The sequence below is a fragment of the Sturnira hondurensis genome, unplaced genomic scaffold, assembly GCF_014824575.4.
Source record: "Sturnira hondurensis isolate 20B ecotype Veracruz unplaced genomic scaffold, ASM1482457v3 Scaffold0008640, whole genome shotgun sequence".
Classification (NCBI taxonomy): Eukaryota; Metazoa; Chordata; class Mammalia; order Chiroptera; family Phyllostomidae; genus Sturnira; species Sturnira hondurensis.
The window spans coordinates 23,271,203-23,343,291 of record NW_028081271.1 but is presented as its reverse complement, the minus strand read 5'-3'; the positions used below and the strand labels follow the sequence as shown (position 1 = coordinate 23,343,291).

Here is a 72,089-nt window from a genome sequence, read left to right as displayed (position 1 = left end):
CTAGTTCATCAGCAATATTGGCCTGTAGTTTTCTTTCTTTGTTGTGTCTTTATCTGGTTTTGGAATTCGGATGATGTTGGCTGTGTGAAAAGAGTTTTATGAAGGTGGAGAATCCCTCATCTTTTTTTTAATAGTCTGAGAAGGATAGGGATTAGCTAGTTTAAATGTTTTTTAACATTCTTCTGTGAAACCATCCAGTCCAGGGCTTTTGTATGCTAGGAATGTTTTGATTACTGCTTCAATTTGTCATCTGTTACTGGTCTGTTCAGGCTTTCTGCTTCCTCTTCATTCAATTTTGGAAGATTATATTTTTCTAGACAATTGTGCATTTCAGTGTGGTTTTCAAATTCCTTGGCTTATGGTTGTTCCTAGTAGTTTTTAAATAATTCTTTTTATTTCTTTTGTATCAGTTGTAATCTCTCCCCTCTCATTTCTGATTGTGTTTATTTGGGCCCTTTGTTTTTTTCTTGATGAATTTCCTTAAAGACTTGTCAATTTTGTTTATCTTTTCAAAGAAACACCTCCTGGTTTATTGATCACTTGGATTATTGTTTTCATCTCTATGTCATTTAATTCTTCTCTGATCTTGTTTTTTTCCTTCCTTCTGTTCACACTGGGCTTTGTTTGTTGATGTTCACCCCACAGTATTTGTAGATGTAGGGTTAAATTTTTATTTGAATTGTTTTTTATCATTTTTAGGTAGGCCAGTATCACTATGAACTTCCCTCTCAGGACTGCTTTTGCTATGTCCCATTAGTTTTGGACTCTTGTGAGTTCATTTATATTTGCTTCTATAAACTGTTCAATTTCATGCTTCATTTCATTCTTGATCCATCCATTGTTTAATAGCATGCTATTCAGTCTCCATTAATTTGCATGTTTTTGAGTTTTTTTCCTTGAGGTTGGTTTCTAGTTTCAGGCCATTGTGGTCTTGGAAAATGATAAATGTAAATTTTCTTGAATTTTTTGAGCTTGTTTGTGTACTTTTCTGTGGTCTATCTTTGAAAATGTTCCTTGTGCATTTGAAAAGAATGTGAATTTTGCTTTTTTGAGAGGAAAGTTTCTATATGTACATCAGTTAAGTCCATTTGATCTAGGGCATTGTTCAATGCTGCAGTATCCTTGTTTATACTTTGTTTGAAAGATCTATCCATTTTTGACAGTGGAGTGTTAAAATCTTGTAGTATATGTGTGCTGCTGTCTACATTTTTTTTCTAAGTCCTCCATGATTTTCTTTATGCATTTGGTGCTCTTACATTGGGTGCATACATGTTTACAATGCTTATGTCTTCTTGGTGGATTCGACTCTTGAGTCAAAATGCACTCTTGAAATGCATGTCAGGGTCTGTTTTTATAGCTTTCATTTTGAAGTTTACATTTGTACGGTATAAGTATTGCTACCCTAGCTCTTTTCCCTATTTGCTTGGAATATTCTTTCCAATCCTCTGCTTTCAGTCTGTGTAGTTCTTTTTTTCTGAGGTGGGTATCTCATAGGTAGCATATGCGTGGGTCATGTTTTCTTATTCATTCAGCTACCCTTTGTCATTTGAGTGGAACAATTAATCCATTAATGTTTAAGGTGATTATTGATAGGTACTTATCCATATTTGTCCTTTTATACTTGTGTTCCTCACTCTCTTAAGTTTTCTTTCCTCTTCATATAGCAGTCCCTTTAGCATATATTACAGTGCTGGTTTGGGGGAGGTGTGTATTTTTTCAGTCTTCTTTTGTCTGGGAAACTCCTTATTTCACCTTCTATTTTAACTAAGAGCCTCACTGGGTGGAGTAATCTTGGTTGCACTCCTATGCTTTTCATTACTTGGAATGTATTTTGCCATTCTTTTCTGCCAAAAGTGTCTCTGTTGAGAAATCAGCTGCAAACCTTATTGGAACTCTCTTGTATGCTACTTCTTGTTTTTTCTTTGCTTCTTTTACCATTCTTTATTTGTCTTTAAACTTGGCATTTTAATTATGGTGTGTCTTGGGGTAGACCTTTTTGGGTTCATCTTGATTGAGTCCTTCTGTGCCTCCTCAACTTGCATTGTTTTTTCTCTCTCATATTTGGAAACTTTTCTGTCATTATTTTTTCATACAGAGGGTCTTTCCCATACTCCCTTTCTTCTTCTGGAATTCCTATGATTCAAATGTTTTCACATTTCATGTTTTCTTGCAGTTTCCTTAAGCTTCATATTTTTTAGTCTTTTTTTTTTTTTTTTTGTAGCCGCTCTACCTGGGTGTTTCTTTCTATCTTGATTTTCAACTCAGTAATTTGTTCCTCTCATTCTTCCAGGCTTCTTGTATTCCTTCCTATGTGTTTTTAATTTCAGAAATTGTATTCTACATTTCTTTCTGGTTCCTGTTTATAGTTCTTATTTCCTTTTTCATATTGTTGTAGTTGTCCCTCATTTTCTTGGGTTTTCTGTGAGTTCCTTGAATATCCTTATAACCATCCTTTTGAATTCTATATCTGATATTTTGCTTGCTTCCACTTCATTTAGCTCTTTTAGTGGGGAGTCTTCCACTTCTTTTGATTGCTGGTTCTTTCTTTGTCTTCCTATTTTAGGTGAATCCTTTTGTTTGTTTCTGCTTTTCCTGATGCTCTCTGCTTTGCTAGCTGTCTTTGTAGGGTGAACTACTATGATAGGAGTTCTGTGGTATTCATTGGTGTGGTCACTTTGATCTCACTTTGATGATGTAGGGTTGCCCTTTTTTCTCTTTGTGTGGCCTCTTGTTGTACTTGGTTTTTGCCTGTTGGTGGTTTCTATGTTAGTGGATTCTCTTGTTAGTTAGTTTCTTCCAGTGGGTTTACTTGTGTTGACAGGTCCCACTTTCTCTTGTATGTGATCAGTGGCAAGAAACTGGGAAAGACACTGGCCTTTGCACTGCCTGTCATTACCAAACCCAATAAGCATTGACAGTGACTGAATCTTTATGGGCAATTTATTCAGATGGCCTGTCATCTGAGTAGATGATAGGTTTGAACCCAAAAGAGCCACTCTTTTCTTTTCTTTCCAAGCCACGGTTTTTATAGCAGGGAATAAACTAGGTGTGGTGAGGGATTTTGAAGTTCAGGAAGGATTAGATGAAAGAAACTGCAACATTCCTGTCTTGGACAGTTAGCTGTTCCCAGGGGTGGGTGGTGGTTGTCTGTCTTTCCCTGGAACATAAAGGCCTGGATGTCGCCACTTGTCCGCAGGTGGTAATCATTTGCAGTGGCCCAGGAGGTCAGTTATTTTCCCAGGAACCAGGATGGGCCTTATCTGTAGTTTCTGAAACAAAAGCTTTAACATATATATTACTTACTAGGATCATAACTATTTACCTTAAACTAAAATTTTTCAACTCTTGAGTCCCCTATCAGCAGGGCAAAGGCAAAATTGATTAAGATAGTGGGAGAGTATTCTATGGGATTTAAAGCACCAACAAGTAGAGAACAGATAGAAGATCCTTTAGAGAAGTATAGAGATAACTGCAATATTTTACAAAACTGCCCTCTTTTTATTAAAGGTGAGAATGAGATAAGGCCCTTATCAGAGAGGAGAAGGCATGTGAGTTGTATCCAGAAAACAGAATGCTTGTGCGATATTAGATGGTGAGATATAGTGAGAGTAAAGGATATAAACTAGACGTAGTGTGTGAGAGAATGGAGTTAAGCACAACAGTAATAAAGCTCAGAAAGATAATGAAATGGGCCAAGACCAGGAAAGGTTGGTGTGTAGTATTTACAATTATATGGAACAACAATTACTTACAACAATACTGGAACAACAATAATATGACAAAAATATGTGATCTGAATAAAAAGAATAGAAAATAAAAGACCAAGAGTTGTTTTTTATTGAAATACAAGGTGTTTTCAGTTGGAGCTGAAGAAGAAAAATTAAAATGTAATATGAAAGAAAGAACAAGGCAAACCTGTCAAATAATGGAATTAAACAAATAAAGAAAATGAAGAAAACTAAAGCAAAAGAAGATAGATAAAAATAATAATCAAAGAAATAAAAATATCAAAAATTAATAATAAAAATAAACAATTGTGGGGGCAACTTTCCTTGCAAGCCCCCCCCCCCCATGTGCCATGGATGAGAGTAAACATGACAGAGACATGATGTGATCTACTTGGGGAAAAGAGGTGGCCAGTTTCCCAGAGGAAAAAGGCCTTGAACAGTGGCCAGTTTCTCAGGGGAAAAAGGCTTTGAGCCCCTTTCTCCAATGGCTTTTATTGGGTTGTAATAAACAGGAATACGGGGCGGAAAGGATCAAATAGTAGATAACATTTCAAAGAAATCTGAGGGCTTAGTCTGAGTCAGAGTCTATCAGGAAGAGTTTTAGGGTTTCCTGCTCGAACCCTTTACACATGAATGAAAGCACTCTTAGCAGAGCAGATTTCATAGGTTTATCAGGAAATCTTTGTGATGCCAGATTTTTCCCCAGAATAAGCTCTAGCAAGGCAAGGTGCTGCACCTCTCCCCATCAGGTCTTCAGGCTTAAGAGGGTTAGAGCCAGGAAGTGCTTTTCCCAGAGGACTTTGTTAAAGCTGGGGTGGGGGGGTGGCACGAGAGTCCATTGCTCTTTGTTTTAGCCTCCCCCCACCTCGGGTCCTTCCATGATGGCCTCCCAAGTGTCTGGCCTAGGTTGCCCCTCCTCTGAGGGGTCTTGCCTGTCAAGGACTTCTGACCATGCTTGTGGGGCAGGGAGGAAACTGAGGCAGCGTTTGCTACCAGAGACAAGCTTTGTCTCCTGCGGCTCTCATTCCAGAGGTCTTAGCTCACTCATCCTTAGCCACAGGGGGAAGAGAGTTACAATTTCTAAAACCAGGCAGAGCAGTCCACAACAAACAATAAAATGCAAGTTCTGTAGAAGAGCAAAGTGAAATCTGTCTCAGTTTCTCAGTTGTTGGAATTAACCTTGTCACCCCTCTCTGGATTTGTTCCTGGTCCTTTAGCAGCTGCAGGTCTTATTGCCTCACTTTTGGGAAAAGAAAAAAAGAAAGGAAAAAAAGCCTCCTGCTGACTTTGAACCTGATAAGTGAGCTCTGCTGGTTTCCTGGGTGCTGCAGGCAGATGGGGGCTGGGCTTCACTGATTTCTTTTCCTGTGGTTTTATGAGGATGGGGGCTAGGTCTAGGCTACAATATTCACTGTTGTCTGGCCTCCAGCCCAGGCTTTCAGAGCACTGCCAGGCCCCCAGTGTCCATCTGCACCAACCCAGAACCTTAAATCCACCACATTGTTCTGCCCTTGAGGTGCTCTGATTAGGAGAAACTTACCTTCCACCTCCTCCCTCATTGCTTGCCTAGGCACTGAGCACTCTCAAAGTCTCTTTAGAGTAGTTCAGTTCCCGTATTAAATTAAGTTTCTCTGGGGACTGTTACCCCTCTGAGCCCCTCCTGACACACTTTGATCAGTGTTTGGGGGGCCCTAATGTTACCGAACAAGGGTCCAAGGGGGGGGAGCAATACTTGGCCCACCGAGGGATGCCAAAAACTGCTACAGAAAACAGGGGCCCCTCCCAAGGACGATACACTAATATCTATTGGGCTCTTCTGTCCGCCGCCAATTGGAAAGGCATCTCTCAATGCCAGAGATTTGTGAAAAGGAAACAAAATGTTTATTTAATGCTATTTAGGCCTAATGCCTTCCTTAAAATATTAAAGTCTTTAAGGGTATACACCTACACACACACACACAGCGCTCCCTTCTCCCACTGTCCCAACTCCGGGTACCGTAAATCAGGAAAAGAGCACACGTCCATTTTTCAGGTCGCTGGCACGTGAGCTGTGTCGCCTGCCTGTCCAGGCAGGATCTCTAATTAATCTAAAGTCATGTGGCATCTTTCACTGGCAAGAGTTCTTTGTACCAAGTTCCAGTCAAAGTCTCTCTTGCTTTCCAGGCCACTCAGCCAAAGGGAGCACGCCAAAGCCGCGTGGGCCTCTTCTACTAAAGCCGCACTCCACCAAAAGCGCATCTTTCTTCTTCACCTGGCCGCAGGGATCTCCATTCTGGCAAAGCTACGTGGTTTTCCCTTTCACCTGGCCAAGAGGGGGGTCTGCACTCCGCTGAAACCGCATGGCTCTCCCTCCTAATGGCTACAGGGGTCTACATCTTTCCAAAACAGCGTGGCTCTCCCCCTCACCTGGCCAAGAGGGGGGTCCTCACTCTGCTAAAGCCACATGCCTCTCTCACAGGCCCTCTCTCTCAGAGAAGCAGCTCCCAATTTCAGCCTGGGTAGCAGCCACTCACTTCTCCCTAGCCCAAAACTTGGCCACAGCTCTTTAACATATCTATGAAACCAGTTAAAGGTTATAGATATGTTAAATGACCATTCCAGAGGTTAGCTGCAAAACTGTTGCTATGCAAAACAGCTCTCAATGGCCCTGCTCCATTCGTCCCTTCCCCCAACTGACAGCTTGTGGGAGGGGGGGTGAGGGTATCTTAATATTTCCTCTAATATTCCTGTACACTTTGAGTTCTGGACACCATTCCAAATCTTTTCTGCCCCCCCCCCCCCTTGGCTACACCCTGTATCACTAATTTGGAATGAATTGCATCCCTTCTCCTCCCTCTTCTCTGGCCCAGCTGCTGCATGAGAATTCCTTGCACAGAGGCTGAAAGCCTTATATAAAAAAGTAAATTCCTCTAATTTGCACCCACCATTCTTATCAAGCACCTGATTTTTTACACAGTGCAACTCTGACCTTTCTGGAAACTATCCAGGGTAGGGTCCGTCATAGCCCGATTCCTCTTCCTTCTCCAGATGTCATCTGGCTCCCCAATATCTCTGGTAATGTACCAGCCAGTGACCACAGTTCCAGCAGGGGAACATTGGTTATGCAGGTCTCCCACATTATCTTTATTTCCCCTAGAGACTTCAAGCATCCAGGTCTCTCCTGGAGTGGGGTTGCCTTCCTTGCTCTGGGAGGAGAGAGAGCCAGGGAATTATAATAGCTGATCTGGCTCTCCTCCAACAGACCCTAGGCACATGGCCAGGGACTGAAGCAGCCTTGGTCTACTTAGCATAATTAATTATTTTGAGATACATCCGTACTCTAGTTTGTATCAGTAATACCTTCTTTCTATTATTGAGTAGCATTCTTTAGTATAAATGTACCGCAATTTTAGTACTAACACTTTTTTAAGACATATCCTAACTGGGCACAGACCATGAATTAATGTTTTAGAGGAAAAGCCTTTTCATGCACAAATATGCTCAAAATTGGGGCAGATCTTGGTCTGAGGAGTTAATGAAGTATGATCTATGCAGTACAGTGGTTCCTAGCATGGCTCCTCCAGTTGCCACTGTGAAGCACAATATTTATTCTGATTTTAATCATATTGAAATGTAGCTAAGTATTTGCCAAAAGAAGTATGCTGTCTTATGAAGATGTGACAAGTACTTTCAGCACTATGGCAGATTAATCAATATTGAAGGTTGTGACTTGGTGTGATGTTAGGGTGTGTTAATGGGCTTCTGTCATCTGTGATATATAGGACTTGAGTTACTTGTGCTTTAAATACTAATTATTAAGTAGACTCTGTAGAAATAGAATGAATGCAAATATTATATCAACTGAAGTAATATTTTTTACTGTTTTCTCAGCTAATTACAGCTACTTTTCAGTGATGACAGCAATTTACTGAAGTCAGATTTCCAGAAGCACCAACACAGGATTAAAAACAATTGATAAACATTTTTGTTTTTCTCTGAGTGATTCTGCATCTTTTAGGTTTTTTTCTCCAGTTAGGATTTATCAGTTTTTGTTTCATTGTGAAATAAGGATGGATGCATGCATCAACTCTGTGAGTTCTTCACAAAGTCCAAACACTTTTATACACAATGATCCACTGCTTTGAGATTACAAGAGACAACAATGCAGGCAAAATTCTAAATCCAGACTTGTCCAGGGAAATGTCCTAGTGAGGAGTACTTCCCATTCCAAACAAAGGACCCCTGAACTTCAGTCAGCCCCAGCTTACCTGGGGCAGATTCCGACCATTGCAAAACAGATTTCAGAAAAGAAACAACAAAATAAAAGAAAAACTTACACTTATTGGGTCACTAATGACAAATTGGCTAATGAAATTCATCAATTCAAACATTTAATATTAAAAGGCTCTAAATTATACACCTATTATATGAAACACCTTGATAGAAGTCTAGTGAAACTTGGCAATAATACTAAAATGTACATGATATTGCTAATTATGAGCTGTAAAGCTAAAAATGTTTAAAAATAAATAATGAAATGAATTTTAATAAACCATGTTAGGAAATTTTTATCTTAACTATGTTTGTTATAAAGAATGATATTGAAATTATTGTGGGGGGAAGAGGGAGCCAACCACCACACATCAAAGGAAATTATAAAAGTTGCCAGTTAAAGAAATATTATGCTGTTTTCCTGATATTTGTGTTATTTGTAGTATCTATCAGCTTTTAACAGGAGTGATTTATTGTAGTTGATTTTCTCATTATGAGTAGATATTTTCTTTCTTAAAGGGGATGCCAAAATTAAAAATTCAGATGTCAAAAAACCCAAGCATAGGCTCACTCTTTGCTTTCAATGACCTATTTTTCTAGGTAACGATGATAAAAACTAAATCACACTCAGCCAAGGTAGTCAGCTACATACAGGCATAGCTCATTTTACTGTGCTTCACTTTATTGTGCTTTGCAGATATGGTGTTTTTTTTTTTAAATTAAAAGTTTTGGCATCCCTAAGGTTGTTCTATTTGCACCGTTTTCCCAATAGCATTTCCTCACATTAAGTCTTTGTCACACTTTGTTAACTTTTTTTTATTATTCAAACTTTTTATTATTGTTATCTTTGTCATGGTGATCTTTGCTGTTACTTTTGTAATTATTTTTGGTTGCCACAAACTGTAACATATAAGATGACAAAAACAAGATGGCAAAGTCAGTTGATAAATGCTGTGTATGTCCTGACTGTTTCAGTAACCAGCCATTCTCCTCTCTTTCTTCCTCTCCTCAGGCCTCTATATTTCCTGAGACACAACAATATCGAAATTAGGCTAGTTAATAACAACATTGGTCTCTACGTACTCAAGTGAAAGAAAGGGTCACATGCCTACTCCTGGTGAAGATGCTGCAAAAATTGTTGGAATGAAAAAAGAAGACTTCCGCCAAGATGGAGGCATAGGTGGAAACACTGTGCCTTCTCCCACAACCAAGTCTGAATACAACAAAGGTTTGGAGAACAAAAGATACAGCCACAAAACAGAAAACTGAATTATATGGAAGTCCGACAACCACTAACCGTTCAATGGGATGGTAAGAGGGGTGGAGCCAGCAGCGGAGCAGGGTCGGGCAGGACAGATCCCCAGACCTAGGCTCGAAAGTGGCCCGGACCAAATCAGGGTGTGGGGCAGACTGACTACAGTTGCACATTCTCGCACAGTGAGACGGACCACGCAGGCCCCAGGGGGCGAGGGCTGACGGCAGTGGCACACTCGCGTGCAGTGGGACAAAACACGACGATGGCAGCTGCCGCACCTGTGGGGGCCACGGCAGAAGATGGCAGATGGGACGCCATTGCTTCTCTTTGACCCCGTCCCCACATACAGCTTCACAACCCAGCAACTGAGTTGCCCTGCTCAGGTGAAGACCTAGGGCTCCAATTCTGCTATGTAACAGGCACGAACAGCCCAAAAGATGGTGCAAGAAGAACTCAAAGTCCCAGAGCCGATAACTCTAAGTGACAGAAATTGCCAGCCTCTCAGAAGCACAATTCAAAACACTGTTTATCAGGATGCTCACAGAACTGGTTGATTATAGTCACAAATTAGAGGAATATATGAAGGCTAAACTAATTGAAATGAAGGGAGATGTCCAGGAAACCAATAGTGATGGAAAGGAAACTGGGACTCAAATCAATGGAATGGACCAGAAGGAAGAACAAAACATCCCACCAGAAAGGAATGAAGAAATGAGAATTCAAACGAATGAGGAGAGGCTTAGGAACCTCCAGGACATCTTTAAATGTTCCAACATCCAGATTATAGGGGTACCAGAAGGGGGAAAGAAACAGCCACGAGTGGAAAACTTATTTGAACAAATAATAAAGGAGAACTTCCCCAACCTGGCAAAAGAAATAGACTTCCAGGAAGTCCAGGAAACTCAGAGAGTGCCAAAGAAGTTGGGCCCAAGAAGGAACACACCAAGGCACATCATAATTACATTAGCCAAGGCTAAAATGAAGGAGGGAATCCTAGAAGCAGCAAGAGATAAAGGGACAGTCACCTACAAAGGAGTACCCATCAGACTGTCAGCGGATTTCTCAAAAGAGACCTTACAGGCAAGAAGGGGCTGGAAAGAAGTATTCCAAGTCATGAAATCCAAAGACCTACAGCCAAGATTGCTTTATCCAGCAAAACTTTCATTTAGAATGGAAGGACAGATAAAGTGCTTCTCAGATAAGGTCAAGTTCAAGGAGTTCATCATCACCAAGCCCTTATTATATGAAATGTTAAAGGGACTTATCTAAGAGAAAGAAGATGAAAAATATTAACAGTGAAAGGACAGCAATCTCACAGTTATTAACAACCACACCTAAAACAAAAGCAAACCTAGAGGACACCTAGATCAGGAGTGGAACCATAGAAATGAAGAATGCATGGAGGGTTAGCAACAGGGGAGTGGGAAGAGAATGGGGGAGAAGGTACAGAAAATAGCATAGACAGTAGGTATAAAATAGATAGGGGGAGGGCAAGAATAGTGGGGGAAATATAGAATCTAAAGAACTTGAGACACGTGGTTACAAACTAAGTGGGGGAGAATGGTGGGGGAGGGAGTGTGTGGGTGGAGTGAAATGAAGGGGGCAATAGAACAACTGTAATGGTATAATCAATATAATATATTTAAAAAGGGAAAATGAAAAAAAAGAAAAAAGAAAAGATTTAGAATATTACATAAACTTATTTGATAAGGCACTAACAGAGTTTAAGAAAATTGACTCCAATTTTGAAAGAATAATGATATCAAGAGCGTCACATGCTAGAGAGAAATTGTTTGTGAAAGGAACAGTCAATGTATGCACCACACTCCACTGTTTTATTTCAGCAAATTGGCACAGCCATGCCAACCTTTAGCAACAACACTCTGATCAGTCAGCTGGCAAGAATGTCAAGGTAAGACCTCCACCAGCAAAATAATTTAAACTTGCTAAAAGTTCAGATGGTGGTTAGTGTTTTCAGGAATGAAGAATTTTAAAATTAGGTATGTACATTATTTTGTGTTTTTAATGATATATTTTTTTATTTTTATTCAGTTAGAGTTGTCCCACCTTTTTGTCCATTGCTCTCCCCTGCCCCATCCACCTCCCACAGTAAATTCCTATCCCCATTGTTCCAGCCCATAAGTCCTCTATTCATGTTTCTTGAAATCTCCTTCTTACCCTGTTGTATCTCTTCCCCTCCCCTCTGGGTACTGTCAGTTTGTTTTTTATTTCCATGTCCTGGCTCCATTTTGCTCATTTTTGTTGTTTTGTTGATTAGGCTTCACTTACAGGTGAGATGATATGGTACTTGTATTTCACTACTTGGTTTATTTCACTTAACATAATACTCTCCAGTTCCATCCATGCTGTAGCCAAGGATAGGAATTCCTTCTTTCTTTCTTCTGCATAGTATTCCATTGTGTAAATGTACCACAGATATTTTTTATCCACTCTTTCACTGATAGTCACTTAGGCAGTGTCCAGACTTGGCTACTTTAAGTTGGGCTTCTATGAACATTTGGGTGCATAGGTTCTTTTGAATTGGGGATTTAGGAGTCTTAGAATGCAATTCCAGCAGTGGAATTGCCAGGTCAAATGGCAGTTCAATTTTTATTTTTTTGAGGAAATTCCATACTGTTTTCCACAATGGCTGTGTCAGTCTGCATTTCCACCAACAGTGCATTAAGGTTGTCTTTACTCCACAGCCTCTCCAGCACTTACTGTTTGTTGATCTGTTTATGATGGTCATTCTAACTGGAGTGAAGTGGTATCTCATTGTGGTTTTAATTTGCATCTCTCTGATAGCTAGTGATGCTGAGCATCCTTTCATGTGTCTTGCGGTCTTCTGTATGTCCCCCTTGGAGAAGTGTCTGTTCAAGTCCTTTGCCCATATTTGAATTAGGTTGTTTGTCTTTCTGGAGTGAAGTCATGTGAGTTCTTTACATATTTTTGAGCTCAAACCCTTGCCCAAGGTATCACTGGCATATATTTTCCCATATGGTTGGTTCTCTTTCCATTTTGCTGATTTTTTTTAGCCATGAAGAAGCTTTTTATTTTGATATAGTCCCATTTGTTTATTCTTTTCTCTATGTCCCTTGCCCTAGGGGACATATTGGTGAACATACTGCTGCGTGAAATATCTGAGATTTTCCTGCCAGTGTTCTCCCCTAGGTCTTTTATGGTGCTGTGACAAGTCTTTCATCCATCTTGAGTCTATTTTTGTTTATGATGTCAGTTTTTGATCAAGTTTCATTTTTTTTGCATGTAGCTGTCCAGTTCTCCCAACACCATTTGTTGAAGAGGCTGTTTTTACTCCATTTATTCTCCTGCCTTTTTTACCAAATAATAATTGACCATAGAGATCTGGGTTTATTTCTGGGCTATCTATTCTGTTGCATTGATCTATGTGTCTGTTCTTGTGCCAGTACCAGACTGTTTTGATTACAGATTATATTAAATTTATAATATAGTTTCATATCAGGTATTGTGATCTCTTCTACTTTGTTCTTCTTTCTCAAAATTGCTGAGGTTATTTGGGGTCATTTATAGTTCCATATAAATTTTTGAAGTGTTTCTTCTATACCTGTGAAATATGTCATTGATGTTTTAGTAGGAATTGTATTGAATCTATAAATTGCTTTGGGTAGTATGGATGTTATATAATGTTAATTCTTCCATTCCATTCCATGATAAATGCTTCTACTTATTTGTGTCTTCCTTAATTTCTTTCTTCCAGTGTTGTGTAGTTTTCTATATACTTATATCCTTTATTTTTCTTGTTGTTATAGCAAATGGGATTTCTTTATAATTTTTATTTCTGATATTTAATTTTTGGTGTACAAAATGCGTTTCATTTCTGAATATTTACTTTGTATCTTTTTTTTTTTTGCCAAATTCACTTATTAGGTCGGGTAGTTTTTGGCAGAGTCTGTAAAGATTTTCATATACACTATCATGTCATCCACAAATGATGACAGTTTCACTTCCTCTTTTCCCATTTGGATGCCTTTTATTTCTTTTTCTTGTTTGATTGCTCTGCTTAGGATGTCCAATACTATATTGAATAGAAGTGGTGAAAATGGACACCCTCGTATTGTTCCCAATCTCAGTGGGAAAGCTTTTCATTTTTCCCCTTGAGTGTGGGGGCAACTTTGCCTCCAAGTCTCCCCTTCCTCCACGGATGAAAATACCACCAAGATATAATCTTCTTGGAGAGGAGAGGTGGTCAGTCTCTCAAAGGAGGAAAGACCAAGAACCCCTTCCTCAAAAGCTTTTATTAGGTTCATAATACACAGGAATACAGGTAAAATTCATCAATCAATGTCAGGCAGCAGGAATAAAACAATAGATAACATTTCAAAGAGATCTGAGGGCTTAGTCTGAGTCAGTGTCTGTCAGGTAAGGGAGTTGCAAAAGCTTTGGGGAGACATACTCATTTACTGCTCGGACCCTTATTGTATGGATGAAAGCACTCTTAGCAAAGCAGGTTTCACAGGACTTTGCAAATTCTTTCTTATGCCCAATTACCCTGAACCCACTCTAGCCAGCAGGGGACTGCACTGCCCACCCTATCATAGGTTTTTAGGCTTAAGTGGATTAGAGCCAGAAAGTGTTTCTCCCAGTTGGAAATGGGAACTCAGGCTATGTCAGAATGGCCGGGGCGGGGGGTGGGGTGAGGGTCCATCACTCTCTCTTTGCTGCAGCCTCTTGAGTCCTTCCTTGAGGGCCTCCCAAGTGGTTGTGTCTGGCTTAGGTTGCCTCTCCTTTGAGGTGTCATACCTGTCCTTGACTAACCAACCAAGTGTTTGGGGCCAGAGATGGATGAAGCAGAAGCATCGCTCCTGCCAAAGAGATAAGCTTTGTCTTCTTAGTGGCTCACAGTCTGGAGGTTGCTCACTCAGCCTTAGCCATGGGGGGACAGTTACAACTCCTGAAACCAAGCAGAGCAGTTCCCAACACCACTCTTGAGTATGATTTTGGCAGCTGGTTTCTCATGTATGGTGTTTATTATGGTGAGGTATGCTTCCTTTACTCTTGCATTGGTGAGTGTTTTTATCATAACTGGGTGCTGGGCTATATCAAATGCTTTTTCATCACGTACTGATATGATCATGTGATTTTTGTTTTTCTTGGTTTTTATTTGATGCATTATGCTTATTGGTTTGCAAATATTATACCATTTTTGCATCCTTGGGGTGATTCCTATTTGATCATGGTGTATGATCTTAATGTATTGCTGGATGCAGTTTGCCAATGTTTTTTGAGGATTTTGGTGTCTACGTTCATCAGTGATATTGACCTATAGTTTTCTTTCTTTGTTGTGTCTGTATCTGGTTTTAGAATTAGGATGGTGCTGGCCTCATAAAAAGGGTTATAGGAGTCCTCTCTGTTCTTGCAAGTTTTTGCAAAGTTTGTGGTAGATTGGTATTAGCTCTTCCTTAAAGGTTTTTAAAAATTCTTCTGTGAAACCATCCAGTCTAGGTTTTTCTTTATTTGTTTGTTTGATTGTTTTGCCTAGAGTTTTTTGATTACTCTTTTAATTTCACTAGTTGTCTTCAATTTGTTTAGGCTTTCTGCTTCTTCTTTTTTTGTTTTGGAAGATTATTTGTTTCCAGAAAATTGTCCATTGCATCCAGGTTTTTACATTTCTTACCATATAGTAGTAATTTGCTACAGTCATTTGTATTTCTGTGGTATCAATTGCAATCTCCCCTCTTTCATTTCTTATTTTATTGATTTGTGTCCCCTCTCTTTTTTATTTTTTATTTTATTTTATTTTTAAAATTTATTTAATTATTTTTCAAGTACAGTTTTCTATCTATTACTACCATCCCATCCCACCCCCCGTGCTCCCCCTCCCATTTCCACCCTTCTAGGTTGTTGTCCATGTATCCTTTATATATGTTCCTCTAAATCCCTCCCCTATTTCCCCTGAAATTCCCTCCCCTCTTTCCTCTGGTCACTGTCAGCCTGTTCTCTATTTCAGTGTCTTTGGTTATATTTTGCTTGCTTGTTTGTTTTGTTATTTAGCATCCTGTTAAAGGTGAGATCATATGGTATTTGTTCTTCAACACTTGGCTTATTTCACTCAACATAATGCTTTCCAGTTCCATCCATGAGGTTGCAAAAGGTAGGAGCTCCTTCTTTCTTTCTGCTGCATAGAATTCCACTGTGTATATGTACCAGAGTTTTTAGATCCATTCATTTACTGACAGGCATCTAGATTGCTTCCAACTCTTGGCTATGGTAAATTGTGCTGCTGTGAACACTGGGGTGCATGTGTTCTTTGGGATTGGTGTTTTGGGGTTCTTAGGATACAATCCTAGAAGTGGAATTGCTGGGTCAAAAGGCAAGTCCAATCTTATTTTTCTGAGAAAATTCCATACTGTTTTCCATAATGGTTGTACCAGTCTGCAATCCCACCAACAGTGGACCAGAGTCCCCTTTTCCCCACAGCCTGTCCAACATTTGTTGTTTATTGCTTTGTTTATGATAGCCATTCTCACTGGTATAAAGTGGTATCTCATTGTGGCTTTAATTTGCATCTCTCTGATAGCAAGCGATATTGAGCATCTTTTCATGTGTCTCTGGATCCTCTGTATGTCCTTGGAGAAGTGTCTGTTCAAGACCTTTCCCCATATTTTAATTGGGTTAGTTGTCTTCTTAGAGTGAAGTCGTGAGTTCTTTGTATATTTTGGGGATTAAACCTTTGTCTGAGGTATCATTGACAAATATGTTTTCCCATACAGTAGGTTGCCTTTTTATTTTAATGCTGTTTTCTATAGCTACACAGAAGCTTTTTATTTTGAAGAGATCCCATTTGTTTTATATTTCCTTTATATTCCTCGCTCCAGGGGACATATCAGTAAAAATGTTGCTGCATGAAGTATCTGATATTTTCCTGCCAATGTTCTCCTCTAGGACTTTAATGGAGTCATGGCTTATATTTAAGTCTTCTATCTACCTTGAATTTATCTTGGTGTATGGTGTAAGTTGGTGCTCGAGTTTCATTTTTTTGCATGTAGCTGTCCAGTTCTCCCAGCACCATTTGTTGAAAAGGCTATTATTACTCCATTTTATGTTACTGCCCCCTTTGTGAAATATTAATTGGTCATAGAGATTTGGGTTCATTTCTGGGCTCTCTGTTGCATTCCATTGGTTTATGTGCCTGTTTTTATGCTTGTACAAGGCTGTTTCGTTTACGGTGTCCTTGTAATACGGTTTGATATTAGGTATTGTGATCCCTCCTACTTTGTTCTTCATTCTTAACATTGCAGTTGCTATTCAGGGTCTTTTATGGTTCCATATAAATTTTGGAGGTGTTTGTTCTATGTCTGTGAAATATGCCATTGCTACTTTAGTAGGTATTGCATTCAATCTGTAAACTGCTTTGGATAGTATGGACATTTTGATGATGTTAATTCTTCCAATCCATGAACACGGAATATGTTTCCATTTGTTTGTGTCTTTCTTGATTTCTCTCTTCAGTGTTGTGTAGTTTTCTGCATACAGGTCTTTTACCTCCTTGGTTTGATTTATTCCTAGGTATTTTATTTTTGTTTTTGCTATATCAAATGGGATTTTTGTCTTGATTTCTGCTTCTGCTTATTCATTGTTAGTATACAAAAATGCCTTTGATTTCTGAATACTGACTTCGTATCCCGCTGTTTTGCCAAATTCATTTATTAGCTCGAGCATTTTTTTGATAGAGTATATAGGATTTTCCATGTACACTATCATGTAATCTGAAAACATTGACAGTTTTGTTTCCTCCTTTCCAATTTGGATGCCTTTTATTTCCTTTTCTTGCCTGATTACTGAGGCTGAAACTTCCAATACTATATTAAATAGAAGTGGTGAAAGTGGACAACCTTCTCTTGTTCCTGATCTTAGTGGAAAAGGTTTTAGTTTTTGCCTATTGAGTATGATGTTGGCTGTAAGTCTATGGCCTTAATTATATTGAGGAATGCTCCCTCTATTCCCACTTTGCTGAGTACCTTTATCATAAATGGTATTGCACCTTATCAAAAGCTTTTCCCCCATCTATTGATATGACCATGTGGTTTTTGTCTTTGCTTTTGTTTATGTGGTGTATTACATTTACTGATTTACGGATATTGAACCATCCTTGCATCCCTGGGATGAATCCCACTTGGTCGTGGTGTTTGATCTTTTTGATGTATTGTTGGATGCGATTTGACAATATTTTGTTGCGGATTTTAGCATCTATGTTCATCAGTGATATTGGCCTAAATTTTACTTTCTTTTTTTGTCTCTGTCTGGCTTTGGAATTAGGATGATGCTGGCTTCATAAAAAGAGTTAGGGAGTTTTCCTTCCTTTTGGATTTTTTTGAATAGTCTTTGAAGAATCGGGGTTAGCTCTTCTTTAAAAGCTTTGTAGAATTCTCCTGTGAAATCATCTGGTCCAGGGCTTCTGTGTAATGGGAGTTTTTTGATTACTTCTTCAATTTCGTCTGCTGTTATTGGTCTGTTCAGGCTTTCTACTTCTTCTTCATTGAGTTTTGGAACATTATATTTTTCTAGAAATTTTTCCATTTCACCTAGGTTTTCAAATTTCTTGGCATACAGTTCTGCATAGTAATTTCTGACAATCCTTTCTGTTTCTGTGGTATTAGTTGTAATTTCTCTTCTTTCATTTCTGATTGTGTTTATTTGGGTCCTCTCTCTTCATTTCTTAATGAGCCTACTTAAAGGCTTGTCTATTTTGTTTATCTTTTCAAAAAACCAACTCTTGGATTCATTGGCCCTTAGAATTGTGCTTTTAGTGTCTATGTCATTTAATTCTGCTCTGATCTTGGTTATTTCCTTCCTTCTACTTGCTCTGGGCTGTCTTTGTTGTTGTTCTTCGAGTTCTTGCAGGCGTCGGGTTAGGTTGTTTGTTGAAATGTTTCTATCTTCTTTAGGTAAGCCTGCATTGCTATGGACTTCCCTCTAAGGACTGCCTTGGCTGTGTCCCATAAGTTTTGGGTTGTTGTGAGTTCATTTTCATTTGTTTCCAGAAATTTTTGATTTCTTCCCTAATTTAAATCTTGACCCATTCGTTGTTTAATAGCATACCATTCAGTGTTCATGATTTTGGGTGTTTTTCATTTTTTCCTGTGGGGTTTGTTTCTAATTTCAATCTTTTGTGGTCAGAGAAAATGCTTTGTATGATTTCAATTTTCTTGAATTTCCTGAGGTTCGTTTTGTGTCCTATCAAGTGGTCTGTCTTTGAAAATGTTCCATGTGCATTTGAAAAGAATGTGCATTTAGCTTCTTTCGGATGAAGGGCTCTATATATATTAGTCAAGTCCATTTCATCTAGGGTGTTGTTTAGTGCAGCTTCTCTTTTTTTCTTGATGAGCCTGGTTAATGGCTTCTTGCTGTTGTTTACCTTTTCAAAGACCAAGCTCCTGGATTTATTGATACTTTAATTGTTTTTAGTCTCTGTCATTTAATTCTGCTCTGATCTTGATCATTCCTTTTTTTTTTTCTGTTCTTTGTGGGCTTTTTTTTTGTTGTCATTAATTATGACTGACTATTTTCCTCTGGGTGAAAGCGATAATAATATTTTTTGACACGGATGCAATGTGTCCTTCATGCACATTGTCACAGCATTTTTGAGTGGAATTTTGGCCAAGGCTCTTTGATAACTTATCTATTTCACAAGTCTCAACTTTTTAAAAAAATTTTATGCTCTACTGATCTTTCTCGGGTTCATTTCCATCAGGTCATCCATAATCATCTTCCTTACATGTTAAAAATACAGCAGTTTTATTAGCTCTTCAGAATTTTTGCTTGTTATGAAATGCAGTTAATAAAGAATTTTTATCCTCATATATGAGGTTTTTTTACTTCTAGAGTCTGATGGGGGTGTGTCTCATTTTTCTAGTGTTATACCCAGGATGAGCCTATTATGTCATCATTTTCCTTCCTTATCCATGTCCATCATTGGTGTGTTACTGGTCATCTATATTATGAGTTTAGAGACTATTTCTTTTATTGTTCCCCATTTGGCTCTGATTTATTAAAGTGTTCTGTGGATTCAGAAAGGCTTTTCTTATGTCTGTGCCACAGTCTCTATTTTAGTTTATTTCAGTATGGAAGTGGAGTTACAAGGTATGTGGGGCCAGGCTTGTTGGCAAGTAGAAAAAGATACCTCTTAACCAAGGAGGTAAACTGAGGACAATTTAAAAACTAAATTTTGATGTGTTTCAAAACTATGTAGTAGAATATGTTTGCTATTTTTAGACAGTAAAGCATTCATAAACAAGATAAAAATAAAGCAAGCAGAAAAAAAGAATCGATGTGTTAGACTGCATTGAAATTAAGAGTATCTAGTCTTCCAATGACCCAATAAACTAAACCAAAGTCCATGTCCTCAGAAAGCTCATGCTCTAGAGAGCAGGAGAAAAACATAAAGATGCAATCAAATACAGGAATTATCTAAAAGAAGAATGTTACGTGTGCTGTGAGAATATTGAAAAGCATAGTGGTACAGGTAGTGGGTTAGGTGAATGGGACATGTGATGGTTGTTTCCTTTTGGATCAATCTGGGACTTCAGGCTTACTGTGAATGTTGGCATCGAATCAGAAAACATCCCAAGGTGTTCTTATTTGATAATGTCATCATTGTAGCTCAGAGCAGATATTACATAACTGTTTGACTTTTTGGATTATTCTCTTTGCTTTCCCTCCTGCACCAAGTTCCTTCTTGGTTTGCTAAATTTCTAGATGAAAAAAAAGAGAGAGGAAATTGCTTCCCAGTCTCTATTCATACTGCCTCCCCCCTCATATTATTTTCACTTCTTTCCCTATCAATCAGTGTATGTAAACTCCCCATAAACGAAATTATGTGATGTGTATTCTTTGGAATCTGGCTTTATTGTATCTGTGAAGAGAATTTAGTTGTTGCTATAGTAGTACATTCCTTCTATTTGCTGTATAAGCATTCCACTGTATAGGTAAACCATATTTTAAAATCTATTCTATTATTGATGCATATGAGGGCTTGTCCCAATTTCTTGACATTATTAACAGTGCTACTATGAATATTCTTGTGTATGTCATAACACCCTAGAAAATAAGTCCTCGTGTCATGATATATATGTAAGTTTGGATTAATTAATATTGTTCAATAGCTATTCAAAATGTTCACCAATTTATATTGACAAACAGTGTGATTGTTCCAGATCTCTATCTCCTCACAAACACTTGGTATTGTCAGGACATCTGCTTTGTTTTGGACATTTTGTATACTTGTATGTTGAATTGCATATCATTTTTGTTTTAGTCTATATATCCCTGATGACTAAAGATATTAAACCCCCTTTTATAAGTTATTAGCACTCTAGATAACTTCTTTTATCAAGTGTTTATGTCATTCACATATTTTTGTTCTCTTTTTATTGATTTGTAGAAGTGAATATCCTCTTTCTCAACTTTATTTTTCTCACTCCGCCTTTTCATGAATGTCTTTTACTGAACAAACTGCTAAAAATAATAGTATAATTTAACCTTTTCCTTTATTGCTAGTATATGTTTTTGTTCATGCTTGAAATTCTTTTGCTTGCTCTAAAATGATAAAAGTATTCTCCTATATTATTTTCCAGAAGGCTATTATTTTTCAAAGTTTTTTGAGGAGAGGGAATATCACTTTTTTTCTTTTTGTAAATATGTACAGATATCTTCTATTTAAGGAAGAAAAATAAAATATTTAATTCTATATGCTACATACATGGCTAAGGTTATAACTCAGCTGGGAAACAGGGAAGATGTTGGCAAGTTAGGTGGGAGCTGAACCCACTTGCTTGTGTACTCAACTAGGACACCTAGCAGATCTCTCAAGAACAGAGTTAGCAGCCAATGGAATCCCAGCTTATATGAAGTATAGAAGCCAAATATTGCAGAGGACATTTAAAAATAGATGGTGAGGAGACTGCATAAGCCAAAGGGAAGGTCTCTGGGACATGCACTGGGACCATGACTGCTGTGGTCTCTAGGCCAGATGCCAGGAGCCAGGGACCATGGCTGCCAAAAGAACTTTGGAAGAGGGCTGGATCAGCAATTGTAATTTTGCAGTTCCCTCCCCTTCCAGAGCAGGGAAAACAATCCTGCATCAGGAGAGATCTAGATCCTTGAAGTTGCTGGGAGAATAAACATACAGTGGGAGACACAAAGAGGAGGCATTCCCTGCCTGGAACTGTGGTCACTTTCTGAAGCAGTACCAGAGAAATTGAGGAGTGGGATGACTCCTAGAGATAAGAGAAGAGTTGGGCCACTACTGACCCTGACCCAGATAGTCTCAGGGCTGGTCAGAGAGTTGGGCTGTGTGAAAAGCCAGACATTTGTTAAGAATGTTTGGGTGCAACCAAGAGGAATTTGTTTTAAAAAAGAAAAGGCTCTAGGCTGCTGTGCAAGGAACTCGCATGTACCACTGTGGCTGGGCCAGCAAAAAGGGAGGGGTGTGATTTGCTCTAACTCAGGGTAGTTCATGGACTGATCAAAGTGGAGCAGCAGGGGCTCAGAGGGGCAGCAGTCCCCAGAAAGACTTAATTAATAGGAAAACTAAACTGCCCTGAAAAGACTTTGTGGTAGCAGTGCCCAGGTCAGGAAAGAGGGAAGAGGAGCAGTGTGAGTTGCTCCCACTCCATGTAACTCATGGGCTGATGAAAGGGTGGCACAATGAGATGGATTTAAGGTGCTGGCCTGGCACATATGGACAGTGGAGGGCCACACAGCACTCTGAGGGCTTGGGCTGGAAGCTGGACAACTGTAAATATTGGAGCCAAGACAAGCTCCCCAGTGCAGAAACATAAGAAAAGGAAAAAAGCCCTGGCTTGTGTGGTTCATTGGATTGAGCACCGGCCTGTGAACCAAAGGATCACCAGTTCTATTCCCAATCAGGGCACATGCCTATGTCGCAGGCCAAGTCTCCAGTTGGAGGAGTTCGAGAGACAACCACATATCAGTGTTTCACTCCCTCTCTTTCTCTTTCCCTTCCACTCTATGTAAAAAGAAATAAATAGCCATGGCTGGTGTAGCTCAGTGGATTGAGCGTGGGCCTGTGAACCACACGATCGCGGTTCGATTCCCAGTTAGGGCACATGCCTGGGTTGCAGGCCAGTTCTCAGCAGGGGACTCACGAGAGGCAACCATACATTGATATTTCTCTCCTTCTCTCCTTCCTTTCCTCTCTAAAGATAAATAAATAAAATCTTCTAATAAGAGTCTTACCACTTTTTAAAATTTTTTTTATTTTTAATATAATTTTTATTTAATTCTTGTTCACGTACAGGTTTCTGTCTTATATTCCCAACCCCTGCCCGCCCCCCACCCCATGCTCCCCACCTCCCTCCCCTTTCCACCCCCCACCCCTAGTTATTGTCCATGTGTCCTTTATACTTGTTCATGTGAGCCCATTCCCTTTTCCCCTATGATTCTCTCCCCTCTCCCCTCTGGACCCTGTCAGCCTGTTCCATATTTGAGTGTCATTGGTCGTATTTTGCTTGCTTGTTTGGTTTGTTTAGAATCCTGTTAACGGTGAGATCATATGATATTTGTCTTTCACCGCCTGGCTTATTTCGCTCAGCATAATGCTTTCCAGTTCCATCCATGATGTTGCAAAAAGTGGGCAGTTGGGTCAAATATGATTATAGCTATACTTCTCCAAAAAATCTCCTAACTGTTCTCTAATTGTTGGTACTTCAAATATCGTAGAATACTCTCCCTCTGTCTTAATCCATTTTGCTTTTGCCCTGACACTGATCACATACAAGAGAATGTGGGACCTGTGAACACCAGTAAACCCACTGTAAGAGAGAACCCACTAACATAGGAACCACCAACAGGCAAAAACCAAGTACAAGAAAGCCCACACAAACAGAAGAAAGGGCAACCTGAGAGTATCCAGACAAGGAGATCAAAGAGACTATACAACTGAAACCCATAGAACTCCCATAGACACCAATCTATCCAGTGGGGCTGTCAATTAAAATGGAAGGGTAAATAAAGAGTTTCTCAGACAAACAAAGGCTGAAAGAATACACCTTCACCAAACCAGGGACTGCTATAAGAAGAAGAAGAAAAAAAGCTGAGAGAGGAACACAGGTAAAAAGGGGAAAATGAATAAGTACCTATCAATAAGGTTAAATATTAATGGGTTAAAAGCTCCAATCAAAAGACACAGGGTGGCTGAACTGGTAAAAAAAAAAAAAAGCACATAAGCTGCCTACAAGAGACCACTTCAGAAAAAAAAAATACACCTACCCAGACTGAAAGTGAAGGGTAGGAAAAAAAAATATTCCAGGCAAATGGACCAGAGAAAAAAGCCAGGTAGCAATACTTATATCAGACAAAATAGACTTCAAAACAAGAACCATAAAAAGATACACTGAAGAAAACTTCATGATACTCAAAGGAAGAATCCATCAAAAAGATAAAAACATTGTAAACATATATGCAGCCAACACAGTAGCACCCAAACATATAAGGAAAATCTTGAAGGACTTCAAGAAAGATATAGATAGCAACACACTTATACTAGGGGATTTCAACACCCCACTGAAAAAAATGGATGGACCTTCCATGTTGGGAACTGCCCTGCCTGGTTCCAGGAATTGTAACTGCCTCCCATGGCTAAGTGAGTAGCATCCAGAATGCAGGCCACAGGAGACAAAGCTTGTCTCTGGCAGCAAGTGCTGCTTCTGCTTCTTCCCCTGCCCCTGAAGCATGGTCAATGTCCATGGTGGGTACAGCCCCCCAGAGAGGGGCAACCTAGGCCAGACATGATCACTTGGGAGGCCATCATGGAAGGACTCAGGGGGCTGTGACAAAGAGGTAGCCATATACCCTCATCCCTCCAGGTATTGTGATGTAGCCTGAGTCCCCATTTCCACCTGGTAGAAGCATTGCCTGGCTCTAATCCACTTAAGCCTAAAAACCTATGGTGGGGAAGACAGTGCAGCCCTGTGCTGGAAAGGGCAGGTATCTGGGGTAAATCAGGCATGAGAAAGAATATGTAAAAATCTTGTGAAACCTGCTTAGTTTAGAATGCTCTCATTTAAATTATAAGGGTCAAGGAAAGAAGTTTGTTCCTCAAAGTTTTATGGCTGGCTAGCTATCTGACCCTGACTGAGAATAAGCCCTCATAGTTCTTTGAATGATACCTATTATTTGATCCTTACCTGTATTCTTGTGCAAACAAACCCAATAAAAGCCCCTTGAGCAGGGGGCTCTTGGCCCTTTCCCTTTGAGGGATTGGCCACCTTTCTTCCCCAAGCAGATCATGTCTTGGTAGTGTTTACTTTCATCTGTGGTGGACGGGGCGGGGGAGGAACTTGTGAGGAAAGTCACCCCCACATCTCCAAACAAAAAATCAACAAGGATATTGTGGCAATGAACAATGTCCTATATGAAATGAACTTAGGTGATATATAGATGATATAGATTAGATATAGATTAGATATAGATTAGATATAGATAACCTTTCACCCCAAAGATGCAGAATTTACATTCTGTTCAAGTGTCCATGTAACATTCTCAAAAATGGACCACATGATAGGACACATAACAAGCCTTAGAAGAAACAAATTAAAGAAAATTGAAACCTTATCAGGCATTTTCTTGGACCACAAGGGACTGAAACTAGAAACTAACCTTAAGGGAAAAAAAACTCAAAAACACTGTCATGGAGATTGAATAGCATGCTATTAAAAAATGAATGGATGAATAATGAGATCAAGGAAGAAATAAAAATTTCTGGAAACAAGTGAAAATGAACACACGACAGTCCAAAACTTACGGAACACAAAAAATACAGTCCTGAGAGGGAAGTTCATAGTTATACAGGCCTACCTAAAAAAGATAGAAACATTGCAAACAACCCAACTCTACATTTACAAGAACTGGAGGAACAACAAAGCCCAAGTGAGCAGAAGGAAGGAAATAACCAAGATAAGAGCAGAATTGATTAACCCATAGACTAAAAGAATAATTCAAAGGGTCAATAAATGCAAGAGCTGGTTCTCTAAAAAGATAAATAAAATTGATAAGACAAAGAAAACCCATCAAGAAAAAAGAGATAGGACCCCCCAAAATAATATCAGAAATGAAAAAGAGATTGAAATTGATACCACATAAGTACAAAGGATTGTAAGAAATTATATGAGTAACTATATGCCTAGAAATTTGAAAACCACAGTGAAATGGACAAATTTCTAGAAAAACATAATCTCCCAAAACTGAATGAAGAAGAGGCAGAAAGCCTGAATATACTGTTAACAGCTGGTGAAACTGAAGAAGTAATTAAAAAAACTCTCAGCACACAAAATCCTGAACTGGATGGTTTCAAAGGAGAATTTTACAAAATATTTAAGGAAGAGCCAATCCCTATTCTTCACAGACTATTAAATCCAAGAAGATGGAAGACTCCCAAATTATTTTTATGAAGCCAGCACCATCCTAATCCCAAAATCAGAGAAAGACACAGCAGAGAGAAAACTACAGGATAATAGCGCTAATGAACATAGACGATAAAATCCTCAACAACATATTGACAAACCGCATTCAGCAACACATTAAGAAGATCACATACCATGATCAAAGTGGATTCATCCCAGGGATGCAAGGCTGGTACAATGCTCACAAATCCATTAACATAATACATCAGATAAACAGAAGGAATGACAAAGATCACATGATCATTTTGACATATGTGGAAAGAGCATTTGATAAGGTAGGCACCTAAATATGATAAAACACTCAGTGAGGAGAGAATAGAGGACGCATACCTCAACATAATAAAGGCCACATACAAAAAACTATGCCGACATCATACTCAGTGGGCAAAAACTAAAGGCTTTTCCACTAAAATCAGGAATAAGAAATGGATGCCTGCTTTCACCACTTCTTTTTTTTAATTATTTTATTGATTATGCTATTACAGTTCCCCAATTTCCACCCTTTATTCCCCTCTGCCCTGTTTACCCTCCTCCAAGCTAACCCCCGCCTCGATTCATGCCTGAGGGTCATATATATAAGTTCTTTGGCTTCTACATTTCCTATACTATTCTTAACCTCCCCTGTCTATTGTATCTACCATTTATGCTTATTCTCTGTACCCCTTCTTCCATTCTCCTCCTTTGACCTCCCCACTGATGACCCTCCATGTGATCTTCATTTCTGTGGTTCCGTTCCTGTTCTAGATTGCTTAGGCTTTTAATTTTTTTTTAATTTTTAGGTTTGGTTGTTGATAGTTGTGAGTTTGTTGTCATTTTACTGTTCATATTTTTGATTTTCTTCTTTTTTTCTTAGATAAGTTCCTCTAACATTTCATAAAATAATGGCTTGGTGATGAAGAAATCCTTTAAGTTGACCTTATCTGGGAAGCACTTTAATTGACATTCCATTCTAAATGATAGCTTTGCTGGATAGACTAATCTTGTGTATAGGTCCTTGCATTATTTTGGAAACTTCTTGTCAGTCCCTTCCTGCCAGTGAGTTTTCTTTTTATAATTATGAAAAAAGTTTCAATTTTATTGTTGTTCAAGTACAGTTTTCTGCCTTTTCCCCCTCCCCTCCCTACTATGCCAACTATCTCCACCTCCCTCCCCTCTTTCCATCCCCTCTTGGTTTTGCCCATGTGTCCTTTAGAGTTGTTCCTGTAAACTCTTCACCATTTTTACCCCACAAGCCCCTCCCCTCTCCCCTCTGGTTACTGTCAGTTTGTTCTTAATTTTATTGTCCTTGGTTATATTTTGTTTGCTTCTTTATTTTCTTGATTAGGGTCCTGTTAAAGGTGAGATCACATGGTATTCCTCTTTCACTACCTGGCTTATTTCACTTAGCATAATGCTCTTCAGTTCCATCCATGCTGTTGTAAAGGATAGGAGATCCTTTCTTTCTGCTGTGTAGAATTTCATTGTGTAAATGTACCATAGTTTTTTGATCCATTATTTACTGATGGGTTAACAGGTTGCGTGTGAGGTTTCTTTTGATAAATCAGTTGATAGTGTTATGGGCACTCCTTTGTATGTAACTATCTCCTTTTGTCTTGCTGCTATTAAGATTCTGCCTTATCTTTAATCTTGGGTAATATAATTATGATGTACCTTGGTGTGTATTCCCTTGTATACAACTTTTTCAGAACTCTCTGAGCTTTCTGGATTTTTTGGAAGTGTATTTCCTTTACCAGATTGGGGAAGTTCTTCTTCATTATATTTTCAAATATATTTTCAAATTTTTGCTCTTTTTCTTCTCTTTCTTACACCCCTAGGATTCAGATGTGAAATGTTTAAAGTTTTCCTGGAGGTTCCTATGCCTCTCCTCATTTTTTTTTAATTCTTGTTTCTTTATTCTGCTCTGGTTGAATGTTTTATTCTTCTTTCTGATCCAAACTGGTAATCTGTCTGAGTTTCCTTCCTGCCACTGTTGGTTCCCTGTGCATTTTCCTTTATTTAACCGTTCATAGCCTTCACTTTTTCCTCTGTTTTGTGACTATATTCAACCAATTCTGTGAGCATCCTGATTATCAGTATTTTGAACTATGCATCTGATATGTCGGCTATTTTTTCAACCCTTAGTTGTTGTTGTTGTTTTGTTGTTTTTTTTTTAGCTTTGATATGTTCTTTCATTTGGACCATTTTTTTTTTGTTTTTTTGTCTCAGCATACTCATTACATAGTAAGGTGCAGAGCCTTAGGTATTTCCCAGGGCAGAAAAACCCACATCTCTGTGTTTTGGCTCTGGATGTGGGGGAGGGGTCTGAGAGGAGCAGTGCCTCTTGCTCAGCTCTCAGCCAGATTTCAGTCACTTCCTCTGCTATGTACAAGTGAATTGACCCCTTCTGGTAATGATTCCAAGGTGGTGGTTTTGTGAAAGTTCTAGGACTCTGTAGGTCTCTCCAGTGCACTCTTCTGTGAGGCTGGGAATTTTTTCCACTGCCCCAACACCTATAGGTTTTTTTTCATTCAGAGGTTTTGAGGCTTTCTTTTTCCATACTGGGACCCTGGATTGCTCAGTCTGTCTATCTACTCAGTTGTTCCTCCTGCTTCATCTGCACGCAAATGTGGGACTGCGTACTCCACTAGCCATCCCCTCACTAGGTCTGCCAGGTGCCCCCTTCCCTCATCCTCTAACTTCCACCTTGTCACAAATCATTTTCAACCTGGTTGCCTGTCTCTGCCCCTTCTGATGGTCTGCATGAATGTTTCTTCTTTAATTCCTTTATTGTTGGACTTACAACAGTTTGATCTACTGGCAGTTCTGGTGTTTTTTTTTTTAATTTGTTTTTGTCCTTCTTTTGGTTGTGTGAAGAGGCACAGTGTATCTACTTATGCCTCCATCTTGGCCAGAAGTCTCTATTGTGTCTGTTTTCACCACTTGTATTCAGCATAGTATTGGAAGTCCTAGCCATAGTGACAATACAGGAAAAAGAAATAAAAGGCATCCAAACTGGAAAGGAGGCAGTAAAACTGTCATTGTTTACAGGGGCTATGTAGGGGACCAGTTTGCTTAGCCTGACAAATGTGACTCAGGTCTGTATGAAAAACCTACAGAAGCAAAGTGGTGGGCAGGAGCAAGACCTTCAAACCGAGTTTTTCCGTGGGAATCAGACCTAGAAAATGCATACAGATTGTTATGGCTTGCTCTTGCTAAAACTCCATCACCCTGGTCTAAAACAACAAATATGTAGTGTCTATCTTCAAGGTAATATCCAAAGCCTGTATGAGTTTTCCCAAGGACAGAACTAATGAGCTCATCACCATTCCCCTTTGCATGTTATTTTTATTTCCTTGGTTGTACCTAGAGTGTAGACAACAATGTTCTATGTGATAGATAATAAATCTTTCTATGATGTAAGACCCCAGGAAAATAATAAAAGCCTGTCTAGGCAAAGGTTGGGACGCTCTCCTCTTGAGGGAGTGGCCAAGGCACCATAGGAACTTTCCCCTTGAGAGAGTAGTTGTGCCTGTTCCCTTTTTCTACACAGGACTGTTGTCACTGGTGCATTGATTCTCATCGTCAACCACAACAGGCGGACTCTGCTGGACAGAGGCTGTTAGTGTATATAGAAAACCCTATAGGCTACAAAACTACTCAACTTATTAAACAAATTTGGCAAAACAGCAGGATTCAAAGTCCATATTTAGAAATTTAAAGCATTTAATACACCAACAATGAAATATCAGAACCAGAAATTGGAAAATAATCCACTTTGCTATAGTAACAAGAACAATAAAGTAGCAAGGAATGGACCTTACCATGGATAAAAAAGACCTGCACTCAGAAAACTACTAAACACTGAAGAAAGAAATTAAGGAAGATGCAAATAAAGGGAATCATATACCATGTTCATTGAATGGAATAATTAACTTCATCAAAATGTCCACATTACCCAAAGCAACTTATTGGTTCACTGCATTCCCATTAAAATGCCAATGACATATTTCCTAGATATAGAACAAACATTTCAAAGAGTTATATGTAACCATAAATGACCCAAAATATTCACAGCAATTGTGAGAAAGAAGAACAAAGTAAGAGAAATCACAATACCTGACATCAAACTATGTTACAAGGCTACTGTGAATAAAACGGTACAGTACTGGCATAAGAACAAACACAGACAAATGGAACAAAATAAAGTGCCCAGAAATAAACTCAAGTCTCTATAGTCAATTAATATTTGACAAAGGGGGCAGCAGCATAAAATGGAAGAAAAATAGCCTCTTCAACCAATAGTGTTGGGATATCTGGAAAGCTACAAGCAAAGACATGAAAAAACGATCACCAACTTACACCATATACAAAAATAAATGTAAGGTGGATAAAAGACTTAAATATAAGTCTTGACACCATGAAAGTCCTAGAGGAGAACATAGGCAGGAAAACCTCAGATATTCTGTGCAGCAATATTTTCACTGATATATCCTCTGGAACAAAGGACATAAGGAAAGAATAAATAAATGGGACTACATAAAATTAAAAAGCTTCTGCACATGTAAAGAGAACATCAGCAAAATGAAAGGGGAACCAACCATATAGGAAAGCATATTTGCCAATGGTACCTTGGAAAAGGTTTTGATTTCTAAAATATATAAAGAACTCACATTACTCCACTCCAGGAAGACAAACAACCCAATTCAAACATGGGCAAAAGACTTGAATAGGCAATTCTCCAAGGAGGACATACAGAAGACCCCAAGACACATTAAAGGATGCTCAGCATCACTAGCAAGCAGACAAACACAAATTAAACCAATAAGATACCACTTCACTATGATGAGAATGGCTATCATAAACAAATCAACAAACAAGGGTTAGAAATGTGGTGGAGTAAAGGGAACCCTACTACAGTGTTGGTGGAAATGCAGAGCAGTGCTGCCACAATGGAAAACTATGGAATTTCCTCAGAGAAGAAAAAATGAACTGCCTTTTGACCCTGCAGTACCCTAAGAATCCTGAAACACTAATTCAAAGTACTTATGCACGCCAGTGTTCATAGCAGTACATTTTATCTTAACCAAATCCTGAAAGCAACCTAAGTGTCCATCGGTAAATGAGTTGAGAAAAATTGAAACTATGGTACATTTGCACAGTGAAATACTGCACAGTAGAATGAAAGAAGAGCTCCTATACTCTGTGACAGCATGGATGGAACTGGAAAGCATTATGTTAAGTGAAATAAACCTGGTGGTGAGAGACAAATACCATATGATCTCACCTATAAGTGGAACCTAGTGAACAAAACAAACAAGCAAGCAAAATGTAACCAGAGACATTGAAATAAGGAGCAAACTGACAGTAACCAGAGGTGAGGGGGCAGAGCGATAATGAGGGAAAATATGATAAGTCCATCAAGGAACAAGTATATAGCACACAAAGCCAAAAAGGGTAGGTTTGAGGGTGAGAGGTGAAGAAATATGGGTCTGGGGGGTGTGGTGGTGTGTAAATGGAGATAACCTTACTTGAACAACAACAAAAAAGATTATAACTCAACTGAAGTTATTGCATACAAGATTGTTCAGGTACTCTTTGAAAAATGAAGTGGAAATGCTTTAAGAAATAGAGAGCTCTCAGTTTTTGCAAAAAAAGAGTAATGTAATAGGTTTATTTAGAAATAGAAAAACCAGTCAGCGTTTTACCAAGGTAATCTATAGGCAATGAAACTCATGTCAATTTAAAGGGTGTCTTGTATTAGAAAAGTTGAGAGCTTTGCTTATTCAAATTGAACAGAGCCCTGGCAAGTGTGCATGACACTTGGTGGGGGGGGGGTAGTTTTTGTATACCTACCTTGCTCTACTGTCAGAGGTTCTTCTAACACTTTTTTCTTTTAGTTACACAAAAGAGTGATGTAGTTCAGGTGGTGAAGCCAGCTTTTCTATTTCAGTATTTCTGCCCACACTCTTCATTTGACATTCCATTTGTTTAAAGTTATCTAAGTCTGGTTTCTTTCTAAATTAGATACTGAGACAGGAGTCTGGTTGCAAATAGGTCACTTGGTGAGGGATCCCAAATAATTCTTTGTAGGAAAGAGGGTAGAACAAACAGAGAAGGAATTGAGACAATAAGGGATGTGTTATCCAGAAAGTTATAGCTGTGGGCCACTGGTACTTTCTTTTGGTAAATTTAAGAATCAGTGAAGAACATGCTTCTCCCATGGACATGGGAACTTGGGAAAGTATGCACCAAGTCCTTCCATCATCAATGAAGAAGTACTAGGGGTAAAACATGGATGGTTTCGCCATCATTTTTTACTTGTTGTGAGCAGAGCTGGGTTGGGTTGCCAGAGAGGGTCCTCTTGTGGCTGGAAATGTGGCTTCCATTCTCCTGAGCTGGTGAAGCCTGTGGGTTGGATACCACCTGTAGGTGGTATCAGAGCATCTCCAGAAAAAAGGGCTCTGCAGAGCATTAGATGCAACTCCTGGGAGGACTGTTAATCACCTGGAGACCCAGAACAGGGGTGGATACAAACTTGCCACTTACATAACAACAACAACAACAACTCAGAGTCAGCCTCCAGATAGACTCTCCAGGTTCTGTGATCATACCTGGGTATAAAACCTGAGAAATCAAGGTGTTTATCTCTAAAAGGCTAAGGTGTCTTTCAACACCAACAACAAAGCAACTGCCCCGTGTACCACTTAGATTAATGTAACGGACATAATGTTTGAGTGGAAAAAATCATACACAAAATACTACACAGGAAATGACTCTATGTTAAGTTCATAAACACCACTTTATGTGGATAAAAATCAGAATTATTATTGGAGGATAGGAAATAAATGGGATGGGTCTTGTCTCTTTGTTGATCTGTTTTATTTATATATTTATCAGGAAAAATGGAAGGATGAGAATAAACTAAAAAGATTAGTATTTATGTAGCAAGATCGTAGCCTTTTCACCTTCCTCCTCACAGTATCTGCTGCAGTTTGGCCCAAGTCAAACAAAATCCAAACAAACAAACAAACACAAGTTGGAAGTATATTGATAAGGGTATTAGAGAGCTAGAATTTGAGTCCTAAATCTCTCACAGAATCTTTCTCTTCCTAGACAAGCACCACTCATATTCTAAGAGTTGATTGTGAAACACATAAGAAGATTCCACCGGTAAATTCTCACAGTTTCTTTCATACAGCAGATCCACAGATGGTAAATATCAATCCCTTACCTCACTCAAATGTACAAGCAGTTCCTTCCATCAAGAAGGACAACTCATTTCACCACCCACACCCTGAATTAAATCAGTCCTTGTGACTTGCTTTGAACAACAGAATCTCATAGAAACAATGCTGTGCCTGCTCTTGGCATCACCCATAATCCTGGCAGTGGTCACTTCACTCTGTAGGGAAACCAGTCACCATATTGGAAAGACACTTTGGCTGGAATAGTGAATGTGAGGTACTTTGAGAGAAGATGCAGACTCACCAAGGGCCTGAAATGTGTCAAACATGTGAGGTGAGCGATGACTTCTTGGGCCCTCCAGCCCAGTCACTGACTCAATGTAACCAAGTAAGTGGTCTCAGGTAGAGAGGACACAAACTTGCCACTTACATAACAACAACAACAACAACAACAAAACCCCTTGCCAAACCAAGTCCTGTTTGAATTTCTGATCCACAGAATCATGAGAAAACAGAAACTGTTGTTAGATTAAGCCACTAAATTATATAATCAATTGTGATATAGTCATAGGTAGCAGGAACATTGGCAATCTACATAGGCAAATTATATATCTATTGTTTTTTAAATGTATTGTTGTTGAGTTACAGTTGTCCTGCCTTTTCCCCCATTACTCACCCCTACCATGCCCACCACACTCACACAGTCAATCTTCCCACCGTTGTCCATGCCCATGAGTCCTCTATTCACATTCCTTTGCTTGCCCTTTCCCGTGCCTTCCTCTGTTATCTCCCTAGAAGCTCCCCTCTGAGCACTGTTCATCTGTTCTTTGTATCTACTGTTCTTTACTTTTTTAGGTAGATTCGAGGGTGGGAGGAGATGGGCGGGGCCAGGCATTGTGATGGGTGAAAACGGAAACAACTCTACTTGAACAACAAGAATGAATAAATAAACAAATAAGAAAGAGAGAAAAATAGCAGCCTTTTATTACCTGACTGATGTGGCTTAGTTGGTTGAGCATCACACTGCAAACCAAAATTTTGCCAGTTCAATTTACAATCAGGACACGTGCCTGGATCATGTACCCAGCTGGGAGCATACAAGAGGCAACTGATCAATGTTTCTCTTACACATCTATGTTTCTGTCCCTCTCTTTCCTTCTCCCTTCTTCTCTCTCTAAAAATAAATACATAAAATATTTAAAATAAAATGGTGAGACTACCACTTAAAAATTAACCCTTTTCCTCAAATACCCTTGTATATAACCTCCCTCTTTCTGTCTATGCTCTTCATTTATGCTATTCTCTGTCTCAAAATGGTTTATTTTACTTCTGATATTTGCATCTATAAAAACTTCTCATGCTTAAAACTAGATCTCAGGTGATCCATTATTACAAAGCTATCTCTAAATTTTTCAGCTGGAGATTATCTTCTCTCCTCTAAACTATCCTAAACTTTGTATCTATGCTGTCTCAAAACCTTCCACTTATGTTTCTCTACAGTCAGGCAGTTTATTCATTATTTCACCTTTTTCATTCATTCAACAAATTTAATACTTAATATGAAGCAGGTGGTTTCACAGTTACTTTTCAATGGATACAGATTGCATACAGATTTTTTAAAACTTTTTTAGCTTTACCCAAGAACATGCTTATTGATTCTAAGGAGAGGGGAAGTGAAGGAGAAAGAAAGGAAGGAAAACATCAATGTGAGAGAGAAACATCAATTGGTTGCCTTCCATAGGCATCCAATCAGGGACTGAGCCCCAAACCTAGGCACGTGCACTGATCAGGAATCAAAACTGAGACATTTAGGTTTGTGGAAGGACACCCAACCAATCAAGCCACACCAGCCAGGGCTGCATACAGATTTTTTTAAAAGAGGACTTTGTTATGAAATCAAAGTATTAAAATTCACCAGAGATTGATTATGAAACATTGATGCCCTTTGTTTCCAGCCATACCTGAGGTATGGCTGATCCTTTATCCTCATTGTTCTCTGAGCACAGAATGTTCTGCCCCTTCCCTTCTATCTTCTGCCCCTTCTGCTTTGTTCCCCTCTGTTCCTTGCTCCTATACCTCTATTTCCTGCCCCTCTTTCTCTATTCCCTGTCCCATCTCTATTTGCTTCCCTTATTCCTGTTTCTTGTCTCCTGAGAAGTTTCTCTCCTAGAGTGCCAGCTTTAATGCCAGGTACTCTGAACTTTCTCAATTCCTGTCAGAAGTAAATAATGCCTTGGAAATATTCTCCTAAAGAAGTGTATTAATGCATTCTTTACTGTTGTTCAGTGGCATCACATTGGCCTTGTGTTATTCACTCATTCTCTAGGGATACTTCAGAATTTGCTGCTTGCATTTTAGCTTCTCAAGAGAGAGGGGCAAGACTTTCAGCTTTGTATGTCTTCCTTCACCAATTTTCCCTAACTAAATCCAAGGCATAGTATTTCAAAAAATGTGAAACTAGAAGAGATATGACAATTCACTATATACTGCTAGAAGGGCAAAAATGGGGAAAAATGGGTCCACATTAAAAGTTGGCAAGAATGCAGAACAACTGGGACTCTCTTATATTGCTGGTGAGAATGCAAAATGGTACAGCTGTTTTGGAAAATAAATTGGGTGTATTTTATAGAAATTAGCAGTTGCCATATGAATAAAGCCTTCTATTCTTTGGTATTTATAAAAAGGGAAATAAAAGCACGTGCCCACACAAAGACTGCACAAATGTTCATGTAGCTTTTTATTTCTTTATAATAGCTTTAAATGTAAACAACTCAAAAGTCCATCAACTGCTGATGGGTAAACAAATTGTTTATCCAAACAGTGGAATACTCCTGAGCAGTGAAAAGGGCCAAAATATCGATGTGCATAACAACACAAGAGTGTGCATATCACAAATTTCCATGTGCATGAACTTCAGGCAAAAGCAAATCTAATCTAGAGTGAAAGGAAGCAGATTAGTTTTCACCTGGACTGGGAGTGGTGAGGGAATTGACTATAAATTAGCATAAAAACATTTGGGGTAATGAAAGTGTTCCATATCTTGATTGCACCGTGGGTACACAGATAACCATTAATCTAAACTTATCAATCTATAATATAGCAATAAAATGATGTTTTTTATTGTATGTACATCATACCAGAAGAGCATTGATTTAAAAAAAAAGTGTTCAGCTGTGTTGCAGGCTCTCCATCTGTAACTCAGTGAGCTCTGAGGGACCTGGGAGTTAGGGTAAAAACAGAGAACTACATGTATTGTTGAAGCTTGTGCTAGGTCCTCATTTAATTCTTACAGCAATTTTGTGAGTTTGTTTCCAGAGTGGAATCTGAGGTTAAGAGTTTCAGTACCTGTCCCACATCAAACCTGTGCAAGTCATATATTCATGATCAACAGTAAAAATCTGCTTGAGACCAAATCTTTCCCTCTTATTTAGATGTGTCTGTTGTCCCTGGAAAAGGAAGGCATGGTGAGGGAGGGAATGCATTATATCAGGTGTCTTTAGTATTCTCCCCTGCAGTTACATAGGAGAAAATCTTCATGAAGTACCACCCTTATGTAGAACACTGGAGTTATCATAACACCTGGGATTCAGGTCAGTTCATGATGTTGAAGCTCTAGTAAAAGATGTGTTCTTCATCAGATGGGGCCATCGCAAGATAACCCTGTATGGGAGTTCTTGGACATAATAGGCACTAAATAAGTGGAGTGAATGAATGACCAAATTAACCGACAAGAATTAGAAAATAAGTGTGGAAGTAAGCTCAGAAAATTTATGTAAGTTTACAGGAGATAAATTACTTTCCTGAAAAGACAGTTCAGAGACGTTTTGTGGGGCTATGTTGCATGCGGATTACATGGTATCCTGGGGTAGAGAGGTGCAACCAGGCTGAGGTGGAGGAATTCCCCACCTCTGGCACCACAAAAGTCAAAACAAAACAGAACAAAGCTGAAATAAATTCCCCTTAAATATTTGACTGTTTGAGTTAACCAGACTATCAAAAATATATTAATTTTATAATTTCCAGGAATGAGAACTACGTATTTATTGTTCAGTTTCAGAAACCCCACCAAAAAGGGCTGCTGACAGCTGGTAGTTATCATACATTCTGTCTCTCAGATATCAAAAATGCCACATCCTTTTTTTAAACAACATATACCCTAAAGAATTGTACAGAAAAGTATAAAGGCAAGTTCCTGTTCTAAGGAAATAGGTCATTCCCTAAGAAATATGGATAGCAGCAAAAGGAGTTAAAAAGTCCACACTGTCTGCTGAAAAAGCAATTAAAAATCACTTTTAAAGAAAGAAAGAGTAGTGTGTTTCCAGAATTCAAAAGTATCTTCTGCCCTTGTGTGTTACCTTTAGAACCTGTTACAGTTGATCTATACATTTTGGAGAATCATCTTTCTTCTTCTTTTTTTTTTTCTGAAAAAGCTGAGTGGTCATTACATTGTTGGTGAGCCTGAGAAAGGAGGGCACAGAATAATATTGGCCACCAAGAACAATGGGTGGGTTTCTCTCATGCTCCTTCTCCTCACTTAGCCTCCTCCCTCCTTCATCTCTCCCATCCTCCATTTTGTCTCCAGAAGAATATAGAAGTCATGTTTTCAAGAAGTATCAGGGGGATGAAAATTTCCCTCTTGAGTTTTTGTGGCTAGAGTAATAATAAAATTGACACAAGGCAGATTAACTGGAGAAAACCAAGTTAATTACTTGCACACAGATTATAAAATTAGTTTCAGAGAGTGGCCAAAATCGGGCAGTTTTATATCCTTTTACATAAAGAGATAGCACATTTGTGAGGATTCAACATGACAAAGAAACTCAGGTTTGATTGCTCATTATGAAGAATCTAAGCAAAGATTTAGCCTGGGTATTGCATTAATAAAAAAGCAACAAGATTTTTTTGTATAGGCTTCTTCACCCTGAATTCTCTAATCTGAAAATAAGAATGACTCAGTCTCCAGGTTCAGGGGTGGGGAGGGAAGGGTACCTTTCACAGAAGATATGTATTTCTTGCATTCTGAGAGAAAAAACATTCTTTTGCACAAGTTGCTTTTTAAAAAAATAACTTTAATTCAAAGTAGTCAACATGCTGAACTGGCATATTTTAGGGAAGTCTGCACTAGGCCCCAGTAAAAGCTTTCTGAAAGAATTGTTACATTAAAGGCAAGATGGAAAATTAAATTTGAGGTAAAAAATCCCTAAACATCTGATTGTATTTTCCTGCCGAAAGCACTTTAAGACCCTTGATTTGTGTAGCATGCCCAAGGCATAGTCTAATAAGGCAGCCTGACATCAGCAGAACAGGGCACCCTGATAATTAGACCATGGAGAAATATTGTATTTTAGTTCATGGTTTGCTTTCCTTGGTAGAGAAGGAGACCTTAGAGTAAAATGAAGAGAAGCCAATCAAGGAAGAAAAGGGGAGCAATGATGACCTTAACAACACAGCTGCAGGTGAGATCTCAGAGAGAATGTGCAAACTGGTGTGTAGAGGCTGTGGTATTTGATAGTGTTTTTATTCATTAAGAATATTTTATGTTGTCTTTAATACCACATGTAAGTGGCATTTACTCATATGTTGTATTCAACTCTACATGTGAAAGTAGTGAATGTATTGTAGAGTGTAGAATGAATAAATGAGCAAAGGTTAAGAATATCAGATATCCACCAGTGTGCTCAAGGGACTAGGTGCTTAAATTGGCATCACATATGAATGGGTCAAATATTTTTGCATGGCTAATGAACACCTGAAGCAGATGGTGGCCTGGAGGAAGGTAAATATATTTGTGAATGTCAGATATTCTCCTATTTGGAGGAGGGTGGCATGGAGATCTGGAAGAGGGAAAAAACATTGTCTCAAAGGCATTACCTATATACAAACAAGTAACACGGTCAAGTGCAGAACCATGGGACACATGTAGACAGCACTGACCTAAACAGGAACAGTCACTGCTAATATTATTATTATGCAGAATGTTGGCCAATGAAATAAGTTCTTGAAAATTTTTATAAAAGACACAATAAAACTTTCAAATTGTGTTTCTTTGTTATATTCACTAAAGGATAAGCCAAGTACGTCTTCAGTATGATTCAGTGTATAGAGGGCCATTTGTTACCCCAACTTAAAGTGTAACTCTCTAGATTGAGACAATATGACTGAGCTTTCACTTGAGAGGTGACCTATGAAGTCAGAATGTCTCATGGGAAGACAACTGCAGGATGCTGTAATCTCTACTAGAGTACAGTCTGCTCTGAGATCCTTCCAGGAAGAAGACTTCTTCCAGAAACCATGCATCTAAGGATGCTAATAAACTTGTTTCCCCTCTCCAAGTGGTTATGGCTCTAACAAAAGTCTGAAATCTTTTGATTAGCTATTGCATCCAAATGTGAGCTTCCTTCACTGGCTCACAGATACTCTGTGGTGGCAGACAGAGACCAAGGAAAGGTGGCTGTTAGAAGTGGTCCTTCACTCAGAGTTGGCTTTATGGAGAGGGACACACAAGTGATATTCAGATGCCATTAGACAAGGCTGACTCACAAACCTGCTGGATAAGACCCTTACCCTAGCGGGGACTGGGTGTCAGAAACTGACCTCATTTTGGGTGGGATTCCTAAAGACCTGTTACTCTGTAGAAACTGATAACCTAACCTTTAAATTTTACAATGATTCTCTTTAAACAATATGACAATTGAATGAATGAATGTTACTTCATTAAATAATTTTGGTAATTTCTTCTTCAGTTACCAGCTTGGAGTCTCACAGGCCATCTTAGTGTGCCCTTGACATTGACCACACAGTTTTCTCCTCATCATTCACCCTGTCTTCCTAGGCTAGCCCAGTGATGCTGCCTGGAAATGGGACTCTGCTTGACTCTTTCTCAAAGTCTGTCCTGTTTTACCATGAGTGGGGAATAGCCACCACCAGGGATTGTGGTGTTGGGCAGGTCTAGTTGGCACAAGAGTCAGTGTGAAGTGACTCCAAAGTACACACGCATGTCTCTAAGTGTTGCACTCATATTCTTGCAGAAAAATGGCAGGATCAATTATCTATATCTATATCTATCTATCTATCTATCTATCATCTATCATGAGTGAGCGAGCGAGAGAGTCTGTTCAATAAAAGTCCAGCCATTGTTAATATAACATGAACAGTTTGTACAACATCTATGTAATTTGGCAGTCAAGGTGAGTGGACTGGAATGTTCATGCATGAACAATGATGTTTTCACTGTACTAGTCAGTGGGGGCAGTAGATGCTGTTGAGTGACATGTGTACTATGTGGACATTGCATTAAAAATGACTGAATGGGTAGAGCAATGAACCTGTGTCAAATTTTGCATTAAGCTTGATCATTCCTGTACATAAACTATTCATATGATACAGAATCCCATAGCAATGGGCAACTGGTGATTGGCAGCTTCACCATGACAACATGAACCCTCATGCAGCATGTCTCACACAGAGTATTTTGGTGAAACATCAAATCAGACAGGTGACTCAGTTCCCCTAAACCCCAAATTTGGTATCCTGTGACTTCTGGCTTTTCCAAACACTAAAATCATCTTTGAAAGGGAAGAGATTTCATACTATCAATGAGATTCAGGAAAATATGATAAGGCAGCTGATGGCGACTGGAAGAACTTTGTGAGGTCCCAAGGTGCCTAATTTGAAGATGACTGAGACACCATTGTCCTATGCACAATGGTTTCTTGCATCTTGTATCTTCTTCAATAAATGTCTCTATTTTCATATTACATAGCTGGATACCTTCTGGACAGCAAGGTTCATAATAAGCTGTATGTCAAATGTATAATAATATTTAGTTCCTGTCTTCCTAGTCATTGTCAGAAAACAGTGGCAAGATCAATGTGTAGAGCACTGAAGGAAATGGGTATCTCAGGGGGATATTTTTGTGAATAACAAGTAAAAGAAATACATTTAAAAAATCATAAACTTTGAGATGAAAACTGAGTGAATTCGACAACACTAAACTAAATGATTAAGGCTTGAAAATAAAATTCCAGAGTTACCATGTGGTAACTGGTAACTCTGTTACCATAGGATGAGAGAAGACATTTGTAAAACCAAAAGGCTAAGGAATTAAAGACTCATATTTAATATTGAGGCATATACTCAGCATTTCCTGGTTTTTATTTGTAGAAATATTCTGAAAAGCATCCAGGGAAATGGCAAATAAAAACATACATTCCACCTTCAGTAAACTGAGGAAAAATCTAACTACCCCCAGATTTCAGATGCTCAGAAGGGTCACTGAAAGCAGTGAGTATAATGCAGGACACATTGAAAAAAGAAGCTTAGTGGTAGGTCTTAAAATCAGCAAGAAAAGTAAATTTATTAAAGTTAACAGGCACACTTTGACATTTAAACTCAAATACCTTGGTTGTTGAAACCAGAACACATTGTGTGGCTAATTGAAGGAGCTTCTAAGAACCCCATGTTAGTCTAAAAGGCAGTGGAGATGGGACTAACTAAGGAGATCCATACTTGTAGGAGCTTCCTCTGCAACTAGAGTAAAGAGACATCATATTTTCACCCACCTGCCTACCATGACCTTCCATGCAATGCCAATTAAACAAACTCACACAAAATATTTGGTTACAATTAGCCTACAACTGGCTTGAGAGGTGATTCTACTTCTTTTCATATCTAAATATCTTACCAATATATGGTCCATTATGTATATATTAATAATATAAAAATATAACATTTAATGGGTTAGAATTCTCTGTAAGCCCCACAGAAACCCCTTTCTGTAATTGTTTTTTAATCTGCTGCTTGTCTTTTTTCTACCTCTTCCCTCATTATTTGTTCTTGTAGTCTTTTTTATAGATACTGTTCTAATATCAATAACAGTATTATACAGGGCAGGGGTACAAAAGTACGTTTACAGTTGTGAGTATGTGCAACACAGAATTTACCCCATTATTATTATTTATTAACTATTATATTATTTTCCATATAAACAACTGTAAACCTACTTTTGTCCCACCTTGTATTAATATAGTATATGTATTTATATATAAAGGAAGCAAACAAAACAAAAACCTTGATGAAACCTTCATCTCTATGGAACAAGAGCACAGAGCACAAATACAAAAAGTGAAGAAAGACATGGCAGACCGTGAGGAGTTGAAATGTGAGCTGGTGGAGTATAGCAAGGAACCAAGAAAACCAATATTAAGCTATTGCTGAAATGAAGGGGAAATGGAAAGCACACAAAGGAAAACATATAGTGAGATTGTATATATACATACACACACACACTTTTCTGACTAAGCCCAGAAAAAGAATAGTGATTAATAAATTCAGCTAAATAAAAAAATAGGTATTGTGTACACCATGCAGTGAAGTCAAAAGCCAAATAATAAGTTGGGAGAGATGGGGATATGCCACTAATATCACAGAAACAGCTTATTTCTCTGATTTATTAAAGGCTCTTCCACAAACAAAATACTAGCAACATGGTAGAAAATAGCAATGGAACTTGGAGGACACAAGTGTAAGTGAATGCCAAGTCAGGAAAACCTGCCCTCTGTCACAGATAAGTGTACTGAATGCCAGTGTTTCACTGAGCAGTGTGCTAACATTCAGGGTGATACCACCCTACTTTGACAGTAGAACACGAAAATAGCTATCCTCACACATCCCTGATGGGGGTTTCTACTGGTGTAGCCTCTATGAAAGACATTCTGGAAATAAATTTCAAAATTAAAAATTCCTTTACCCTTTGATCCAGCAATCACACTTCTAGAACAGAGACAAAAGATTGGACAAGATGGTAGAGGAGTAAATGAAAGATACACTAACCTCTTCCAAGGACCAATCTGGAATTAATTTGTAACCTGGGATTATAGCTAAGTTGTAGATTATTTCATCTTTAATAACTGGAGAGAAGCCTTACAACTCCAGACAGAGAGCAGAAAACACTTTCGCACAATGTGACTGGTAGAGAATGCAGAGGAGACATGAGAGGGCTGGCTGGGCTCCCACAGGTGGCAGCTGAAGTTCTGGCGGGATATTTCAGTGGCTGGAGGTTACCCACTGAGCAGTGTGGGGTCTAAACCCAATCTGGGCTCCCTACCTCCAGCACAAGAGCTGGAAAGAAACCCAGATAACATCCATTGTGAAAAGCAGCTAGGGTTCTGTGTGCCAGAGAGAGAGACAACTGGAGACATAGAGAGCCTTTTAAAGGGCCAAGGCACAAAGTTTCATTTATAGTCTCCTACCCTGGAGTGGACTAGAGATAGTTGAGGAAAGTCTGGGGTTGGTGGCTCTTGGGAGAAAACTGAGGGAGCAGCTCCAGGATGCATGTGCTGAGTCATTCCTCATACTGCAAAAGTCAGCTCTCTCAGAGCACTCCTCATTGAATGGCATCAGCCTGAGGGGAAACAATAGCCCCACAGCAGGTATTACTCTGTCCCACCCTCAGGTACTTAAGCCTGACTGCTGATTACAGATTGATTAGATTAGCAGTTGTTGTAACAGACTGCTGATTAGCTTAACATCTAAAGCAGAAAATAAAAAGAAGCAGCCAAAATGGGAGGACAAAGAAACAGACCCCAAATGAAAGAACAGGATAATTTTTTCAGAAGAACTAGATGAAATGGAAGTAACCAATTTAGCAGATAGAGAGATTAGGGTAATAATTATAAAGACACTCAACAGCCTGAAAAAAAAAACATAGAAACAATAAAAAAGATCAGTCACAAGTAAAGAATGCAATATCTGAGATAAATAATACACTGGAAGGAATAAATCATAAGTTAGATGAAGCACAGGATCGAATCAATGTTTTTGAACACAAGGTAGGAAAAAGCAATCATGTAGAGCATCAACAAATAATTTTTTTAAAAAGATTTTATTTATTTTATTTTTAGAGAGAGGGGACGGGAGGGAGAGGGAGGAAGAGAAAGATCAATGTGTGAATGCCTCTCATGTGTCCCTTACTGGAGACCTGGCCCACAACCCAGGCATGTATCCTGACTAGGAATCAAATTAGCAGCCCTTTGGTTCACAGGCTGACACCAAATCCACTGAACCACACCAGCCAGGGTGAAAAAAGAATTTAAGAAAAATGAAGAGAGCTTAAGAAACATCTTGAACAACATGAGGTGTGATAACATCTGCATCATGGGAATACCAGGAGATGAGTGTGAGCAAGGGATTGAGAATCTATTTGAAGAAATAATGATGGAAAACCTCCAAAATTTATGAAGGAAGAAGTCACATAAGTCCAGGAAGCTCAGAGTGTCCCAAATAAGTTGGACTCAAAGAAGCCTACACTGAGACACATCATAATTAAAATGACAAGACTTAAAGATGTGGGAAGAATCCTAACAGCTGCAAGGAAAAAGCAGGTAGTTGCCTATGAGGGAGCACAACTAGACTGTCATCTGATTAGTAGTCAGAAACTTTTCAGGCTAGAAGGAAGTGGCATGAAATATTTAAGGTGATAAAAAGCAATTACCTACAACCAAGGCTACTTTAACCAGCAAGGCTATCATTTAAAATTAAAGGAGAAATAAGGAGCTCCCCAGACAAGAAAAAGCTAAAGGGTTTTTCACACTAAAACAGTACTGCAAAAAAAAAAAAAAAAAAAAAANATATATATATATATATATATATATATATATATATATATATATCGAAGGGCTTGTTATAAAAAGAAGAAGAAAAAGAGAAAGGGAAAATAAAACCCAGAGGAAAATAATCTAACAATAAAATAACACTAAATACATATCTATCAAAAATAATCTTTAATGTAAATGCTTAAATGTTCCCGCTAAAAAACAAAGGGTAGCTGAATGAATCAGAAAACAAGACCCATATTATGCTGCCTCTAAGTGATCCATTTCAGATAAAAAGATACACACAGACTAAAAGTAAAGAGTTGGAAAAAGATATGCATGTGAATGAAAAAAAATCGCTTAGGTAGCAGTACTTATATCTGACCAAATAGACTTTAAAATCAAGGCTATACATAGTAATAGACAAGAAGGACACTACATAATGATAAAGGGAACAATCCAACAAGAGGATATAATCTTTGTAAACATTTATGCACCCAACATAGGAGCACTTAAATATGTAAAGCAAATCTTGGTGGCCATAAAAGGAGAGATTGACAGAAATATAGTAATTGTTAGGGATTTTAACACCCCATTGACTTCAGTGGATATATCTTCGAGGCAGAAAATCAACAACAACACAGTGGCCTTAAATGACACACTAAATCAAGTGGATTTAATTAATGTCTTTAAAGTGTTTTACACCAAAGCAGAAGAATACTCATACTTTTCAAATGTATATAGAATGTTTTCTAGGATTGACCACATGCTAGGACACAAAACAAGTCTCAATAATTTTAAGAAGATTGAAATCATATCAAGCATTTCTTCAGACCACAATGATTTGAAACCAGAAATGCATCACAAGAAGAACACTGAAAAACATGAAAATAAATGGAAGCTAAATAACATATTATTAAACAATGAGTGGTTACCTCCGTGATGTTGTGGGTTCGAGCTGCTCCTTTGGAGCCTGGCGGTGGAAAGGAGGGGGAAGCGTTTGATGAGGAAGCAGATGAGTCACTCCTGGTGCATCGAAAATGGTAGAGCCACTTGTGGAGACGAGTCAAAGAAGGCTATAGAGGTGGACTAGAGGCTGGCAAAGCAGTTACTCTTCAACAAGGCTTCAAACAAGGTTATAAAGAAGGTGCAGAAATCATGATGAACTATGGACAACTCAGACGAACTTTGAGTGCTTTGCTCTTCTGGTGTCACCGTCACAATAATAGTTCAGTAAAATAAATTATCAGTAAAATTAATCAGTAAAATAAATGATCTTCTGGATGCAGTTGACCAGTGAGAAGAGCATGTGCTCAAACATCTGAAATCAATCACCCCACAGCCCCATGTTGTCGATTTATTGGACTCCATTCAGGATATGGACCTTTGTCATGTAGTGCCAGCTGAGAAAAAGATTGATGAAGCTAAAGATGAAAGACTCTGTGAAAATAATGCTGAGTTTAACAAAAACTGTAGCAAGAGTCTTAGCGGGGTAGATTGTTCATCTTCAGAATGTTGTTGAATACAGGAGCATGCACATTCTGAAAATCCAAGCCTTGCTTGGATTTTAGAACAGGCAGCCAGTTTAGTGTAACAGCTGGGAGTATCAGTAGACATATTACAATACCTCAAGCAACTTTGAGAATTATCTTCTTTTCTAATGAAAATAATGTCCAGAACATTCCATAGAACATTTTACCTGTTAACAAGTTTACCAAAATTTGTACTGGGTTTTTATATTGAGCACTTCACTATCCTTCATGGAAATTTGAAACATGTTCAGAATTAACACTATTAAATGCAATATAAGCCTTTGAAAAAAAAAACAATGAATGGGTCAACAACAAGATCATGGAAGAAATCAAAAGATACCTCAAAACAAATAAAAATGAGAACACTACAATTCAAAATCAGTAGGACACTGGGAGAGCAATCCTAAGAGGAAAATTCATAGTATTACAAACCTATCTCATGAAACAAGAAAAAGCTCAAATAAATACTCTTCCTTCACACATAGAAGCATTTGGAAAGGAACAACAAGCAAAGCCCAATGTGAGTAAAAGAAAGGTAATAATTAAGATCAGAGTAGAAATAAATTAAACGGAGTAAAAATAAATGATACAAAATATCAATGAATCCAAGAGCTGGTTCTTTAAAAAGATAAACAAGATTGGCAAACCCTTCACCAGACCCATCAAGAAAAAAAGAAAGGACTCAAATAAATAAAATAAAAAATGAAGGAGGAGAAATAACAATTGACACCCAAGAAATACAATGGAATGTAAGAAAATATTATGGACAACTTACACCAACAAAGTGTATAAAATGGGTAAATTCCTAGAAACATAACAATCTTCCAAAAATAAATCAGAAAGAATTGGAGAGTGTAAATAGATAGATTACACTTAATGAAATTGAAGCAATTAAAAAAAAAGAGCATCCAACAAACAAAATCCCTGGAGCAGATGGCTTTACAGGTAAATTTTATCAAACATTTTGAGAATACCTCTCCTTCTAAAACTATTTCATTAAATTCAAGAGGAAAGAGGCTCCCAAGCTTATTTCATGAGGCCAGATAAAGACACTACAAAGAAAGAAAATTATACACCAATATCACTGATGAATATAGATACTAAAGTCCTCAACAAAGTATTAGAAAACTGAATGCAGCCAATGCATATAAAAGATCATATACAAGTGGGGTTAATTCTGGGAATGCAAGGATTGTATAATGTTTGCAAATCAATAAATGTGATTCACCACATAAACATAATGGTTAAAAACCACATGATTATGTTGATAGACGAAGAAAAGGCTTTGATAAAATCCAGCACCAACTTATGATAAAAACTTTCAGCAAAGTGGGAATAGAGGGGACATACCTAAACACAATAAAGTCCATAAATGACAAGTTCACTACCAGCATCATACACAATGGACATAAACAACAAGTTTTTTCTTCAAGATTGGGACAAGACAGGGTTGTTCACTTTCAGCTCTCTTACTCAGCATAGTGCTGAAAGTCCTAACCACAACAGTTAGCCAAGAAGAAGAAATAAAAGCCTTCCAAATTGGGCCCTGGCTGGTGTGGCTCAGTGGATTGAGTCCCAGACTGCGAAGCAAAGGATCACCAGTTGGATTCCCAGTCAGGGTACATGCCTGGGTTGCAGGTCAGTTCCCCAGTCAAGGGTATGTGAGAGGCAACCAGACATTAATGTTTCTTCCCTCTCTTTCTCCCTCCCTTACCCCTCTCTAAAAATAAAAATAAATAAATTCTTTAAAAAAGACATCTAAATTGGAAAAGAAGTGAAAATGTCTTTATTTACAGATGACATGATACTGTACATAGATAATCCCAAAAATTCCACCAAGAAACTACTAAAAATGATAAATTAATTCAGAAAAGTAGCAGGATACAAAATTAACATTCAGAAATCAGTTGCATTTTTAAAAGATTTTATTTATTTTTCTTTAGAGGGGAAAGGAAGGAGAGGGAGAGAGATATCAATGTATGGTTGCCTCTCATGAGTACCCTGCTAGGAACTGGCCTGCAACCCAGGCATGTGCCCTGACTGGGAATTGAACCGTGATCGTCTGGTTCACAGGCTCGTGCTCAATCCACTGAGCTACACCAGCCAGGGCTTAGTTGCATTTTTATATGCCAATAATGAGCTAACAGAAATGGAAATTAAAAAATAATCTAATTTACAATTGTTTCAAAAAGGGTAAAATACCTAAGATTAAACCTAACCAAAGATGTAAAAGAACTGTACTCAGAAAAGTACAAGACACTGAAGAAAGAAGTGGAAGAAGTTACAAATTAGTGTAAGCACATACCAGGTACATAGACAGGAAGAATTAACATCATTAAAATTTCTATACTACTTAATGCAATCTATAAATTCAGTGAAACTCTTATCAAGATTCCAATGATATATTTTACAGATCTAGAACAAATATTTTAAAAATTATATGGAACCAGAAAAAAACCTACATAGCAACTTTAATCCAGAGAAAAAAGAACAAAGTTAGAGGAATCATGCTACCTAATATCAAAGCATAGTGCAAAGTCATAGTAATCAAAACAACATGGTACTGGCATAAAAACAGACACAAAAATCAGTGGAACAAAATAGAGTGCCCAGTAGTAAATCTGCACTTTTATAGTCAATTAATATTTGGCAGAAGAAGCAAACACATACAATGGACTAAAGATAGTTTAAGTCAATAGTGACCGTTTATTGACTCTCTTAAATGATGACTCTGTTTTGTTCCATTGATCTCTGTGTCTTTTATGCCAGTACTATACCATTTTGATAACTATGGCGTTGTAGTATAGTTTGATATAAGGTAGCATGATTCCTCTAACTTTGTCCTTCTTTCTCAGGACCACAGTTGCTATGCAGGTCTTTTCTGATTCCATATATATTTTTTGAAATACTTGCTCTAGATCTGTGAAATACATCATTGCAATCTTGATAGGAATTGTGTTGAATCTACAAACGGCTTTGGGTAGTATAGACACTTTAATGATGTTAATTCTTCTCATCTGGTGAAAATGGCCGTCATAAACAAATTAACAAACAAGCATTGGAGAGGTCATGGAGAAAAGGGATCCCTAGTGCAATGCTGGTGGTAATGAAAACTGGTGCAGCCACTGTGGAAAACAGAGTAGAATTTCTTCAGAAAACTAAAAATGGAACTGCCTTTTGAACCAGCAATACCACTGTTGTGATTATACCCCAAGGATCCTGGAAAACCTATTCAAAAGAACCTATGCACTCCAATGTTGATAGCAGCACAATTTACAATAGCCAAGTGCTGGCAGCAACCAATAGCCAAGTGCTGGCAGCAACCTAAGTGCTCATCAGTAAACAGTGTATCAAAAAACTGTGGTAAATTTACACAATGGAATACTACTCAGCAGAAAGAGAGAAGGAGCTCCTACTCTTCTCAACAACATGGATGGAACTAGAAAGCATTATGCTAACTGAAGTAAGCCAGGCAGTGAAAGAGAAACAGTTTATGATCTCACCTATTAAGTGGAACCTAATCAACAAAATAAGCAAGCAAAATATAGCCAGAGACACTGAAACAAGGAACAAACTAGCAGTAACCAGAGAGGTGAGTGGAGGGGATAATGGGAGAGAAAAGAGAAAGTTTTGTCAAGAAATCTGTATACAGGACACATGGACAAAGCCAAAGTGGGGTAGGACCAAGGGCAGGAGGTGCAGATGTGTGGGGAGGAGAGAGTGACGAGAGGAAAATGGAGACAACTGTACTTGAACAATAATAAAAATATAAAAAGGAAAGAATATATCCATCTCTATGTTCATTGCAGCGTTACTTACAGTTGCCAAGATATGGAAACAGCCCAAGTGCACATCAGTAGATCAGTGTATAAAACAACTGCTGGACATTTACATAATGGAATTTTACTCAGCCACAAAAAAGAAGAAAATTTTACCCTTTGCAACAGTATGCATGGATCTGGAGAATAGCAGGCTAAGTGAAATAAGCCAGTCAGAGTGTATACCATATGATTTCACTTTTATGTGAAATCTAATGAACAAAGTGAACTAACAAGCAAAACAGAGACAGACTCATAGATATGGAACATATGACACTTAGCAGGTGGTGGAGAGGTTAAGGAGTGGAGGTATTGAGCCAAAAGGAAAAAGGACTCATGGACATGGACAACAGTATGGTGATTGCTGGGGTGAAGGTGATATAAGGGGACTAAATGATAATGTGAAAAATATAATAAAGATTAAATAGATAATATTTAGTATAATGTATGTTTATTATATTTATTAACACATATACACAACATATATTTATTATTTATTGTTGTTCAAGTGCAGTTTTATCCATTTTCATCCCACCAGGTGTCCCTGCATTACCTATCCTTGCCTCCGACCCTCAAACCTACCCACTTTGGCTTCACCCATGTGTTTTTTATACATGTTCCTTGATGGTCCATCCCCTATTTTCTCCCATTATCCTTCTCCCCCTTTTTCTCTGGTTACTGTCAGCTTATTCTTTGTTTCAATATCTCTGGTTTTATGAAGGCAGCATCATACCAATTCCAAAACCAGATAAAGGCACAAGAAAGAAAGAAAGCTACAGGCCAATATTGCTGATGAACACAGACACTAAAATCCTCAACAGATTTTGGGAAACTGTATCCAGCAATACGTTAAAAAGATCATGCAACATAATCAACTGGGATTCATCCCAGGGATTCAAGGATGGTACAACATTAGCAAATTGATAAACATAATGCATCACGTAAACAAAAGGAAAGACAAAAAGCACATGATCATATCAATAGATGCAGAAAAAGCATTTGAAATGTACAACACTCATTTATAATGAAAACCTTCAGCAAAATGGGAACAGAGGGAGCATTCCTCAACATGATGAAGGCCATATACAAAAAGCCTATAGCCAATATCATATGCAATGGGGAAAAATTAAATATTTTCCCACTAAGATCAGGAACAAGACAAGGATGTCTGCTTTTGCCACTTCCATTCAACATTGTATTGGAAGTCCTAGCCACAGCAATCAGACAAGAAAGAGAAAAAGAAGTCATCCAAATTGGAAAGAAGAAAAAACTGCCACTTTTTGCAGATGATATGATAGTGTACATAGAAAAGCTTATAGACTCTACCCCAAAAAGCACTCAAACTAATAAGGAAATTTGGCAAAACAGCAGGGTTCAAAGTCGATATTCAGAAATCAAAGGCATTTAAAAATATTTTATTTATTTATTTTTAGAGAGAGGGAAAAGGAAGGAGAAAGAGGGAGAGAAACATCAAAGTGTAGTTGCCTCTCACATGTCACACACTGGGGATCCAGCCAATGATCCAGTCATGTGCCCTGATTGGGAACTGAACCAGCAACCCTTTGGTTTGCAGCCTGCACTCCATCCACTGAACCATAAAAGGCATTTTTATATATCAACAACAGAAGGTCAGAATCAGAAATCAGGATAAACATTATATGTTTTAAAGAATCAAGAATAATGTTGTAAACAATATGATGTCTCTTAGTGCTAGATTGCTTAAATATTTTATGATGCTTTCCATCAAAGTAGTACACTACAATCTAAAAAAAGAATGAGGAAATCCTTTGTCTTGATATATACTAATTTCCAGGATATACCATTAAACAAGTAGAGAATGCTTAAACAATTCATCATTTGTGTGCATTTGTGTGAATGCTTATACAAATTATTTGCCTTCACATACACTAAATATCTCAAGAAAAATAAATAAGAAATGAGGTAGTTGAAGGTCAGGAGTAGAGGTGAGATTTTATAGAAGACTCTTTAGTTCTTGAAATTTGAACCTCATGAGAATATTACCAATTGGAAACATATAATACAACATAGAAATAAAAGAAAATGTAATTCAATAAGATGTTGGCAAAGAGACCAATAAATAATAGGTTAAATACACAAGATGACAATTTTCACAGACATGTCAACTGAAAAGCTTAATGAAATAAAGAGAAAATAAACCTTTTCAGTAATCAGAGAGCTATACAGAGACAACTAAGATGTCCAGCAGATAGGCTGGATTGGAAAGGGGAGCCATTCCTAGTGCTGAAGAGGAAAGGGAAACAGGGGCCTCCCTTGGGTGAGTGGGACAACCTTCCACCATAAAGTAAGGCCATCTAGAGCATCTTCTCTGAGACCTGTCAATACTACCCTGGGTTCCCCATTTACATTGAAATCCTTTATCTCCTTGCGTTGTATGTCATCCTTAAGGTCCTGGCTTTTCTTTGTTTTTGTTTTTAATTTACTTCATCTGTTTAATGCCCGGCATCTTGTGGTATGCAACATATAACTCAGTTTTACTGAATAAACATTCAATCCAATCATTTTAAAACTTTGTATGTTAACATGACTTGCAGATTTTTAAAAATTCTGAAAACCTAGTCAAACCCAAGAGAAACCATTCATGGTGCTGAGGGTAGGGGTGGGTTTGCAGATTCCACTGGTAAAATCTCATAGGGGTAGAACAAAAAGCCTCCTGTTTTCTTTTCATAAGATATCCATCTAAGTACAATGGCAGTCTTCTACAGTGGGGTGCATGCTGTTCAGCTGGAGGATATAAAATAAGCTCTCCCATTTCTGTGATCTCCCAATATCAAGTAACTTCTTAACTCCAAAGGCAGCAGACCTAGCCAGTTCAAATACTAAACCACTACTCCTACCAGAAGAAATGTGTCAATTTCTTCCATCAGTTTAGGTGCCAACTTCACACTGTTTGCTATATGCAAGTATTTCTTTAATGAATTATTATATATTAATCACTTTTTACCATTCTTACACTTCTTAAAATTGAAATTACTTACATACAACAAAATTCATTCTTTTCAATATATAGTTCTATGAGGTTTTAGAAAGAAATTTATTTATTTTTAAATATATTTTATTGATTATGTCATTACAGTTGTCCCATTCCCCCCTTTCATTACCCTCCACCCTGCACCTCCCCTCCCACACACCTTCCTCCCTTTAGTTCAAATCTATGTGTCACAAGTTCTTTAGCTTCTGCATTTTCCATACTACTCTTGCCCTCCCCCTATTTTCTCCCCATCTATGCTACTTATTCTCTGTACCTTCTCTCCCTCTCTCCTCCTTCAAATCTCCTGTTAGTAACCTTCCATCTGATCTCCATTTCTGTGGCTCCACTCCTGTTTTAGGAGTCCACTTAGTTTGCTTTTGTTTTAGGTGTGGCTGTTAATAACTAAGTTTGCTGCCCATTCACTGGTCATATTTTTATCTTCTTTTTCTTAGGTAAGTCCCTTTAACACTTCATATAATAAGGGCTTGGTGATGATGAACTCCTTGAATTTGACCTTATCTGAGAAGCACTTTATCTGTCCTTCCATTCTAAATGAAAGCTTTGCTGGATAGAGCAATCTTGGTTGTAGGTCTTTGGATTTCATGACTTGGGATACTTCTTTCCAGCCCCTTCTTGCCTGTAAGGTCTCTTTTGAGAAACCAGCTGGAAGTCTGATGGGAATTCCTTTGTAGGTGACTTTCCCCTTATCTCTTGCTGCTTCTAGGATTCCCTCCTTCATTTTAGTCTTGGCTAATGTAATTATGATGTGCCTTGGTGTGTTCCTTCTTGGGTCCAACTTCTTTGGGACTCTCTGAGCTTCCTGGACTTCCTGGAAGTCTATTTCTTTTGCCAGGTTGGGGAAGTTCTCCTTTATTATTTGTTCAAATAAGTTTTCCACTTGTTGCTCTTCCTTTTCCCATTCTAGTACCCCTATAATTTGGATGTTGGAGTGTTTAAAGATGTCCTGGAGGTTCCTAAGCCTCTCCTTATTTTGTTGAATTCTTGATTCTTCATTCTTTTCTGGTTGGTCATTTCTTTCTTCCTTCTGGTCCACTCCACTGACTTGAGTCCCAGTTTTCTTTCAATCACTATTGGATCCCTGTGCATTTCCTTCATTTCACTTAGTGTAGCCTTCATGTTTTTCATCTAATTTGTAACCAAAACCAACAAGTACTGTGACCATCCTGATCACCAATGCTTTGAACGGTGCATCTGGTAGGTTGGCTATCTCTTGGTCACTTAAAAGTATTGGCTCTGGGGCTTTGATCTGTTCTTCCATTTGAGCTATTTTTTTTTCAGATCATGCCTGTTATGCAGTGAGGAGCAGAGCATTAGGTGTTCACCTGGGTGGGGCAACAGAGTTGTTGGGTTGTCATGCTGTATGTGGGGACAGGGTCAGAGAGGGAGCAATGGCACTTGTTCAGTGCTCTCTCAGATTTTGGTCCCCTCTGCTGCTTCCCACAACCTGGCACCTTTTCAATAGTTGCTTTTAGGCTTTGTTTCCTTTTGCTAGGGCCCTGGGTTGTGCAGTTTGTCTCACTGCCCATTTATTGCATGGTTTATTTGCACGTGAATGTGTATCCATGGTCAGCCAACCACTTTGTGCACCTTACTGGGTTTGCTGGTTTCCTCCCCATGCCTGGATTGCCAACCACCACCTTTTCCTCCTGGGACCCATTCTCTGCCAGTGGCCAACTCCGCCCCACTTACTGATCTGGATGGTTCATTGTTGTTGGACTTCAGTACAGTTAAATTTTCTGTCTGTTCTGGTTGTGTTTTTGTTTCTAAATCTTTGTTGTCCTTAAATTTGGTTATACAAGGAGGTACAGTGTCTCCAATGATGCCTCCATCTTGGCTGGAAGTCCCTATTTATTTATTTTTGGACAGAGGGGAAGGGTGGGAGAAAGAGAGGGAGAGAAACATCAAACCACTGCTGTGGTTGCCTTTGTGTCCCCTCTACTGGGTACCTGGTCTGCAACCCAGGCATATACCCTGACTGGGCATCAAACCAGTGACCCTTTGGTTCACAGCCCAGTGCTCAATGTACTGAGCCACACCATCAAGGGCTAGTTCTATGAGTTTTGACAAACAAGTATAGTCATGCAACCCCCACCTCAATCAAAATACAGAACCATTGCTATACCTGTCAAAATTTTCTGATGTCTTTTATACTCATTTGTTCTCAAACAAAAATAGAGGTTCAGCTGTCTGTTTTCACAAAAAGCCAAATTTATGAGGCAGGTACTGATGCAAAGGCAAGAGGTTTATTCAGTTGCTGGACAGTCTGGAAGAACTGTCGACTCCCATCAAAAAAACCATCTTCATTCTCCTGCTCAAGCCCACAGTTCTTACAAGGACAGGGAAGGGTGATTTTTTTGTTGTTGTTTGTTTTTCTAATTCAATTATCTTTCTAGTGTTTGACATACTCTGGGTCCTACCCACTCATTTTTTAGATTTTAGCACACTTGGGCCCTATCCATTAATCTTTTTAGTTTACCACAAGTGATTGGGCTCTATCCATTCATATCTCTAGCTTTCAGCACACTCAGTGTAAGAACCTCCTTCTGGAACCATCTTGGCCAACAGATGGAGAATTCCCTGGTACTTAGACTGTTTTATGGTAATAATTGCCCCCTTGAAAACTCTGGATCTTGTAATGTTACAAGGGTAAATAGACAAAGTTCTCATTCTTCTGTAGTTACTTCCTGCTGGCAAAGGACATAGTCTTACCTATATCTGGGTCCATATATTCTTACTATCTAGCAAAGGAAGAGAGGGGTCAGGAATGGAGGGAAGACTACATGAAGAAAAAGGATTGCTGTCTTTGTAAGGTGGCATATGTGGTGTCTCAAGGCTGGCACTGCTGAAGAAGTGAACATATAGACTGCTTCATGCTTCAAGAGATGGTGTTGCAGATAGGCTTCCAACATGAGACATATTGTGCAGACAAACAATCAAGTGTTTACTGAGAGGTCGGAAACTAAAGAGACTAAAGGATCCCCATGATCTAACCCCCAAAAGGACTTTAATTTGCAACTTCCCACAGCAGAATAATTTTTCTGAGAAAGCCACTGTTTAAGGAATGCAGGAAAGAGAAGGAAAAGAAAAAAGAAATAAAATAAAATAAAAAGTAACATTGTCACTTAGCTTGGGATGGAAATGTACCTTTCTAAAGATGAAGTTTAAATCTCATTCCAGAGTTCAGGTGGAGCTTTCCTTTGCAGTATCAACAGCAGCAGCAATATTCAACTCCTCCTTAGGAGGCAATCATTTTATCTGTGTGTAGTAGAGTCAAGGCTTGTTTCCTAAGAGTTTTAGGGAGGAAATTTTTGTCATCAGAACATCATAGAGACTGGTCTATTGCTCAGTTAACTGCTGTTCAGGCCCTCGAGTCTTCCAGATCTTTAGTAAGGCTCAGTCTCCCAGCTGGAATGGGTATCAGGGCTTGTGAGATAGGTAGATAGACCTACAATAAACAAACTTGTGAAAAATTGTCAGTAAAAGTTGTACACATTGTTTGATTTTTGATTCACGCAGTGCATCTAAATTGAGTAACCATAAAACAGAAACTTAGAAGGGTCTCATAAACTATTTTAAGAAGGCTTAACTGAAGCCCAGTTCAGGATGCTACCAAAATTAAGAACAAGGAAATAGGGAGTTCCAAGTCCCATTTCAGATGTGTTTCCTGGCCTATTTTCACCAGGGTTTTCTTTATTGTATGGTGTATTTTCTAGTCCTTTCCATAGATGATCTCCAAGATGCCTATAGCTCCCATGGAATCTGTAGTGCTTGTCCTATCTTCTGTGCAATTTCTGAAGTCAATGACAGTTCATTGTCACTTTGAATGCTGTGAGAAAATCCAAACTTATGAAATATTTCTTTATTCCATAAAGAAATACTGGGGTAGAAGTTTTGCTACCCCAGTTCTAGTATAGTATTCCCCAACCCATCCAGAAAAAGTGTTCACAAAAACTAATAAAAATAAAACGTTTTCTCTGGTTTTGGGCCTCTGTGTAAAGTCAACTTACCAGTCATGAAATAGGCCTATTTCTTTATATTATACTCTCTTTTCCACTGGGGCATGTTCTTCCTCAGAATTGTTTTTGGATATATCTGACAGGCTTGAATAATCATCTGTGGTCCTTGCAAATGAGGGCCCTTTAAGTGTGGTCTAATGAGTTCTATAAAGCACTCATTCCTTGATGGATGCCTTCATATACGTGTTTGAGGATGGGATACACTGGAACTTCAGGGAGTAAGATTATAGCATGAGTGTTGATCTTCCATACAGAATTAGGGTTAGTATTAGAAAATCCCCATTCATGGGCTTGTTCCATGACTTATTCTATGCAATTACATTTAAATTCTGACATATCTAGTTGTAGGATCAAATCCTCAAGAAATGGGGTCCTTGGGCAGCTTGTTTTCCTGCTTTCTCAGCATTTTGGTTTCCCAGTCTTGTTTGAAAAGTGTTTTTCTGGTGTCCTGGGCAGTGCATTATGGCCATCTGGTTCTGTAGATTCACTGCCTCTAGGAATTATAAAATTTCTTTTGCATGTGTTGTCCTATTCCCCAAGATTGGGAGTCCATTTTCTTTCCATATAGCCTCATGGACTACCATGAAGGCATATTTAGAGTCAGTTTAGATGTTAACATTCTTTTTCTGGGGCAATTATAAGCCTCTGGGTAGGGCTATCTGTTCCAGATTTTGTGCTGAGGTTTTTACAGCAAGAGCTTGGGCTTCTATTATCTTGTATTTGATGACTATCTTGTACCCAGCTCATTGCTGATCATCCTCCATGAAACTGTTCCCATCTATATGTAATTCTTAGCAAGATTATGTCAGCAGCTGGTCCAATAGATTTGGTCACACGGAATAAACTTTGTCCATAATTTCTAAGCAATGATGTTGGAGGTCTGATCCTAGGAGTAGAAAGACTGGGTTTAAAGTAGTGGTAGTCTGTAAGGTCACATTTGAGTTGTCTCATAAAATGGCCTGATATTTTTCAGTGTTCCCTGCCATAAGCCTTTCTGTCTCAATAGAGTTAGGACCTGGCGCGGTGCTAATACCATATAGTAGGTTGCCCCAGAGTGAATTTCTTTGCTCTCTATAAGATGTCACAGGTAGCTGCTACTATCCAGAAACATGGTGGACATCTCTTTGTCATGTGATTCAATTTTTTGAGAGATAAGCCAGCAGTTGAAGGGAAATTCCCAGAGTTTGATTTAGTATCCCCAGTCTGATTTCTTGCCTTTCATGAATGTATAATTTGAAAGGTTTCTTAAATTGGGCACTTCTAGTACAAGAGCTGGAACTCGTTTCTCCTTCAAGGTGTCAAATGCCACCTGACAGTATCTTGTCCATGCAAAGGTTCAGTGTTTAGTCCTTTAAAAATTACACAGTGGTTTCACTATAAATCCAAAGTTTTGAATCCCAGTTCAGCACAGGCTTGTAATCCATAAGAATCCATGAAGCTGCCTTCAGTTCTCTGGGGTTTTTATTATATCAATGGCTTGTTTTCAATCAGCAAGAACTTCTATAAACTCCTAGTGCCCTGTTTCAGTTGGAATTCCGGATATTGGTTCCTCCCATTTGAAAATTTGATTGTCATGAGGTTATACTTTATATCCTGCTTTAGACAAATAATTTAGGACTATGATGATGTTGAGCAAATAGTCTTCATAAGTGTTGGTAGTTATCAGTAAATTATCTATATATTGCAGAAGAACTAATTTCAATTGAATATCTGTTAAAGCTTTTGCTAGTATTTCCCCAAATATAATTGGAAAATTCTTAAATTCTTGTGGCAACAGTATTGGAGTGTGACTTTAGTTCCTAGGTCCTGACACTTAAAGGCAAATAGTAATTGTGTCTGTTCATCTGTTGGGATGCAGAAAAAAGATTCCTTCAAGTCTAGTACTGAAAAGCATAGTCCAGTACTTCAAGTCTATACCCAGGCACTATGGTCAACAGTGTAGAAGAATTGGCATGGTAAAATGAATATTCTAGACAATGTCATTTATGACCCTATGATCATGTACAAATTAATATTTATCAGAGTGAGGTTTTTTGACTAGCAAAATAAGAGTGTTATAAGGATATTTTATTGACTGAATTAATTCTGATTTGAAGAACTTCTATAACACTGATTAAATTCCCTCTAGAACTTCCTTTTTCTAGGGGTAATTTTTTCTCCTGTGTAAGAAGAAAAGGCACAAAAAACTGTGACTTTTTTGTTAGATTAATTTTTATGATTTGGATGTTAACTGGTTTACTTGGAATTCTGTCAGGCCAAATGGCTTGATCAACTTACTCATAGATCTCAGGTAGGAAGAGACTTCATTCACTTCTGGGTCCTTCCAGGCAAGTCAAGAGTTCCTGAGCTAGAGAGCACGTTCCAGTGGGACTTCTATACACAACTGCTGCTTCACAGGAGAAAAAGTCATTTATGCATCCAATTTAAAAAGTAAATTCTGACCAAGCAATGAAATGAGGGTTTTTGATCCTCACACTGTCATTCTAGAAGTTGAAGGAATGGCTGTTTTTCTAATTGTCTAGTCATTCCAATAACCATCACTGCAGCTGAGCTTTTCTTGGTTAGTTTTGTGTTTAGCACTGAGTATGTAGCTTCCACATCTGCAAGGAAATAAATTTGCTAGTGGAGACAATGAGTCTCCTCATTGGACTTATTTATAACTAGCTGCCTTTTATCTACTGTTAGCAGGACATTAAGGAGAGCTTGTATATCTGTCCAGTTTGGATAGTGAGTGGCAGAAATGGAGGCAATATGACCATTTTGAGAATACTCCCTATTTGAGGGGTTGGAATTCTTCCAATTCAGTAAATCTGAAGTGGAAAATGGAGTGTGGGCCCAACAGTAGCCAGCAATCTGACTTTCCTGGTTTATTCTACTTTTAAGATTATCTCAAAGGAAATTGTCCTGCTCCAAATAGGGATGTTCTCTGGCTAAATTGGATTCCCTGCCAGGTCTTTGGGGGGGGGGTCATTTCTTTCTCAAACAGGGGTGTGTCTATTACCCTCTGGGCCCTATTTCAGGGGTATCCAGCAGAAGGAGTGGTTATGGGGGAAGTCTTCCTGCTTCTAATCCTGCATCCCCTGGGTTCAGGGCATTAAAGAGACTCATTCCCTCATTTTCCTTTTCTTCATTTGTCTTACTATTAGGTAGAAGAGTTGAAGCCACTCCCCTTCTCTGCATGATTAAGTGGTTCCTTTTCCTTGCCAAATTCTTATTGTGTAAAGACAAAAATTCCTGGACATAAGGTATTTTGTCCTATTTCCTTGATTGTTGGCAAATAATTCCAATTGCATGATGGTTTATAGAAGCATTTATGGGCCATTTTCCTCACAGTTTAAAGTACACATAGGCCAGGCAATGTTACAATAGAAAGCCAATTCCTAGACATTGGACAAATATGGTAAAATTCAGCAAAACAAATGAGCAAAATAGAACCAAAAGCATGGAAACAAGGAACAGACTGACAGAGACCAGAGGAAGGAGGGAAGGAGGAAAGAAGGGGAAGAGTCTAGCCAAGGAACAGGTATAAATGAACTGTGGGCATGGACAACAGTGTAGGGATGGTGGGAGAGGTGATTGGGTGTGGCAGGGGAGAGCAATTGGGGAAAATTAAGCCAACTGTAATAGAACAACAATAAAACAATTCAGTCCAGGCAGCTCCCTTCAATTGAAACAAAGCAACCCATGATGGCACAAAAGTACAAACCCAAAATGATAACCATAACAATATCCCAGACAAAATGGAACATATAAAGAAAATTTGAATCCACAGTTCCTATTATTTCAAATGAGTGCCCACAAGAGAGTCCTAGTGTTTTATCTCCTTCCAACAAACACTGCAAGGAGTCCTAAATGGACCCCAGTGGTGTGAAGGCACAAATGGTCTTAACCAGACCCCAATTACGCAAAGACCCAAATAGTTCTCACCAGATTACAGTGGTATAAAGGCCAGTTTGCATGCCAGTTTGACTCACCTAGTCTCGGAGTCCATCTTTTTCCCAGATCTTTTTCCTTTCACCAGCCAGATAGTTCAGGTGTCTGACACCTCAAACTGAGTGCAATACCATTCCCTGAGACTGGTAAATCCACATAGCTGTGCTGTCTGGGTCAGCCTGCCACAAACAGGTGGGACCTGAGCCCAAGCCCTCCTGGACTTACTGAGATCCACATGATCCTATCTGGGTTTGCCAAAGCTGTTATCAAATGAAACATGGAGGCTTGGCTGCCTGTTGCTACAAAGAGCAAAACTCATGAGGCAGATGTTGATGCAAAAGGAAAGAGGTTTATTCAGGTGTTGCACTACCTGGAAGAATGGTGAACTTTCATCTTAAAGATCATCTCCATCCTTCTGCTTAAGCCTGTCGTTCTTACAGGAATAGGAACAAGAGAGTTTTTTTCCTAATTCAATTATCTTTCTAGCTTTTGCCATGCTTGGGGCCCTATCCATTCATCTTTTTACCTTTTCTTGTGTGCCCAGGCACTATCCATTCATATCTCTAGCTTTTGGTCCACTCAGTGTAAGAACCTTCCCCTGCTGCCAGTTTGACTAATGAGCAGAGACTCCCATGGCACTCTAGCTGTTTTATGGTAATGATTTTATCCCTAAATGCCAGCTCCTATGTTCCCTACATAGTTTTGGTGTGTAATATTATACTAAATGTCATAAAAATTGAATTATAACTTTTGAATTAGGCTTTTTTTTCATTTAGAATAATGTGTTAGAGATTCATCAATGTTGATGTGTTTCAGTAGTTCATTTATTTTTATTGCTGAGGCATATTTCATGATAAGCAAGTAACTTCATTTATTTATCTATTCACCCGTTGAAATATATGTGTCTTGTTTTCAGTTTTAGGCAATTGTGAATAAAGCAGCTATCAATAATTATGTGCAGGTTTTGTTTGAACATATGTTTTTATTTATCTAGGGTAAACACCTAAGAGCATGAGAGATAGAATCAGGGAGACAAGAAACTTATGAAGAAATGGACAGGAAAATAAAACTGTGGGGGTGACTTTCCTCACAAGTTCTCCTGTGTGCCACAGATGAGAGTAAACATGACTGAGACATGATCTGCTTGGGGAGGAGAGGTGGACAGTTTCCCAGAGGAAAAAGGCCTGAGCAGCGATCAGTTCCTCAGGGGAAAAAGGTGTTGATTCCCCTCCTCCAGGGGCTTTTATTGGGTTGTAATACACAGGAATATGGGGCGGCAAGGATCAAACAGTAGATAACATTTCAAAGAAATCTGAGGGCTTAGTCTGAGTCACTCAGTCAGGAAGAGAGTTTTTAGGGTTTCCTGCTTGAACCCGTAACATATGAATGAAAGCACTCTTAGGAGAGCAGATTTCATAGATTTTTCATGAGCTGCCAGATTTCATAGGGTTTTCTTTGTGATATCAGAGTTTTCCCTGGATAAGCTCTAGCAAGGCAAGGAGCTGCACCCCTCCCCATCAGGTATTCAGGCTTAAAGGAATTAGAGCCAGGTAGTGCTTCTCACAGACAACATGGAGACTTGGGCTATGTCAAAGCCGGGAGGCGGGGTGAGAGTCCATTGCTCTTTGTTGCAGTCCCCTGAGTCCTTCCATGATGGCCTCCCAAGTGGTCAAGTCTGGCTTAGGTTGCTCTCTGCTGTGAGGAGACTTACCCATCAAGGACTTTCAACCATGCTTTAGGGGCAGTGAGGAGACTGAGGCAGCATTTGCTACCAGAGAGACAAGCTTTGTCTCCTGCTGCTTGCTTTCCAGAGGTCACTGACTCATCCTTGGCCACAGTGGGTAGAGTTACAATTCCTGGAACCAGGCAGAGCGGTCCACAACAAAAAACAAAGTTAGTGCTCATTAGAAAGGAATGTAAGCAAGGTTTGGATATTTGTTACTGAAGAATCTAAACAAAGTTTGGGCTTGAGTAGTAAAAGAATAAAACCAGCACAATTTGTTTAATCAGGGTTATTGGGTTTAGTGATAAGAGATGTCTCCAGGTGTGGAGAGGGCCCCTTTCATACTGGAGATTCTGCTTTTAGAGGAACAGAGAAGTCAGAATGTTCTTCTTGCATGTCAGTTTCTAAGTAACTTGAATTCAAAATAACCAATAGGCCATTGTATAATATCTTGGGGATCCTGCCCTGGGCCCTGATGATAAATTGTATGGTAAGTTTATGTTGAAATGTATAAGAAACCACCAAACTCTGTTAAAAGTGATTATACAATTTTGAATTCCCCAAAACAAAGTATGAGGTACTAGTTACTCTGTTCAGGTTTTTGCTTATTTTTCAGCCATTCTAATAAGTGTGTAGTCATCATTGTAGTTTTAATTTGCATTTATTAATTATAAATGATGTTAAAAATCTTTTGTATGATTTTTTTCAATAAGTTTCTGTCTTCTTGACAAAGTGCCTAGTTAAGTAACTTACCATTTTGTAATTGGACTTTTTTTTTGCCCCACCCCAGTTTTATTGAGAGATAATTGAAATTCAGCACTGTACAAGTTACAGGTAATGACTTAACTTATATATGTTGTAAAGTGATTACCAAAATAAATTACATTTATATTCTCATATAGATACAGAAAAAGAAAAAAATTTCTTTGAGAACTTTTAGGATCTACATTCTTAGCAACTTTTAAATATATCATAAAGCATTCACTATAGTCATCATGTTGTATATTTCCTTCCCAGTACTTATTTATTTTATAACTGGAAGTTTGTAGCACTTTCGACAACCTTCATTCAATTGAAATATAGAATGTTTAAAAAATTTGTATGTCATTGATATGCAGAAACCATGCTAGTATTCCCTGTATTAGTCCAATTTTAGTATTGCTGCTGAAGCAAGCACTCTTCTTTTCTTTTTGAATTTTGAGAGTTCTTTAAATATTCTGGAGCAGAAGTTAATCCTTTTGTCAACAGACTGGCTATAACTCAGGGCAATTCTTGACTCAGAATAGTTTGGGATGACCAGGATCTTGACTCATGAAGAAAAATTTCAAGATATGAGTCCAACTGGTGACTAAACAAATTATGGTATACCCATGCAAAGGAATACTACTTAACAACAAAATGTGAGGAACTACTAATAAATGGAACAACATGACTGATTCTCAAAATCATCACTGAGTTAAAAGAGACCAGGATATAAGAGACTACTACCAGTATAATTACCAGTTTGGAAATTTCTTAAAAAGTTAAGCATAGAGCCCCAGAATCTCACTGCTAAGTATCAAGCCAAGAGAAATAAAATCGTATATCCACACAAAGATTTGTGCACAAATGTTTATAGCAGTATTGTTTATTACAATATAAATCTGGAAGGTACCCAAATGTAATTCCATGAGTTCAAGTTAAAGTGCATTTGTTAAAGCTATTGAACAGCAATTTCAACTTTTTTCAGCTAGGACAGCAATTTTCAACTTTTTTTAATCTCATGGCACACATAAAGTAATCATTAAAGTTCTGTGGCACACCAAAATACATTATATTTTTTGCTGATCTGACAAAAAATTGGTATAATTTTGATTGAGTCACACTGAGTGGCTATTGTTGTGCTGATTGTTGTCATTTTTTTATTTGACAACCTCAGGCAAAAAGGTCAGTGCTCATGATTAAATAGTCAGGCATTACATGTCCTAAAAAATCTTGCATCCCATCAGTTGAAAATGGCTGAATTATGACAATGAGGCAAAAGGATCACCGTTGGAGACAGGATTAGCGGGTAGGCCTGAGACAACCTGCTGTTGTCCACTACTCCCCTGGTTGCATGTCTCATTGGAACCTTTAGAGCTTAGCATTAAGAAAGCAAAAGTACACTCCTAAGGAAACGGTCATGGGTATTCTCAAAGAAGAGTGAGTTCTGGTGTTCTTTGTCTTGATGTGTTTTATCTATATTCTACAGGCAAGAATTTTAGGGGAGGTCCCAGGGGAGGATCTCAACAAAATATTCATTAAATTTATGAGAAAAGGGCGGAGGTTTCTCAAAATAGCTCAGGGAGCATCTTTTGACCTTTTATGGACTTTTTGCTTCCCATTGTGATGGCTTGGGAGTGTGCCATTTAGTATGGTGATGTACTATAATGGGCATATAATGAGGTTTGGGGTCATTTTCTGGTCAATTTTACCTCCAACTTAGATGAGTCTGGATCTTTCTGTTTTTTTTTTTTTTATTTATTTAAATCATCTACTCTTAGGCATCTTCTATTAAATAAGGTGGAGTCTGGTGAATATTAGCTGGCTGTTGATTGCTCAGTCATTCCAACCATTTCTTCAATAATTTGTCTGAGTTTCCCCATTCTGCTTGCCAGGGAACTTTCCTAGTTTTCGACCAACCTTCCTTACTTTCTCAAATATGAGTTATTCAAACATTTTCTCTTAGTTGTGGTTTGTCTTTCATTTTCTTAACAATGCCTTGGCATATTGGTATGATGCTATAAGCAACTGAGCTACCAGGGGTTAATATCCAAAATTTATAGAGAACTTTTAAAACTCAACATCAAAAACCCCCCAACAATCCAATTAAATATAAATGGGCAAAGGACCTGAATAGACACCTTTCCAAAGAGGACATACAGGTGACCAATAGATATATAAAAAGATGCTCAACATCACTAATCATCAGAGAAATGTAAATTAAAACCACTATGAAATATCACCTCACACCTGTCAGAATGGCTGTCACTAAAAAATCAACCAACAGCAAGTGTTGGAGAGAATATTGAGACAGGTAGGAATGGAGATTGGTGCAGCCACTGTGGAAAGCAGTACGGAGTTACCTCAGAAAATTAACAGTGGAACTGCCTTATGACCCAGAAATTCCACCACGGGGAATTTATCTAAAGAAACCTGAAACACTAATTCAGAAGAATATATAAACCTGTAGGTTAATTTATAATAGCCTAGATTTCAAAGCAGCCCAAGTATGAATCAGTAGATGAGTGGATAAAACAACTAAGATGCATTTACCTAATGAAATACTACTTGGTCATAAAAATAATAAAATTTTACCCTTTGTGACATCATGGATGCACCTGGAGAACATTATCCTCAGAGAAATAAGACAGTCAGAGAAAGACAATTACAATATGATTTCACTCTTATTGAATATAATGAACAAACTGAACTAGGAAGCAAAATAGAGACCAACTCATAGTTAGAGAGAAGGCTGACAACTCTTGGAGGGTGGTGGTGGGGAGAAGGGGGTTAGCCAAAAATGAAAAAAATAAAATTTATGGACATAGACAACAGTGTTGTGACTGCATGTGGGAGGGCATGGGTAGAAGTGGAAAAGGGTATGGGGGGAAATGATAATTAAAAAATGCAATTAAAATTATGTAAAATATTAACAAAGAAAAAACTTAAAAACAATGTCTTTATAAAGCAAAAATACTAAATTAATTAAACTTAATTATAATTTTTTTCTTTTATGTATTGTACTTTTGAAGTCATATATAAGAAATGTTACCAAACTTGTAGTCAGAGATTTTGTATGCTATCCTCAAGTTATTTCATTTTAGGTATTATATTTAGATCTATAATATTTGAATTAATTTTTATGTCCAGCATGCCAACCAATGGTCACTGGTGCCAACTCAATGCCAACAGGAATTCCCAATTTGGAGTGCAGTGAAGAATAAAATTTCAGTAAGTGAAAAACAGCTCAATGGTGATATAAGACAGATATGAACAGCACAGCTGTAGAACAGCTCTGGGACAACATAGCCCTAGCACCAGGCTCCTCTGCACCCAAGCAGGTCTGCTTTACTCTGCTGTGCTCTGTTCCAGTCTGCTTTGCAGTGTGTTGTGCTGGTCAGCTCTACTCTTCTCCACAATTGTCTGCTTCACTCTGATCTCGTGTGACATCTTCAGTGTTTCAGCTCAGCCAGGGACAGGAACTCTTCATTCTTTGGTAGGAAAGTGCACTCTCAAAAAAAGAGGAAAGCTGGCTTATATTGACAAATAACCCTACCCTGGGTTCTTGATTTATCCATCCTCATACAAATGAGGACTACAAACCCTTGGCAATTTGATTTGTCCAAAAACACTGTCCTTTTTGTTCAGTATAGTGTTGCTCTGGTTCATCAGAGTTGCACAGCTCCAATAGGATGGGAAAAGCCTCAGTCCTATTGGTTGAAAGGAACTCCTGGACTTCTTTTTTTTTATTATTCGGGGGGGGGGGGCGATTTATTTATTTATTTTCATTTAAACAATTATTTAATTATTTTTCAAGTACAGTTTTCTGTCTATTACTACCATCCCATACCACCCCCCCCGTGGTCCCCCTCCCTCCCATTTCTATCCTTCTTAGTTGTTGTCCATGTATCCTTTATACTTGTTTCTCTAAATCCCTGCCCCATTTCCCCTGAAATTCCCTCCCCTCTCCCATCTGGTCACTGTCAGCCTGTTCTCTACTTCAGTGTCTTTGGTTATATTTTGCTTGCTTGTTTGTCTTGTTGTTTAGCTTCCTGTTAAAGGCGAGATCATGTGGTATTTGTCCTTCAACACCTGGCTTATTTCACTCAGCATAATGCTTCCCAGTTCCATCCATGAGGTTGAAAAGAGTGGGAGCTCCTTCCTTCTCTCTGCTGCATAGAATTCCATTGTGTATATGTACCATAGTTTTTTTGATCCATTCATTTACTGATGGACACCTAGGTTGCTTCCAACTCTTGGCTATTGTAAATTGTGCTGCTGTGAACATTGGGGTGCATGTGTTCTTTGGGATTGGTGTCTTAGGGTTCTTAGGATACAATCCTAGCAGTGGAATTGCTGGGTCAAAGGGCAGGTCCAATTTTTGTTTTCTGAGAAAATTCCATACTGTTTTCCATAATGGTTGTACCAGTCTGCAATCCCACCAACAGTGGACTAGAGTCCCCTTTTCCCCACAGCCTCTCCAACATTTGTTGTTTATTGCTTTGTTTATGATAGCCATTCTCACTGGTGTAAAGTGGTGGTTTTAATTTGCATCTCTCTGATAGAAAGTGATATTGAACACATTTTCATGTGTCTCTGGATCCTCTGTATGTCCTCCTTGGAGGATTGTAAGAAATTACTGCAAACAACTATATGCCAAATGTCTGTTCAAGTCCTTTCCCCATTTTTTAATTGGGTTAGCTGTCTTCTTAGAGTGAAGTCATGTGAGTTCTTTATATATTTTGGAGATTAGACCATTGTATGAAGTATTATTTGCAAATATGTTTTCTCATACAGTTGGCTGTCTTTTTATTTTAATGCTGTTTTCTTTAATCAGGCAGAAGCTTTTTATTTTGATGAGATCCCATTTGTTTATTCTTTCCTTTATATTCCTTGCTCTAGGGAACATATCAGTAAAAATATTGCTGCTTGTAATATCTGAGATTTTCCTGCAATGCTCTCCTCTAGGACTTTAATGGTTTCACCACTTATATTTAAGTCTTTTATCTACCTTCAATTTATTTCAGTGTGTGGTGTAAGTTGGTGCTCAAGATTCATTTTTTTTGCATGTAGCTGTCCAGTTCTCCCAACACCATTTGTTGAAGAGGCTATCTTTACCCAATTTTATGTGTCCTATTGTTTGAAATGGAACTCCTAGAACTTTTCTATAAAAGGACTGGCTTCGGGAGCAGGAACACAGTGCAGGTAGGCAGTTCCATGTCTGGGCAGGGGGTTTAGTGCAGAAGCTTCTCAGTGAAGTGCAGTTTGCAAGAGAGACCCCTGTGAAGAAATGGCTGGTAGGCTCTGATTTTTTTTTATTTCATTCCAGTTGGACACCAGGAGCCCTTTTTAGTAGGTGTCTTTTTATATAATTTTTTCTTCAGAGTTCACAAATGCAAAGTATCTGACAAGGTTCATTTATTTTTCATTTTAATTTTCAATTGTTATAGCTACTTTTGTTGAAAAAACTTTCTTCCATTGTCTTTGTACTTTTGTCAAAGATCAGATGTCCATACAAATGTGTGAATCAATTTCTTAACTCTCTATTCTGTTTAATTGATATTTGGATTTATTCCTTCATCAACACCCACAGTAACTTCATATTGTCTGGAAATCAGATAGTGCAAGTCCTCTACTTTGTTTTTCTTTAAATTTTTTTTTTTTGGTCTATTCAAGTTCTGTGACTTTCACTAAGTTTTGGAATCAATGTGTTAGTATCTAAAATGATCCTGCAATGATTTTTCTTTGAGTCTTTATTGAATCTCTAGATCAGTTTGAAGAGAATTTGACCACTTAACAACACTGAACTTCCAATTCATGAAGTGATTTGTAGTTTTCAATACATAGGTACTGTATATATTTTGGATCTGTATTTAAGTATTTTGTTTGTTAGTACATTGGTCTTTGAAAGTGTAAATTGCCTATTATTTATTGTCAATAAAATAAACACTATTTACTTTGATTATTTATCTTGTATATCTTTCACCCTTGTTAAATGTACTCATTACTTTCAGTATCTTATTTGTAGATTATTGAGATTGTGAAGTAGTTAATCTAGATATAGAGGTATTTTTATTTTCTCCTTTTCAATAAGACTTTCATTTATATTTGTTGTTTTATTTACTTTATTGTACTAAAGCATCTAATACAATGTTGAATAGGGATGGTGAAAGTATCATCTTTTTTTTAGGGGGTAATGGAACCACTCTTCAGCTTGACTTTATTTTCTAAGTTCTCTTTGTGTTTTTTATTATATTTTACTAATTATACTGTTAAAGTTGTCCTAATTTTTCCTTCGATCCCACCTCCCAGTACCCCCTTTCCATCCAGCAATCCTCCCTCCATAGTTTATGTCCATGGGTCATGCATGTAAGTTTTTTTGCTTCTCCAAATACTATACTATTCTTAAAATCCTCCAGTCTATTTTGTTCCTATCAATTATGATTCTTGATCATTGTACCATTTCCCCCTTCTTTCCCCTTCCCACAGCAACCGATAACCATCCAAATGATGCTCATAACTATGGTTCTATTTCTGTTGTGGTTTTTTGCTTAGTTTGTTTTTGCTTTTATTTTTTAGAATCAGTTGTTGATAGTTGTGAGTTTGTTGTCATTTTAATGTCCATAATTTTGAACTTCTTCCTTATCTTAAATAAATCCCTTAAGTATTTAATATTTCATGTAATAATGACTTGGTGATGATGAATTTGTTTGCTTTATCTTTTCTGGGAAGCATTTTATCTGCCCTTCTATTCTAAATTACAGCTTTGCTGGTTAGAGTAATCTTGTTTATAGGTCCTTGCTTTTCATCACTTTGAATACTTATTGACAGCCCCTTCTATCCTGCAAAATTTCTTTGCAGAAATTGGTTGACAGTCTTATGGGAACTCCTTTGTAGGTAACTCTTTCCTTTTCTTCTGTTGCTTGTGACATTCTCTCTTTATATATAACCCTTGGCATTTTTCCCATTTTTTTATTTAATTATTTTTCAAGTACAGTTTTCTATCTATTACTACCATCCTATCCCACCCCCCGTGCTCCCCCTCCCATTTCCACCCTTCTAAGTTGTTGTCCATGTATCCTTTATATATGTTCCTCTAAATCCCTCCCCTATTTCCCCTGAAATTCCCTCCCCTCTTCCCTCTGGTCACTGTCAGCCTGTTCTCTATTTCAGTGTCTTTGGTTATATTTTGCTTGCATGTTTGTTTTGTTATTTAGCGTCCTATTAAAGGCGAGATCATGAGGTATTTGTTCTTCAACACCTGGCTTATTTCACTCAGCATAATGCTTCCCAGTTCCATCCATGAGGTTGCAAAAGGTAGGAGCTCCTTCTTTCTTTCGCTGCATAGAATTCCACTGTGTATATGTACCAGAATTTTTTGATCCATTCATTTACTGACAGGCATCTAGGTTGCTTCCAACTCTTGGCTATAGTAAATTGTGCTGCTATGAACATTGGGGTGCATATGTTCTTTGGGATTGGTGTCTTAGGGTTCTTAGGATACAATCCTAGAAGTGGAATTGCTGGGTCAAAAGGCAAGTCCAATCTTATTTTTCTTAGAAAATTCCATACTGTTTTCCATAATGGTTGTACCAGTCTGCAATCCCACCAATAGTGGACCAGAGTCCCCTTTTCCCCACAGCCTCTCCAACATTTGTTGTTTATTGCTTTGTTTATGATAGCCATTCTCACTGGTGTAAAGTGGTATCTCATTGTGGCTTTAATTTGCATCTCTCTGATAGCAAGCAATATTGAGCATCGTTTCATGTGTCTCTGGATCCTCTGTATGTCCTTGGAGAAGTGTCTGTTCAAGACATTTCCCCATATTTTAATTGGGTTAGTTGTCTTCTTAGAGTGAAGTCGTGTGAGTTCTTTGTATATTTTGGGGATTAAACCTTTGTCTGAGGTATCATTGGCAAATATGTTTTCCCATACAGTAGGTTGCCTTTTTATTTTAATGCTGTTTTCTATAGCCACGCAGAAGCTTTTTATTTTGATGAGATCTCATTTGTTTATTCTTTCCTTTATATTCCTCGCTCTAGGGGACATATCGGTAAAAATGTTGCTGCATGAAATATCTGATATTTTCCTGCCAATGTTCTCCTCTAGGACTTTAATGGTGTCCCGGCTTATATTTAAGTCTTTTATCCACCTTGAATTAATTTTGGTGTATGATGTAAGTTGGTGCTCGAGTTTCATTTTTTTGCATGTAGCTGTCCAGTTCTCCCAACACCAGTTGTTGAAGAGGTTATCTTTACCCCTTTTTATGTTACTGCCCCCTTTGTTGAATATTAATTGACTGTAGATAGTTGGGTTTATTTCTGGGTTCTCTATTCTGATCCATTGGTCTATGTGCCTGTTTTTATCCAGTACCAGGCTGTTTTGATTACAGTGGCCTTGTAATACAGTTTGATATCAGGTATTGTGATCCCTCCTACTTTGTTCTTCATTCTTAACATTGCAGCTGCTATTCAGGGTCATTTATGGTTCCATATAAATTTTGGAGGTCTTTGTTCTATGTCTGTGAAATATGCCAGTGGTACTTTAATAGGTACTGCATTGAATCTGTAAATTGCTTTGGGTAGTATGGACATTTTCATGATGTTAATTTTTCCAGTCCATGAACACGGAATATGTTTCCATTTGTTTGTGTCTTCCTTGATTTCTTTCTTCAATGTTGTGTAGTTTTCTGCATACAGGTCTTTTACCTCCTTGGTTAGGTTTATTCCCAGATATTTTATTTTTGTTTTTGCTATATTGAATGGGATTTTTTTCTTGGTTTCTGCTTCTGCTGTTTCATTGTTAGTATACAAAAATGCCTTTGATTTCTGGATATTGACTTCATAT

The 72,089-nt window shown here is 38.3% G+C and overlaps 2 pseudogenes; one reads left to right on the top strand and one right to left on the bottom strand.

Moving 5' to 3' along the window:
* Positions 1-45,381: 45,381 nt before the first annotated feature.
* On the top strand, positions 45,382-46,262 carry LOC118993012 (protein YAE1 homolog; annotated as a pseudogene).
* A 17,312-nt stretch (positions 46,263-63,574) lies between these two features.
* Positions 63,575-63,674, bottom strand: LOC118993264 (uncharacterized; annotated as a pseudogene).
* Positions 63,675-72,089: the final 8,415 nt, after the last annotated feature.